The sequence below is a fragment of the Pelophylax lessonae genome (assembly GCF_965119305.1).
Source record: "Pelophylax lessonae genome assembly, chromosome: 3".
Taxonomy (NCBI): Eukaryota; Metazoa; Chordata; class Amphibia; order Anura; family Ranidae; genus Pelophylax; species Pelophylax lessonae.
In genome coordinates, this window is record NC_138770.1 from 402,331,089 (window position 1) to 402,403,177 (window position 72,089).

The window sequence follows — 72,089 nt, forward strand, 5'->3', positions numbered from 1 at the left end:
CCTAGTACACACGCAACGATTATCGACCGACCGATCATCCGTCTTTTGTCCAGAGTTGTGTTTTGTTGGTTGGAATGTGCCTAGACTGCACACAAATTTTCTCGCCCGACAAAATTCTACTTCAGAAGTGATGTCATGTGTTGGTTTGCTTTCTTTGTGTTCTTTCTTCTCTGAGCATGCCCAGACTTGCTCATTAGATTTTTCCCTGTAGAAATCTGTACTGACTGCACGAAAATCGGGCGTGTTTTGACCGCGGACAAAAACTTTATAGCCTGCACACCAGATTTTTTTCGGCCGAAAAGTCGGAGTTGGTTGTCGGAGGCATCATACTAACAAGCCTAAAATCGGCAGATCGGTCGTCGGACGAAAAGTCCCTGCCGATTTTCGACGCGTGTGTACGAGGCTTCAGTTTCCTGTTCTTAGCTGAGAGGAGGGGCACCCGGTGTGGTCTTCTACTGCTATAGCCCATGTGCTTCAAGGCTCGATCTTCTAGAAAACAGTTTGCCCATTTTCCTTTGACCTCTGACATCAACAAGCCATTTTCATCCACACAACTGCAGCTCACTGGATAATTTCTCTTTTTCGGACCATTCTCTTTAAACCCTGGAGATGGTTGTGCGTGAAAGTCCCAGTAGATTTGCAGTTTTTAAAATACCCATCCCAGCCCATCTTGTTCCAATGACCATGCCACGTTCTTCCTCATTCTGATGATCGGTTTGAACTTTAACAAGTCATCTTTACCACGTCTAGATGCCTAAATGCATTGCATTGCTGCCTTGTGATTGGCTGATTAGCAATTTGTGTTACAGAGTAATTGAACAGATGTACCTAATAAAGTGGCTGGTGGGTGTATATGTTCATACCAAAAAGTTAGAACTCACATGCCACTGTTCCATGTCTACTTTGCAAACCTATATCTCTTTGTTGAGTTGTGATTTCAGCATGTTTCCATTGTTTCATATTGAAGCCCACGCATGAGAGAAAAAAAAAAGTATTCTTTTCTTGGAAGGAAAATACTATTGGAAAGGAAGGAAGACTGAAGCTACTGATGACAATAATTCTACAAAGGAAGAACCAGACAAATTCTTCACTTATGTCAGAGGGGAGAGAAAAGGAAAACAGAGGGCGTGGGAGTTAAAAAGTATCTCCTTGAGTGGTTTAGGGGTAATATTTTTTCTTTGATAAACAACTACAATGACGAAAGAGCAGAAAAGCATTATGGGTTAGCATGTGTACGGTTATCTGTAGATAGATTTTACTCACACAGTTAATGTTTTTTCAGCTCTGACTTCAGACCCTTTAAATTTCCTTGTTATGTTGTTACTACTTTTCTATGAAAGATCAAAGAGCACTAGAGTTCAGAATCAACAGCTCTGCATTTGACAAGCGATCTTACTTAACAAGCTTGCATGGGAAGAATGCAAACCACTAAGTTACCATGCTGCCCTTACCTTTATAAAATAATAATGGTGTAGCGCCGCAAAAGAAAATAATGGAATTTTTTTTTATTTGAAAAGTAAATCACAACAAGCAGACAACTCACAGCAATCAATTAATAATTAGCTTTAAATCAAAATAGGATTGAAACCATGATAAATAGAGCAGCAAGGCACATTTAAAGGTCTTTTGATAAATGTTTTCACAGAAGATTCACACATTTATACAACTGAATACAATTTTGGGTGAAGAATGTGTGAATCTTAGGTGAAAGTATTTATAAATAGACACCTTAGTCTTGTTGGCAGCTGTACATTAGGATACTTGACTTGAAGATTTACTATATGAATATGAACAAGGCTGGTGCTTTTGGGGTATTTTAATGTGGTGTTTTAAATTGTATATAAAAAATGTGTGATCTCATTCTAGAATACAGGTTTCCATGGGTAATCTGTATACTTTGTGTTTTGTTTCATAGTTTGATACACACACACAAGGTCACAGTCTGTAGAAGTCATTATTTTTTATGCTTTTTTTCTTTTTTTGATTAATCGAAAATATGTTGAACAATGGCATCTGGTTGCTGTTAGCCACTCTGAATTTGCATCTTTGTTAGCAAATTGCTTCCAGTGTAAAGAGAAGTGAGGGATAACAATGGCCACATATGAAAATGAAAAAAATGAGACTGTGACAAGGACCATATGGTGACTCCTATAAAAAAAAACCCTAGCTATGCATGCCTTGCATACTTTACACAGGTCCCAGTGAGAAGGTCTGCGAAAAGTCCCCTTGACTCATTGGTACTGACCTCCCCAGCATTCCTCCGCAACCAAAGTAGAGGGAGTGGCGGGGAATTGAGAGATGAGTATCATTGGGGGTGGATGGTGGCCTTTTCTAAATAGGCAAAGAGACAGTGTCCAACAAATGTTAGAACACAGGGTAACCCATACATGAATAAAAAAAAGACACGGGAAGGTGCAGCAGATAATTACCATATACACTGCTCCAAAAAATTAAAGGAACACTTTTTAATCCGAGTACAGCATCAAGTCAGTTAAACTCCTGAGTCCTGGGATATTGATCTAGCCAGTTAAGTAGCAGAGGGGGTTGTTAATCGGTTTCAGCTGCTTTGGTAGCAATAAAATTAACAACAGGTGCACTAGATGGGCAACAATGAGACAACCCCCCCAAAACAGGAATGGCTTTACAGATAGAAGTCAGTGACATTTTTTTTCCCTACTCATTTTTTCTGACTTTTTTCACTAGTTTTGCATTTGGCTAGGGTCAGTGTCACTAATGGTAGCATGAGGCGATACCTGGACCCTATAGAGGTTGCAAAGGCAGTCCAACCAGAATGGCATATCAAAACATGCCATTGCCAAAAGGTTTACTGTGTCTCCCAGGACAGACTCAAGAGCATGTAGGAGATTCCAAGAGTTAGGCAGTTACTCTAGGAGAGCTGTAGAATGTCCCTAACCTTTCAGCAGGACTGGTATCTGCTCCTTTGTAAGGAGGAACAGGATGAGCACTGCCAGAGCCCCACAAAATGACCTCCAGCAGGCCACTGGTGTGAATGTTTCTGACCAAACAATCAGAAAAAGACTTTATGAGGGTAGCCTGAGGGCCCGACATCCTCTAGTGGGCCCTGTGCTCACTGCCTGGTACAGTGGAGTTGGATTGACAATTTCCATTGAACACCAGAATTGGCAGGTCCCCCACTGCTGTCCTGTGCTTTTCACAGATGAGAGCAGGTTCAGCCTGAGCACATGTAACAGATGTGAAAGGGTCTGGAGAAGCCGTGGAGAATGTTTTGATGCCTGTAACATTGTTCAGCATGACGGGTTTGGTGGTGGATCAGTGATGGTTTGGGGAGGAATATCCATGGAGGGACGCACAGACCTCTACAGGTTAGACAATGGCACCCTGACTGCCATTAGGTATCGGGATGAAATCCTTGAACCCATTTTAAGACCCTACGCTGGTGAAAAGGGTCCTGGGTTTCTCCTGATGCACGACAATGCCTCATGTAGTGAGAGTGTGTTGCCAGTTCCTGGAGGATGAAGGAATTGATACCATTGAATGGCCAGACACTCTCCTGACCTAAATCCAATAGAACACATCTGGGACACTATGTTTCGGTCCATCCGAAACCGCCAGGTGCACCTCACTTTGTTCAGGAGCTCAGTGCTGCTCTGGTTCAGATCTGGGAGAAAATACCCCAGGACACCATCCGTCGTCTCATTAGGAGCATGCCCCAACATTGTCAGGCATGCATACAAGCAAAAAACAATCAAGCACGTGGGGGCCATACAAACTACTGAGTACCATTTTGAGTGGCTGTAATGAAATTTCAGCAGAATGGACTAGCATTATTTTTTACTTTGATTTTTGGGGTGTCTTTGAATTCAGCCCTCTGTAGGTTGATCATTTTCATTACTATCAAATGATTTGGCATCCTTTGATTCCTAACACATTACCCAGTCCATATCAGTATAGATATCCAGCATGATATTTTCCCCATTGAGATCTGATGTGTTTTCAAGGTGTCTCTTTAATTTTTTGAGCAGTATATATATATATATATATATATATATATATATATATATATATATGTAAAGGTTTTACAGATTTCTCACATTTGAGTAGATGTGAGTAAACAGTGGTGGCCGGTGTGTTGAGGGCGCAGGGGCGCCGCCCCCCTATCCATGCGTCCAGCCCCCTAATCTACATGCGGGGCGCCGGACGCATGGAGTACAATGGTATTTTTTTTGTTTTTTTAACCATGTGATTAGAGCCAGAGGCTCTCACAGGCTAAAAAAAAGGGTGGACCCGGGGCGCAGAGCAGTGCGTCCCGAGCCCACCCATTGTGTGACAATAGCGAATGAAAATTTGCTATTGTCACAGGGATCCTCCTCCTGGCCAATCAGTCTGATACGCGCTTCCTGATTGGCCGAAAGGCAAACCCCTTGCCATTGGCTGGGGACTCTGGGGAGGACGGAGGTGGGAGCCAGTAGGACTGAGAACTCACCAGTTGCCACCACGCCGGAGAAGGGAGCTAGCTCGGAGCAGTAGCAGAGAGCAGAGCGCAGTACGAGCGAGGAGGTGAAGTGACAGGATGTGATCCTGGCGCACAGGTACTGTGTCCGCTTTCTTCTTTCATTCTGGCTGTTCACCTGGTATGACGGAGAGGGGAGTGTAAGCATAGAAGTGTACCATGACCTGTGCCATGCCTGTACATTGACCTGTGCCATGCCTATACCATCATCTGTGCCATGCCTGTGCCATGCCTGTACCATGACCTCAAAGTCACGCAATTTTTTACAGCGTTTTTTGCCACGAAGCAATACCTATTACATTTTTCTTTTTGCGCCCCCCAAAATTTTTATGCACCAGCCGCAACTGTGAGTAAATAAGGTGCCAGAACTGAGTTTTAACCTGAATCAGGCAGCTTTATGAAGTTCCTAACCCTGTTCTTCCCTATCCACCATGACCTGACCTACTGGGTCATGGGTGTAAAATTAACTACTTCAAACCCATGCTTTCAGCTTAACAATGCAAATCAAACATCCATTTAACAATTGATGGCCTCTTTTTTAATAATTAGAAGTGAAAAAATATAAAACATAAAAAAAAAAAATTGGATGTCTGCACTGAGAAAAAAATCAAATTTTCTTCTATTCTCTATAAAAGAAGTTTTTATAGGATGCCGGCAAGGTTCTCTGTAAGGATGACAGAAAGTGCAAGACTTACCTGTCCTTGCGTTTGAACTGAATGCCATTGGGACTTGCTGTGGGACTTCTCACTAACTTTTAAGTGTAAGTCATGAAAGATTAATTTTCTAACCTCCCTAAAACTGAGAACATTGATTAACTGTCACACAGATTTTTGAACAATGAACAATCACATTGTTGGAAAATAACGCATTAATATTCACAAGCAATGCTTGACCATGCAGAAAAATGGCAACTGATCGCACACAGGATGCCAACACACTGTGGCCAAAACTAAACCTGGTAATCTAAGATGGCTTCAGCTCTGCTCTCCACCTGCATGAGAGGTCCCTAGGATATGTTTTGCCCCCTAGTGAGCATAATTTGTGGGTGGAGAGCAGAGTTGAAGCTAGTGAGATTGTGTCCTGCGTACGATCAGTTGCAATTTTCTGTAGCATTATGTTGCCTGACAAGCAGCTTTATGTGATCTGCACCAGTTCATTACATGTCATGTTAACAAATATGAGTGATAGGAGCATTACAGCTGTACTTTTCTTGTTTGTCTACAGTACTTGACCCTAAAACGTGCCTTTTATTTTTAGGCCAGGTAAGGCCACTGTAAGTATTAGCTGTTCCATGACCCAACTGAAATCAGCACATTCTCAACCTAGAGCAGCTAATATAAATCAGGTTACATTCAACAGATGTTAACAGTGTAAAATATCTCATAGTCATAAAAAAGTCAAGTTATCAGAAGCTTCACTCATACATATATTTATTATTAGCTTGTGGCAGATGAATAATATGGGTAAAGCCACTTTAAGTATGTAACATTTTTAGCCAGAATGTTTCCTAGGTCTGTGTTGGCAGATAGACCATAGATGATACCAATTCCACAATGATTTTAAATCACTATTTTTATCTACTTTCTATTACCCCTGTAATTTGAACATTTCTATGTAAGTTATAACCCTACAAAGAAAACATCAGATATTACTGTGATGGAGCTAGAGACTTCTTTTAAAGTTTTTGTTGGATGGTATATGGTACAAAAGTCAAAATTCCACAAACTATATGCTTTATCCAAGTCAGAGACTCACTAGGTATTCAAAGTAGGATTAGGGTGACATTTATGAAATATAAGGCTTTAAAAAATGTTGGGGCTCATTACCTGTAATGTAATATCTGCTGCATACAGCGTACACTTTTGTACTCCTCTGTACGCAGCTGAATACTAGTCTGTGGTCCGCACATAGCTGCACATAGCAGCGTGAATAAAATTGGACACAGCTGCGTCCAGGGCCATCATTTCAGCCATATTTTACTATATGCATATAAACATTTGCACCAATATTTACATGCATACCACGGGCAGCATACAGGGACCCCATTGGCTGCCAACTCTGCTCCTGGCCACCATGTCGAATACAACAATGTGTAATACGCAGCACTTGCATCGTTGATTACACACTACCAATCTGAATGAGTCATTGATGTGCTGGCATGACTACCTAAGGCCATTCTGCAAATGCACCACCAGCGCATCAATGGCTTATTCAGTCCGACTGTGCGTGGTGCAGGCCTGGCTGATTATACATTGTTGCTGTCAGCTAGGAGCAGTGGTAGTGCCACTAGGGTCCATGTAAAAATTTCACAAAAGTTACATGCTGACGGCAAAAATGCAAGATCATCTATCAGCAACATCTTACATATTTTTGATGCGTAATATGTAATATGTAAAGAAAGTTTAATTTTACATTTCTGTCCTTGACTATTCTAACTCACCTTCTCCGCTTGTTTTTGTTGCATTGTATATTGCTGAAATTGGATAACCTTCAACACATATACGTAACTATTCCCTCCATTATTACTTTCAACCTTTAATAAGGTATTTTTGCATAATCTTAGTAGTGTGTAATGTTAATACACCTCAATAAGGTTCTGTAAAGATGTGTAGATGTCTGTAGAGTTAATATCTTCCTCAAGTCAAGCAGTCGATTCTAAAAACAATATTACTGGCATCCAGATGTCCAAACCAAGAAAATAACAGAATGTCTTGGTTTGTACATCTGGTCAACAGTTGCCATATTTCATGAATCAATACCATTTGAACTGTAGATGCAAGATGAGCAGTTGACAGTTTGTTCTGAATACTGTAAATGCAAATCCTAAAACTCTAAATCAGGGATCTTCAAACTACGGCCCTCCAGATGTTGCAGAACTACAAATCCCATGAGGCATTGTAAAACTCTGACATTCACAGACATGACTAGGCATGATGGGAATTGTAGTTCCTGAACAACTGGAGGGCCATAGTGTGAAGACCCCTGCTCTAAAGTGTCAAAAATCTCTTTGAACCTGAAAACACCTACTGCCTGATATTGTGAAATACTGTAGAGTATTACCACCCAATTGAGAAACCTGTGGATGTTAGCAAAATGAACAGATCCATAAGTATCATTATCATGTAGTAAACTATGGCTATTGTAATAGAAAAGACATAGCATCTTCTTAAAAAAACAGCAAAAATATAACTTGGAAAAGTTCAGTGTTTAGAGTAGAACCCTTATATGTCATGAATTTATACAGCCAATAAGAAAATAAACTTTTTTATAAGGAGGTGGTAGAACTGCCACCAAATATGCTGCATTTAAATGAGGGGAGTGTTGCCTTCTACTGTGAAACCAGTACTGAGCTTTATGTGTTACCCATTGGCCATTGGACTCTAATAATCTAATATCCCTGTTGAATGCCCACTACTCCTCTACCCTTAAGGATCAACAAGATTGCAAATGGCACATTAAAGCCTCATACATACTAGTAGTTTTTTGTTCAACCCAGTGAGCTGAAGACCTCAGGAGGAGCCGCTGTACTGACAATCCCGCCAGAACACTCCGGCCAGCGCTCTCAGCCATTGACTGAGAGCGCTGATCAGGAGGTGATCAGCAGACCTTTTTTAGGTTATGTCCCTTTGACAGAAGCCGGCCAAATGGCCCGGCATCTGTTGGACTGGCTACCATACACACGGGCCCAATGTGGGCCAGTTTCTTTTGAACTGGCCGAGGCCGCCCAATATGTACAAGGCTTTAGTTCTTATTTTAGTCCTTATTCCCATACAATCGATTAAAAGGAGAGGGATGCATACTGAAAGAGAAAACAAAGAAAGGGATAGAGAATGGACACAAGCAACATTGCCTTGCAATTCTGTTGTTTTGGCTTTAATTTGTCTAGGAAACTCTGGAAGAAACATGTGTGCTGTCCATGTGTTTGCAAGTTTTTTTCTGGGTGCAATGTGCTGCTCCCACCATCTAAAAAACCTATTGGAGAGTATGACTGTAGTGGAATATTTGATTATTAGATCTTTTGAAGAAAGGATTTGTGTAACTTAGTGTAAGTAAATTCAATTCCCCATGTATTTTGTCATCATTTGGCATTATTTAAATGAAAGCAATCAATAAAGGGGCATTTTAGTACTCCTTTAACTATGTATCATTACACTTATATAATGTTTGTTTTAAACAGGGAAAAGTATATTTTAAGAAGAATAGATAGGGGGACGTATACAGTGTTATACTGGTAGCTGCATATACAAAGGTGTATTGCAAATATTATGTTAATGGGACCTGTACTGAGGAAGTATGGTGGCTGCTATTGCCAACCGCTCTTTCTGAGAATACTAGTCTCTTACCAATCATGGCTTTTGTAATCACTTAAATAAAAGTAGTATTAGTGCCGCGCTCCACCCTTATGTACGAAATACCGTGTATAAAACCAGGTTCAAATCCTATTACCAATATAGTGCATAAACACCCTATATAGATTATTAATCACCCATAAATGAACTCAACACAAATTATATGAATATGCAAAATATATATATAACCACCACAAGTAAATCAATTATATAATGCCCATAAGTGCCGTCTTATAGTCATGGACCATATAGTAATAAGTGCTCTTCAGGTGATGAATCACTATTTTTATATCACACGTGCTTCATGCTGTGCTCAATCCCTCCACTGGTTGTGCTCTCACCTGGGAAAATTGATCATATATAATGATGTGATCTAATACTGCTTTTGATCCTCCCAAGGGCACTAGAAGGGCTTTTCCTGGGATTCAATGGCAGAATTACTTCCTCCTCCTATTAGTTTCTCCAATAAGCCGTGCACATATGAATATTAAAAACACCAATAGTGCTTTATCTTTAAAAAACACTATTTATTTCTAAAAACTCCAAGTAATACATTCACATTTAAATGGTGCTCCAAGTGCACCAGACTGTAAAACGCATGTAACAATTGCAGTGTACTCCAGTATAAAAGTCCAAGGTGCTATTTTACCACAGATCACTAATCCTCGGCATCCGCATCCACTGTACAAGTATTGTGATGTCAAAGCTCCTCCCCTATGCGTTGCACCACAGGGTCATGTGGCTTCCTCAGGGACATATATATGTTTTTAGTGGTTTAACAACTCATAGGAGCGCACAGTGACGTAACACTTGTTCAGTAATCACTGCCTTAGAAAAAGTATGCAGGATATGAGCTCTGATTTCACTCTGACTTTCTAAAACTGAATACTTGGTCTAAATATCTTTGGAAACAGGTAAGGACTGATAACATTTGGCCTGGCAAACAAACAGCAATAACTTAGTTTGTGGTAGGGACAGAATTCTGTGGGCAAAAGAAAGTGCACCAAGCAAAGTGTGCCATACCAAGTTATTGATTGGTGAGCATGGTGAAAGGTGGGGGCTATTGTGACACACCTTTTCACATCTTCCAGCATCAACTGCTCTGAATTCTGACACATGACATCCTAGAGCAAAAACGTAAATTGATGCTGGAAAACTTCCTTTCGCTGGCACTGTAATTGCAAGTTTGAATAGGCAGCAGGTAATTTTATCAATCATGCCAAGAATTTTCTTTGACATTGGGTCCCATTGTGATTGGTATCTCAATGGTGATATATCTCCACTCTGGGCCACCAGCCTAATCATTAATGGCACTGTTTGTATTAATTTTAGTACAGGTTCCATTATTCCCTCACTTGGCATAGAAAATGTAAAAAGGAACTAGTAAATATATGGATTCCCAGTAATATAAATTATTCCATGGTTCACAATGAGGCTAGGTAACTCTAGTTTACTGTAAGCACTTCAGGGACTGGCTTCTCTAATGGCAGCTGAAGTTTATGATAGCAGAAACTGATCCTTAGAGCAACAAAAGCTAAGCTTCAAGTGTGTCAGTGAAATTGGCAAAAATTCTGCCTCTGGAATGTTTGAACTCTGCGGCAGGTGGAATCAATAAAGACTTGTCCCTACTTGGGTTACAGCCAGATTTTTCTATACAAACCTGCATGAATAGTATTAGGAATTCAAACCTCTATTTCAAATACAATAAGCAGCTTGGTATTGTACCTCTGACAAATTGTGTTAGGACCTGTCTTGGAAATCAGAGAGTTTCTGAAAGCAAAATGGGAACATAGCTTTGGTTGCATAATTGCCATGTACTGCTAAGTTCCTTCTGTTCCATTGGTGGAAGCAATTTAAATAGATAATAAATAAGTGACTTTAAAACAAGCTCATAGCTTTGGTAATTGAGAGTCTCATTTTACACTAAGGATATGGCCATAAAGAAGAATACATAGTAAACTTGTGTACAGAAGTACAATACACAAGTGGTAGAAAACATATACTGTAATGTTTGCGCTGTTGCTGCCTGTGGCCGACCAGTGGGTTGTAATGCTTCCCTCAAAGGGCATTTGTGATCACAAAAGTCTTAGATGGAAGGCTGTCACAACCCTACATGCATTGAATGCTCTTCTGGATATAGGGTCTGTGTAGCCTCAGAGCAGGGCAAAAAAACAGGTTTGTTTTAATGTCCTCCCTGGGGAACATACTGACCTTTTCTTAATTTCCTTTGTTTGGTCACAAGGAATCTATATGTTGGCTTTGGGTCGCTCTTGTTGGTTGAGGACTCTCTGCCAGCATGTGACAGCACTCAGCCAATCAATAAGCCCTAGCACTGTCACATTAGGGAAAGTGGAGTGAGTCACATACTTCACGATATCTGGAAGTATTTTTCTTGCTCTGGCCCTTGAAAGGAGCACATGGATGTAAAAGGAAAGGTAAGTATGTGCTAACGAGAAGGGGGGAATTTAAGCATGGGCAAAGAAGGAGTACACTGCAGATATTGTCCAGTTTTTATCATTGTGCACATTTTTGTTGAAACCCCATTTGTTAAGACTACCATCTCAAAGAAAGCATATCTGATGGGCTAGAAAATGTAGTTCAATTCCTGTTTGTTTATGTTGCAGAAGTCCACTATTGTGTTTTACTGCCTATAGTAAAATTCAGTAGATCCTCAGTGTATTGTAGCGTTTACAGAATGCAAAGGTCCCAACCTTATCTTTTGTAGAGAAAATTGATTGAGGCTTACTGGAAAAGATGCAGAAGTGGGCATTACATCATGAAACATGGCTTTTATAGTTCTATAATATGTTCAGTTTGGACATGTTAGGCAATGCTGATGGGCTTGGTGATACTAGTGTGGCATTCTCATTTTACAATGCTAAATGATAACAAGAAAAAAAACATAATTTTCTCATAGAAAAATGGCAATGTACAAGCCACCCATTTATTCTGACCACTGAAATATCAGCCTGGTGATTGACAACTCTGAGGTTGCATGGTATAAGGTCTGGTAGTTTTAATAAATACACACTCACCTGTCCCAGGATCCAGTGATGTGCTCACCTGTGCTGTTTTACCCACCCATTTTTAGTCCCTGGTACCGGCATCTTAACTGTGGGCACCCAGCAGTGACAGCTTGCAGCTTCACAGCCCGATGCCTACTGCGCATGCACAAGCTACGCTGCACACTGTCAATGGTCCTGCAGTCTTCTGGGACCTGTCTGGGATGGGGAGTGGGGCAGGGAAGGCAAAGTAAATACAGGTTAAACCTCAGCTTTGATATGTACATTCTAAATGACTCATTTACTTACTGTATATTTTTTTTTTCGTGTATATATTTTTAGAGAATAAGCTAAAAGCCTAGTTGTGTGACTGCTTGGCACAGCGTGATATGCAAACTACTTTTGCAAATGCGAGAAGGAAAAAAAAAAAAAAAAAGAATGCAAATCTATTTCCATATTGTCCAGGTGTTGGAGAGCTAGTCTTTAGTTTTCCAGCTCCAAACACATCTGAAAACTAGTTTATTAGCATAAAAGAAAGAAAAGTCATTTTAAAGTTACCATCTTGCTACAAAAGTTTTTAGAACATTAACTGCATTTTTGTCATACGTCTAATTATCATGCAAATTAATCTTAACGCTCCCTAAACTGCAAATGGCAGGTGTATTTTGTCCAATGCACAAGTGAGAAACAAACTATGGCAGTCAATTGTCTCCTAGCAACAGATGCATTTATGATAGAGCCTTTCAATGTGCAGCTGCTGTGGAACTAAAACTGACATATCATCCTTACAAGCACTTCTTCAAACTGATTATTAGGCTGCTTGGCTGCCTGTTGACACACAGGAAATGATAGCACTACACAACTTGATATCTCTATAAAATAATTTTTTTTTAACCACTTAAGCCCCGGAAGATTTTACCCCCTTCCTGACCAGGCCCTATTTTGCGATTCGGCACTGCGTGACTTTAACGGACAATTGCGCAGTCGTGCGACGCTGTACCTAAACGAAATTGATGTCTTTTTTTCCCACAAACAGAGCTTTCTTTTGGTGGTATTTGATCACATGTGTGATTTTTTTGATCATGCGCTATAAACAAAAAAAGAGTGTCAATTTTGCAAAAATAACAATATTTTTCACATTTTTTTTATATGAAATTCCCCCCCAAAAAAATGTAAAAATCAAAATTTTTTAACATTTTTGGCCAATTTGTTTTACGCTACATATGTTTGGTAAAATAAATCGCAAAAAGCGTATTTTGATTGGTTTGCGCAAAAGTTATCGCGTTTACTTACAAAGGGAAAGATTTTTGTCATTTTTGTTGTTTTTTTTTTAACGCGTAATGGCGGCTATCTGCAATTTTTTTTTGCGATACTGAGACATTGCGGCGGACAGATCGGACCCTTGACTGACATTTTTGACACTTTTGGGGTTACCAGTGACATTTCTACAGTAATCAGTGCTATACATATGCACTGTTACTGTAAAATTGCACTGGCAGTGAAGGGGTTAACTTTTTTTGAGAGGGAGGGGTTATGTGTGTCCCTAGGGGCGTGATTCTAACTGTGATTGGCTGTGGCTTGAGCTGTATGAACAGTGATCAACGGTCCTACATAGTCCTACATAGTAGAACCGTATGATCACCATTCATACACAGGGGAGAATGACAGGTGGCTTGTTTACATTATCCGCCTGCCTTTCTCCCTCTGCACCGACGATCGCCGAGTGACCGGCGGACATCGGGTCCGCCGGTCACATGCGCGGGGGGGTCCATGACCACTCGGGAGCGCGCCTCCGGGGGCGCGCTCGCTCCCTAGACCCTCACAGGCTAGCGACGTAGTACTACGTCACTCTGCCTGTGAGGGGCTGACCGCCGCAGTAAATAGTCGTGCGGCGGTCGGCAAGTGGTTAAAATACAACTGTGGAACTAAACTCTCCTATCCAGGAAGCTTCCCTGTTTGATCTGCAGTTTCCACAGTGATTAGTTAGGACACATCATCTGTGACCATTATTATTCACAGCATGCCTTGAATGTAACTCTTTTAAGAAACAGGGAAATCTATGGGTTTAGTACCACTTTAGCACACTATACAGGCACATCATGGGGAATTATTAATTGCACTGCAGAATTATTTATGGTGTGAAGATCTTGATTTATGGGAGTCATCAAGCATAAGTAATGACCAATCTCCTTCTCTAGTTTGTTATCCCTACCAAAGTTTCCTCACTGGTCAATACTATCAATAATACTGTACAATAGCATTAGGAATACATACACTTTTGAGTTATGTGGTATGTAAATGCTACCATAGGAAACAAATATTACTTCCTTGGGTACTACATATTCAAATGAAATTACTGCTGAGCTAGAACAGGTCACATTATGTACCCAAAGACTTTAAAATAATTTATTTTGATACACCATCAAGCGTTTTGTGAAACGCCTAAAGTAATGATTGGATTTTAGATTTAGATTTTAGCATGTGGCAGCCAATGGGATTTAAGCAGTTGTTTGGGTAAGGTGTAAAGGTTAAACATAGAAACATAGAAACATAGAATGTGTCGGCAGATAAGAACCATTTGGCCCATCTAGTCTGCCCAATATATCTGAATCCTATGAATAGTCCTTGGCCCTATCTTATATGAAGGATAGCCTTATGCCTATCCCATGCATGCTTAAACTCCTTCACTGTATTTGCAGCTACCACTTCTGCAGGAAGGTTATTCCATGCATCCACTACTCTCTCAGTAAAGTAATACTTCCTCATATTACTTTTAAACCTTTGCCCCTCTAGTTTAAAACGGTGTCCTCTTGTGGTAGTATTTCTTCTTTTAAATATGCTCTCCTCCTTTACCGAGTTGATTCCCTTTATGTATTTAAAGGTTTCTATCATATCCCCTCTGTCTCTTCTTTCTTCCAAGCTATACATGTTAAGGTCCTTTAACCTTTCCTGGTAAGTTTTTTCCTGTAATCCATGTACTAGTTTAGTAGCTCTTCTCTGAACTCTCTCTAGAGTATCTATATCCTTCTGGAGATATGGCCTCCAGTACTGCGCACAATACTCCAAGTGAGGTCTCACCAGTGTTCTGTACAGCGGCATAAGCACTTCCCTCTTTCTACTGCTTATACCTCTCCCTATACATCCAAGCATTCTGCTGGCATTTCGTGCTGCTCTATTACATTGTCCTCCCACCTTTAAGTCTTCTGAAATAATTACTCCTAAATCCCTTTCCTCAGATACTGAGGTCAGGACTGTGTCAAATATTCTATATTCTGCCCTTGGGTTTTTACGCCCCAGGTGCATTATCTTGCACTATGCACATTAAATTTCAGTTGCCAGAGTTCTGACCATTCTTCTAGTTTTCCTAAATCCTTTTCCATTTGGCATTTCCCTCCAGGAACATCAACCCTGTTACATATCTTTGTGTCATCAGCAAAAAGACAAACCTTACCATCGAGGCCTTTTGCAATATCACTTATGAAGATATTAAACAAAATTGGTCCCAGTACAGATCCCTGAGGTACCCCACTGGTAACATGACCTTGTTCTGAATGTTCTCCATTGACTACAACCCTCTGTTGTCTGTCACTCAGCCACTGCCTAATCCACTCAACAATATGGGAGTCCATGTTCAATGACTGTAGTTTATTGATAAGTCTTCTATGTGGGAGTGTCAAAAGCCTTACTAAAATCTAGATATGCAATGTCTACTGCACCTCCACCGTCTATTATTTTAGTCACCCAGTCAAAAAAATCTATAAGATTTGTTTGACATGATCTCCCTGAAGTAAACCCATGTTGTTTTTCATCTTGCAATCCATGGGATTTAAGATGTTCCACAATTCTATCCTTTAATAGGGTTTCCATTAATTTGCCTACTATTGATGTCAGACTCACTGGTCTATAGTTGCTCGATTCCTCCCTACTACCTTTTTTGTGAATGGGCACGACATTTGCCAATTTCCAATCTTCCGGGACGACTCCTGTTACTAATGATTGGTTAAATAAATCTGTTAATGGTTTTGCCAGCTCACCACTAAGCTCTTTTAATAATTTTGGGTGTATCTCATCAGGACCCTGTGACTTATTTGTCTTCACTTTAGACAGCAATCTTAGAACGTCTTCCTCTGTAAAGACACATGCATCAAACGATTCATTAGTCATCCTTTCAAGTGGAGGTCCTTCTCCTTCTTTTTCTTTTGTAAAAACTGAACAGAAGTATTCATTAAGGCAGTCAGCTAGCCCTTTATTCTCTTCTACATACCTTCCGTCCTTTGTTTTTAATTTAGTTATTCCTTGTTTTAATTTCCTTTTTTCATTTATATATCTGAAGAATGTCTTATCCCCCTTTTTCATAGACTGAGCTAGTTTTTCTTCTGCCTGCGCTTTAGAAGTTCTTATAACTTGCTTGGTCTTTTTCTGCCTAATCTTGTAGATTTCCTTATCTTCATTGCTCTGGGTTTTTTTATAATTACAAAATGCTAGCTTTTTATTTTTAATGATTTGGGCCACTTCTGCTGAGTACCAAAAGTTCCTTTTTTTGCTTTTACTGACAAGTCTAATGCAATTTTCTGTTGCCTTCAATAGTGCACCTTTTAAGTAGTCCCATTTCTCCTGGACTCCATGTAATCCGTTCCAGTCTGATAAGGACTAATTTATGACTAATTTCATTTTTGAAAAGTCTGTTTTTCTAAAATCTAAAACTTTTGTTTTTGTGTGGTGTGATTCTTTCACAGTTCTTATATTAAACCACACTGACTGGTGATCACTAGATCCCAAGGTTTCGCCTACAATGACATCATATACCGAATCCCCATTTGTGAATACCAAATCCAAAATGGCCTCCCTCCGGGTTGGCTCCTCAACCACTTGTTGCAGAGACAACCCCAGTAGGGAATTTAGAATATCTGTACTCCTGGTAGAACTTGCTATTTTGGTTTTCCAGTTTATATCTGGAAGATTGAAATCTCCCATAATGATAACTTCTCCTTTCATTGTCATTTTAGCTGTTTCTTCAACTAGTAGATCATCTAGTTCTTTAACTTGACCAGGTGGTCTATATATCACACCTACACGAGTTACTGCATGATTAGCAAACTGCAACGTAACCCAAACTGACTCTATGTTGGCCTCACCAACTTGTATTAGGTTAGATTTAATGCTATCTTTCACATACAGGGCCACTCCTCCTCCTTTCTTGCCTTGTCTGTCTCTTCTGTATAAAGAGTATCCTGGTATGGTTATGTCCCAGTCATTTCTTTCATTAAACCATGTTTCCGTAACAGCCACTAAATCTACATTCTCAGATGCCATTATTGACCCAAGTTCATTGATTTTTTTACCTAAACTGCGAGCATTTGTAGACAGGACTCTGAGCTTATCATTTCTTAACCTCTGTGCTTCTGACCTGTTCTGGCATTGTTTCGGGGGGCAATTGGACTCTTGTATTTTCACTCTTTTGCCCCCCCTTCCTAGTTTAAATACTCTTTCGCAAATTCTTGGAGTTGTTCACTAAGTATATTTGTTCCTTTGAGAGAAAGATGCAAACCATTAAAGGGCACAGGAGAAATATTTCTAGAGGTACACAAATTGAAAACATTAATATGGTGCAGAATATATTTATGCATGTAAATGTAGAATACAGAAAAAAAAGTAAGTTGTACAATGTATTATAATGTTTACACCCTTTACCTGGCTGTTTCTACAGTCCACCCAAAACTGATAAATTTATTTATTTGGTAGATGCCTAGGAGTTAAATCACCTGGAAAATGTCCATGTCTTTGGGGACTCTGGATGTTGGTGAGATATCGGAGTTAAACTTTCTAGAACTATGTGCCTGCTGTGGTCATTATGGAAGGGTTTACCACTTTTTCTGCTTTTGTTGATTTTATATTAGAAGAATGCAACTACAGGTGCTGAATCATATAAAGATAGGTGTATACAAGCAAAACTCCCAAGTGGATAGGAACAGACTTACGAATTAAAAAAAAAAAAAAAAGATCTCATAGTTGAAGCCTTCAAACCCTAGAAGAAGCCAGGAGGTACCTGCACATTGTATGATCCCATGCTTCTTTTTGGTGGACTGCTGTTTTAAAGATGAACAAATAATGCAATGGGCTACAATCATAAAAATAAGGATCTTTATTTTTATCCATGTGACTGTAATACTTTAATCTCATTGGACTCTGCTGCAAATAATTTTTGCATTTCTACCATGTCACAATCCACAGATATCCTTGAGCTTTTGTCAAGTGATTTGTGCCTTGGCACAGTTTTTCTAGGTCTGATTTAGATGAGTTTGATGTCAAAGCAGGAACGATGAAGTATTTCTAAAGTCTTCCTTACTCTAGTAATCATTTGGTATAGTATTCTGTCAAGTCACAAAGTAAGAAGGAGAAGAGTTGTGATCGTTTTGAGACTATGAAGTATTTTTTATATATTGGCTGGTCACTAGCTAAGAAGCAGCGGAGTGACTTAACTGTGTAAGTGTAATGGATGATTAAGTTCACTAGTAACCATGTACCCATTTCATAAAAGGGCAATTTGGAAAAATGCACAGTGATTTAATTGTTCTCGAATTCTTGCTTCCCACTGAAGAAAATGTGAAGAGTAGATCTAAGCATTGCAATGATGATGTGCAAAATGCAGTAACCCCTGCAACCATTTGGCTCACCGCAGTAAGTTGAAGAGTGTTATGGGTTATAGAACAAGACTAAAAGTTCAATAAATCAATTTAATTTGCAGAACATACTGGAGCATTCCCTGAAAATGTCTGTTGGTTGCTATGGCGATGGTACCAAAAAGAAGGCCAAAGCACAATCCTAAATCTGAGGAGTATAGATAATTAACACATAAAACCATAAATAGAAACAATTTATATCTCAACATTGCTAGAACTTAAACTAGAACTAAACCCTTGTATCCTTTACAACCAAGCCTCTTAGCCTCTGTTTGATTTGCAGTTGCCATGGTGCTGCACACGTGATCAATTATGACACCAGACATTTGATGGCTTGTCATTTCAGTTGAGAGCACAGGCAACTGTAACAGTTACCATTCATGGCATGCCTTGAATGTAAATGTTTTTGGAAACAGTTAAATTCATAGGTTTATTTTACCTTTAATCCCTAATAGGTGTAGTTAGCAACAGGACTATACAGTAAATGATGGCACAAAATCAGGCCTAACAATCTTTAAGGCAGGCCATGGACAGTGCAAATTTCTTTCCTGCAACCACGAGCAATTGTCTTCTCCAGGCAGGGGGGCAGGACGGGTCAAGGGGAGCCAGTGATTATCGCTAGCGGCTATAGCAGCGGCTTGCGATAATCGCAAGCGAATCCTGCATGCTGGAGGTACCCAAGATGATTGAACAATCCACTTGATAAATTCAGCCTGCCCAATAATGGTTTGACTCTCAACTGGTTCTTGATGAACCCGCCAAGATTTGAACCATGTATGGATCTCCTCAGTATAAATAAAATAGTACAGGAAGTGTATCCCACTGGATCATTTGTTTTCAAACACATTGGATGAGATAATATGTAAAATTGACTGCATACACTGGAAAGCTTTAATTAGATCCAAGTAGATCTAGAGCAGAGTGGGGTATGAGTGTTGCAATGTTTATTTGAATCAAAAATTCCTGCTTTTTTGTAAGGCTTTTTTTTTTTTTTTTTTTTTTTGCCAATCTTAGGCCTAAACCTTGTGGATACATGGTTGATTGGTTGCACAGCAAAGCTAGCCACAAACATTTTCATAAACCTTAGCAGATTGTCGAGAGGTGTAAATACTCATTTATTACAACCACATTATAAAGGAATTGTGGGGTTGATTTCTTAAACCTGGAGAGTGCAAAATCTGGAGCCACTATGCCACTATACATGATAGCCAATCAGCTTCTCACTTCAGCTTGCACAGTTAGGCTTTGAGAAAATAATCTGGAAGCTGATTGGTTTCTATGCAGTGGTGCACCAAAATTTGCACGCTCCAGTTTTAGTAAATCAATCCCTAAGTATATAACTTATGTAGAATCAGAATGTAACTTTTACTGAGCTTTTGAATAAGTTCACTATCTACAGATTATCCAAAGTCTGATTTTTTTTAAATTCTAGTTGTTAAAATTAAAATGTTCACTAGGGACATGGATACTGGGATCTGAGCTGTATGTGTTGGAGTGTAAATCTCACTGGTGGCATATTTACTTTAGAGGGAGTGGAGTGTGTACTTGAATATTCTAACTAACAGTATGACTACTGCCAAGTGATATGTGTACTGGAGTGAAGATCTCCCTGGTGACAAGGATTTTGGGAAATGAGCTGTGTATGTGTTGGAGTAGGGATCTCACTGATGGCATTGATACTGGACAGAGAGAGCTCTGTGTGCTGGAATGCAGGCTCTCACTAGTGGTTTGGATACTGGGGAGTTGGTGGGGTCTGTTGCGATACAGTTCTCCCCGGTGGCATATATTCTGGGAAATGAGCAATGATTGTGCTGGGCAGCAGATCTCACTATTGCTGTAGACTAGTGAAATGTATGTACTGGAATCCCGGTCTTGCTAGTGGCAGGAATTCTAGGGAGTAGGCTGTATAAGTGCTGGATGGCAAATCTCACTGGTGGCATGGATAGTTGGGCATTCTGTGTTCTGTGCTGCAGGTAATCAGGGATAATATAAGTGTTAAGTGCAGCGCAACCGTGAGTATATAAATTCAAATCATTAATAACAAATCAAACCACAAGTCCAATCTACATCGGTAACAAAAAACACTCCAAACTGTAGATGTCTGCTCCACCTATATGTAAACTACAGGTGACAGTTCAAATTATTATTCCAGTGTGTTCAGTGACCACCACCTATAGACAGAATGCCTGCTAGCCTCCCAGTTATGACCCTATAACAGATTCACAATCGCCTGGTACACCTGGTATGATGTCTTTTTAGGATGATTTTGGAAGACTTCTATAGAGAACACCCTTGTGCCATGTTATTCTACATTTAAGAACTTGATCATCCATTCTTCCTACTGAAGAAGCCCTATAGGGGGGACATAACATGTACAGGTTGGAGGAGCCATTTTCCTGGACATTTTGTACTCTTGTATCAGCATGGGGAGCTAATGATATGCTTGATATTCATTTTTTTATGTGAGTGTTTTTAATCCATGTGTTTAGTTTTTAATAAATTATTTTTTGCATAGAGAACTATGGTTTTCCATTTTGTTTCTATGGTCATGTATGGATGATCAAGTTCTTAGAAGTGAAATAATGTGGCTTAAAGTTGTTCTCTATAGGACAACATCATCCTAAAAAGACATCATACCAGGTGTACCAGGCGTATTAGGCGATTGTGACTCTGTTATGTGGTTATAACTGGGAGGCGACCAGGCATTCTGTCTATAGGTGGTGGTCAATGAACACACTGGACTAATAATTTGAACTATATTAAAGAAATAGGTTGGGACTTTGTGTGAGGTGTGTGAACCACTGTGGCTAAAATGGATATAGACACCAACAAAATGGAAAAAGAAACAGGTCAATGTGAAACCATAGTTTAATTGAACCATCAGATAAACAAATGGTGACACCATTTTACATGAAAAGGTTGAGTAAGAGGATATGGAATGTACATAGACGATACATTAGAAACAAAAGCACTGATGAATACATAATAATATACATATATTCATAATGAGTATAGACATAAGTGTACATATGTCACAAGGATAATTGAAACAGTAATGCTATCGAATACATGGTAGGATAGGGAATAGTAAAATGAAATTGCTTCCTATGAGGCTCGACGCATTTCATGAGTAATCACTTCATCAGGAGCAGATGCAATTCATGTATCTAGAAAAAATATAATATATACATAAAGAACCTGTATCCAGTTAATTACCAATTCTGTAGATCCAGACCCTTATGAAAAAATGTAACTCACAAATGGGTTCCAATCGTTGCCCCAGGATGTGTAAGGTTTATTTATGTTATTTATGTTATATACAGGAATGGAGGCACATGTCTTTATGAGCCTCATTCAAAGTCCCAATTCCCCCTCGCCTTTTTCAGTAATTTGAACTGTCATGTGGAGTTTACATATTAGTGGAGCAGACATCTACAGTTTGGACTGTTTTATGTCACTGATGCACATTTGACTTATGATTTGATTTGTTATTAATGATTTGAATTTATATATTAAACAGTTGCGCTGCACTTACCTTTTATATTATTCGTTTTGAAGATAGAGTCACTGGTGGACATGCTCTAATAAGTGTTTGCAGCAATCACAGTAGGCCTTAAGCATAGGCCATTGGTTAGTATTACATGTTATATATCACTTATTAGTTGTTGCACTGATTTGAGGATGTATCTGCGCTGATTATATGCAATTTTTACAGGTAATCTGTGGTTTCACTTCAATTCCTATGTATGCAGTTTCTCCTTCAACTTTTCTTTTAGTGATTTGTGAAAATGTAAATGCTATAGACAGAAACCTAATATTATTCATATGGTGTCTTTATATCTGTTAGGCAACACTGCAGGAAGAACTTGCTGCCATTTTATATAAGTCAATGAAAAAGGAAAAAGACAAAGTTTCGTATGGAGCAAGGAATAGAAAAAAAAAACTAGTAGTACAGTGCTCATATAAAAGACTTTTCATATATACAGTAAGAGTTATTTTCCATCCAAGCACGTAATCTATTATGATGTCAATGTACTATCAGAATAGGTCATTGGCTAGATCAAAAGGCAGGAAGTAACTATAAAGTGCAGTTAGAAAACTTTACTGAAGTTCCGGTGCCGAATTCGAACCCCACTGAAGTCGATGTGAGCCAAAAAAAAAAGCAGTATTGCCTTTTTCTAGGCTAATAGGAAAAGGATTGTCAAACAAAGGCCATTGGGGGCTGGAAACTGCCTTGAGGAACATGTATAAAAAAAAAAACAAAAAAACATTTCAGTTTAGCAGGGAGCAATTTTAATAACGCTTTGAGAGAAGCATTAGAATGCAAAATTCCTTTAAAAACCATATTTTGGGGATGACCTAAACTGCCTGTACAGTAGTACATTTGCACTATGTATACAGCAAAACTGACATTTACAAAGAAAAATGCAATTTAAATTGCTTGTAAACAAAGCTGCTAGGAATTCCTCTCATTTATACCTGACACTTATCCTAGATGAGGGTCTAGTATAGATGTTTTTGGGAGAACCCTCAAAGAACAATAGAATAGGGTTCCCCCCAAAAATATATACTAAACCCTTGCCCTTGATGAGGGTATGGTATGGATGTCAAAACGGAAACCATACAAAAAAAAAAAGTGTTGGATCCCCTTCCAAGTTCCATTCCATACCGTTCAAGTCTCCAATGGATTTAAGGGAGAATCCCACGCAGAAAAACAACAAAAAAGCATGGGGTTTCCCCTGAAATCTGACTAACACATTTGATCCCATCACTACACTCATGCGAAGAAAAAGCTCTGGTACTTGCCACTAAATTGGAACATGGTACTACATTTGGACAATGATGTCAACCAATATCCTCATCCCTTCCTGGCCCGGCCCGCAAATTATTTGGGCTGGGTGATGTCACTGGTTGCTAAGTAAGCAGCCCGTGCTGGAACCCACTCCCATTGTAACAATGGGAGAATAAATATACAGTATGACAGCCCAGACAGTAAAGTCCAAGTTAGCACTGGTAACAAAAGTGAACAAGTTGAGGGATCCAAGGCCCAAGGACAAATGCTTCCTGGAACCGGAACACTCTGGTAGCAATTGGGGAGGTGCTCCTTTCAGTAGCTTGGTCCTCCAGAGAAGATACTTGCTGCTAGACAACTGGCCCAACTATGACAGTGGGGGGCCTCTTATCTGGTTGCAGATCACTTGCCTAATGCCTAGCTACCACTGCCTCATCAGGTGTACTGTCTCCGAGCTGCTGAAGGAGGCTAGCTGGGGAATTTATACTCCACGGGCATGTCACGGAACTCAGGGAGTTGTGAGAAGCGTAGTTAAAGGGGCTTCCACTACATGACTATATGATTATCAGAAGAAGCATCTAAACTATCCAAATCTTTATGGGCACTATTATAGTCAGATACATTTTGTTTCAGATGGTAAAAGAGGCAGATAAATCTGATCATACATGGGTCAGTTTTCTTTATCACCCAGCGGGCTGTCTATTTAAACCAGTTTGGGAAAGGTCGATCATTAGATCAACTTCTCATAAACAGGAACAGCCATAGATGGATCGAAATTTGGCCAGTCCCTGTTGAACTGGCTGAATTTCGATTTGTCTATAGCCAACTTAAGAAGGAATAAGAAAATACTAACAGTGATAATTATAGTATTGCGGTGTAGCAATGACAAAATGATGCATTTACCACAATGATGCATATTTTTGTAGACCAATAATGAAAGGTTAACTTGAAACTTAATGTAACACTACTGCATTTTTGCTTACTGGTGATGATCTGCTTTTACTATCTAAAATAATTGAAAACAGATAAAGATCAGTTCACCAATCTCAGTTTTCAGAGAGGCGTAAATGATCAGCCTAGAATGCACTCCACCCTTTGTTATACAATTGGGAATGACATGTGTTAGTAATCTCAGTAACCTCACATGATGACGAGGACCCAGATGTTACTAATAAAGTGCAGGGATGGGCAAATGTATCCCTTATGGGGAATCCCTGTGTGCAAGGAAGATTTAGCAAAAAAGGCAATCTATAGAAAGGGGAATTATCCTTTTACTGGCAGAATCTGACTACAGTGGACTTGTCGATGCTTAAAATCAGTAGATTTACTATTACTATTGGGAGGATATCATTATCTTAAATGCACCAAGATATTCTGCAGTGCTGAATATTACAGAAAACATACACTGCAAGAAATACACAGTTGCCTGGTTGTCTTTGGCTTCAGTAACAGTAAAATTTGAAGGTCAAAGTGACAGCATACCTCACACAAAGGGTACTGGAAATATATATATATATATATATATATATATATATATATATATATAATATGTACTGGAAATATATATATACATATATATATAATATATATATATGTGTATATGTATATATATATATATATATATATATATATATATATATATATATATATGTATATTACAAAAATATGTTCTTTATGGTAAAATAATAGGGTAAAGCACCCTCAATATCCCCAGGTTACAAATATTAAAATTCAGATTAGAGACATTAATCCATGGAAAAAGATAGAGAGGGTGTGCGTTCGCAACAGGAAGCAATCCAATCTTGATGTGCGATCCACAGCACAGGTGCCGGGGCTCGGTTTGTCCTCCCACACTGAATGCAATAAGCAGAAAAAGAGAGCCAACAACTCTGTAGTCCTTATTCCAAAAGTTTATTGGCTACAATAGAGCATCATAAAGCAAGCTACTGACGCGTTTCAGTGAGATTAATTTGGTACTGTAGCCATCAACTTTTATTGTATTATATATTATAATTATTTGCTTTATAAACTTGAGCAATCTACGTTATTTTGTGTATATATATATATATATATATATATATATATATATATATATATATATACTGTATATATATATATATATATATATGTCTCAAAAAGTATTAAAGCCACTGAATCAATTTTAGAACGAGAGGTAAGCAATGGCAGCCTCCACATTCTCTGTTGCTAGTTACAGAATTCAGACAAAAATAATATTTTTCATTGATATTAACCTGTAATTTTTTTGGGTGACTTACCACAAAAATAAAAAGGGCAGCAGGTATCCTGAATTCATATAGGGTTAATCAATATACAAAAAGAACCAGGCGCCTTCACCCTGATAAGAAAAGCAAGTACAGAGTCATGATACAAGAAAAGATGAAGACACTGACTTTAAAAGCTTACAAAAGATTAGCTCATCCTCATGGTGTCATGATACCATACATGTCCATTTTATTGGATGGGTAAGGTTATTTTAGAGCTAATGTTCCACAGCTGAGTAATGTATGGGTTTTCTTCAACTTCTACACTTCAGCTAGCCAAAGTGGTTTTATATACTTGTATACAACACTTGTATGTTAATGTATAAAGATATTTGGACATTTGATGAACTTATAAACAGCTGGATTAGTCCAAGTTGACCACTGTAGATGATCAAATATGCAAAATTACAGCTCACACAATTCCGAATAGGACCAGACAGCCAAATTAGCACAGTTGGTAGTATCCAGTCACTTTTATGCAAAAATATCTTTAAATTGCAATGCTAATGCCAAAGATAAAATATGACAGATGTAGTAATTTCCACAGCTGTAGAAGCCCCAATCTCTTTCCCTATACCATGTGTTAAACACCAGACCTTTGAGTCATTTCATGTGACCCTCCTACCCAGGGCTTTTTTTCAGCTGGAACATCTAGCTCTCGCCCTCCACTTCCCACTCACCACTGTCACCTGTAAGCACAGAAGCCTTCGGGACAGCTTTCCTCTCAGTGGCTCTCACAGATCCCTGCCTGCCCCGCACTAATATCATCGACAATGGAGATCCGAATTCTGGTGTAGGATCAGGCATCGTGGTAAGTTACACTGTGGTCCCCATCTGAGCATGGTGCACAGATGCTGGCCAATGATCTCCCTGAAAGAGAGAAAGGTGGAGTTACCTACATCACTCGGAGGTACTAGAGCTGGGCCAGGTGGGTGAGATGTGACAGGGGGGAGGGAGGGAGAAATGAGGGCTGTGGAGGGAGATGTGTGTAAAGGTGGGAGATGGGGCAGAGGTTAGAGGAGAGGTGGGGTGGAAGTAGGATTTGGACAGCCTGTAAAAGAGAGCTGAACCCTGCGCACTTCATAGCACAACCCTAAACCCTGCACTCTGTAAGTAGATCACCCTTGAACTCTGCACTCAGTATGTAGCATACCCTTGAACTCTGCACTCTGTACATTTATTGTGCATAGGGCACCCCTGAAACTGCACTCTGTACATTTATTGTGCCTTTAAGATCCTCCCACTGTTTCACAATTTGGCCACACCCACTGTTCAATGCAGTTCAGTGGTGGGGGCGGGTTGAGTTCCTGCACCTAATCTCTGGGGAAAAAAAAAACCCTGGATAAATGTATATAGTCTTACAGATACAACCAGCCCTTTGAGAGCAACCATAGAGCTGATGCCCACAATGAAATTGAGTTTGACACCTCTGCTCTATACTGTTTCCAATGGATGGAGTGGCTTAAATCCCAGAGGACATCCCGTGAAATGTAATAGATAGATATATATATGTGCTGACAATCAATGTTTCCTGCAACTTAAAGTAAAATTGAATCTTTGTGAAAATTCTACTCATGTCTCCATGAAGTATATTCTATGAAGTGACCAAAAGCAGCTGTCCAAGTGTAAACCTCCAGACATAACAAAGAGAGGTGTCAAACTTGATGTCAGAAGACATTTCATTTTGGCATGGAACAGACATCCCTCTAGTTTGAGCATTAGAGGGATTAAAGGAATTCCAAAAGACCCCGGGGACAGGAACTAGGTCAAGATGTAATGCAGACAAGTAACATTCTCAGCATATAAGCTCCAAACCTTATTTCCTTTGAGAGATGCTATGTCTATTAATTGTCAATAGAATTATGGCTATGAATAATGCTTACTGAACATAATATAGCAATTAATCTTCATTGCTGATAAGTATATTTTATAGGTTAATGTATAGACTTTACAAGTCAGAAGCTACCTCTTAACCACTGCTGATCCTAAGTACAAGAATATTACGCTTAGTGTTAATTTAGAAATTACTTCTAATTGTATACCTAGAACCTAGAGGACTGGAGTTGAGACTGTTAGGTTATGATTTGTTTATATGTTTGGGTAAGATTTAATGTACCCACATTTTTCACGTGTATACCAAAATGACCAAAATTCACAGTGTTTGGTTGTAGCTTTTACTTTATTTATTTACTATCAATAAACATACTTTAAAGAGGTATTAAACCCAAAACCAAAAATGTAATATATTGCTGCTTACCAACCCGTAAATTAGGTGGCTGCATCAGTTTTCATTTCTTTGGCTTTTTCCCCTCTGTTTTCACTTGGTGATATGGCAAGTAACATAACTCCTGTATTAGAGTTAATGAAGGAGCAACATAGATACCTTTGGACAGCAGCATTGTCAGTCTGTGGGGAGGGGAGTGTTAGATGTACTCGGAGATTGAAATATCCTAAATTTGGCTTCAAATTGTTAGTATAACACTTTACAAGCACTAACCTAGTCTCAAAATACTAACCTACAGTATTTATCGGCGTAAAACACACACTTTTCCTCCTAAAAATGGAGGAAAAAGAAGCAGTGCGTGTTATACGCCGATATTAAAAAAAAAAGGTCAGGAAGCATCGCCGAGAGCAGAAGGGGCGGGCCGGGCCGAGGAGAAGGGAGAACGAGCGAGCGCAGTCATCGGAATTCACGCCTATGACAGACGTCACACGTCTCGGCAGAGGAGGCGGGACCTCCGATGACTGCGCTCGCTCATTCTCCCTTCTCCCCGGCACGGCCCGCCCCACCCCGCCCCCTTCTGCTCTTATGACAGCTCGTCCTTCCTTCTCCTCGGCCCGGCCCGCCCCTTCTGTTCTCGGTGCTGCTTCCCGGCCTTTTTTAAAACAGATTTGGATAGTTCTAATGGCACTTGCGAGGCTGCATAAATGGACACTGCGCTTGCGAGGCTGCATATATTGACACTGCTGATGAGGCTGCATATATGGACACTGCTGATGAGGATGCATTGCTTGACACTGCTGATGAGGCTGCATTCATGGGCACTGGTGAGATGTCATTTGATTAAAAAAAAAATGTTCTGAGTTCAAAGCTGTTTATTTTAAATTTAAGCTTTTTTCCTGAAATTTCTCTCCAAATATTGAGGTGCGTGTTATACGCCGATAAATACGGTAATTGTTCTCTTCGTTCCTCCAAAGAGCTCCTTCTCTCTAGCTTCCTTGTCACCTCATCCAATGCTCACCTCCAGGACTTTTTCAGAGCCTCTCCCATCCTATGGAACTCCCTACCCCAATCTGTCTGACTATCTACAACTCTGTCCACTTTCAGATGATCCCTGAAATTCCTTTTCTACAAAGAGGCCTGACCTGCCCCCACCTGACAACTGTATTTTCACTTTCTCCATCAGCTCATCCCCCACAGTTATGACCTTTTGTATCTCTTGACCCTCCCTCTTAGATTGTAAGCTTTAACGAGCAGGGCCCTCTAAATACCTACTGTATTAAATTGTATTGTAACTGTACTGTTTACCATTATGTTGTAAAGAGCTGTGTAAACTGTTGGCGCTATATAAATCCTGTATTATAATAATAATAATAATAATAATAATAATAATAATAATAATAATAATAAGCAGTTACAGCAACAGTTGTGTCCTTTTTGGATAAAGGTTTTACATGAATAAATAAAAGCTGACCATTGTAAGCACCTCTCACTGCCACATCTGCAAGACAGCCCTTTCTGTTAAGAAACTACAGACTTACTGGCAGGATCCCTCCTCCAAAAAAATAAGGTTAAAAGCCTAAAAAAGAAAATGAATGCAGCCATCCCATCTAAGAATTACTAAGCAGCAAAAAAATAAATGTCTGTTTTTGGGTTTAACACTGCTTTAAAGGCAGCTAGTATAAGTACACAAAGCTGTCTTTGTATAAGCTTCTAAAAATCTACTGCACAGCACAACTCGGATAGGGCGTAGAAGAGGCAGCACTGTTAGCCAGTCAGGTTCTATTGCATTATCCAGTGCTATCAGGCTTAAGCCCCATATACTGTACATGGGCTAATTCTTATCCGAAATCAGACAGTGAGTAGATACCAGCCGACATTCGGCCCATGTGTAAGGTCCTTGTTTAGCAGAACCCAGTCTCACGACTGGCTTCTGTCGAATGTGCATGCTGGAAAGCCAACAGCCGATTGGCATCCGATCAGCTCTCTCAGCCAATGGCTGGAAGGGCTGACTGGTGTTTCTTGCGTGGGGTGCAGTCCCCCTGTCAAAACACAATAGCTCAGTGGGGAGATTGCTGTACTAACATTGCATCATTAGTACTTGACCTTCACCTTGTATACCAGGCTTAATGTAAAACCATATGCAAGACTATTTTTTTTTCATTATGGAAAGAGCAAGGTAGGGTTACAACCCCTGTCAGATTTTTTTTCACCAGCTATGTCCCATTTCAGAGATTTCACTTTACTTCCTGTCCCATAGCCAAACATAAAGTGAGATGAAATCCTTGCAAATTAGGGGAATTCCTTGGGGACCCCCAGCTCACCAGAACCCATAGGAATTTTCCTTCCATTACTTTTCTGGGGAAAACCGAAAATTTGGGATTTTCTTTTACTTTCACTTTAAATGATAATGGTAAACAGAACAAATAGGATGGGTTATATTTCCTTAACAGGGTGGGGGAGGGGGGGCAAAGACAGCAATAAAAACTGATAGGTGTTATAAACCCTCTCTACTCTATCCAAAAGTAAAATATTGCGTTTAGTTATACTTTACTCCATTGCCGACTGTGACGGAACTGCGACCCACAATGTGCTTGTGCACTTCCACCAGAATACTGCTTCCTTCAGTCCTGAACATAGATATCAGATATTATCGCTGCAGTATACAAGTCTAGCTGAGAACTTAGCTTGTAAAAGATCTGGAATATTTATTAAACAGATTCACACACACTATATACCACACCAGGAGGTCAGGTGAGCCTGATTACATTATCATATGCAGATGAAATTGTATAAAGAAACATAATTAATCTGAGCTAATTACCTAGCCATCTGGACAGAAACTGTAGGTGAATGGGAATCCATACCCAGACAATGTTATAAATAACATGATGATTAACTCAGCACTGCAACAAGGCTAAAACAAAGTACATTACACATTAGCCTAAGTATAAACACAGAACACTTTATTAAACAGACAATAGCAGGAGACTCCGGTAGCAGACTGTCTGTCTCCTACATTGAAGTACTATACACATTATTATAAGTGTAAACACATTGCCACTGTAGACAATAGGTGAGTTAATTAGCAAAATTAACAATGTGTGAAAGACAGGTGGTTGAGCTGATGATATTAGCCTCTGCTATGAGTCTGAGTGTGTGGAGCAGTCCTTTATTGGTAATAGGCAGCTAGGCCTTTAACATGGATCCTAGGCCTAGAGTCCCAGACTCTCTGTGTCTTGGGGAGACAGGGACATCCAAAGTAACATTATTTCAAGGGTCCCCCCAGCATACACCTCAGTAGTAGTGTTCCCTTAAGAGCCAGGGCCCATAGTCAGTAGGCAAGAGGCTAGCCTGCAATCCCCTCCAAAAGCCCCTGTCCTGAGTGAGTTTGTCACACTGAGTGTCCCAAGTATATATACTGTGGGGCGGCAGCTCTTTTGGGCGAAATTAAATACCTGTGCGTTATTTCGTCCTTCTGGGTCTGGGGCACCGGCAACCAACTCCCACTGTGATTGGACACAATAGGAGGCAATCAGTGGGTCTGGCAGACCCTATTTACGCCGGGACCCAGCGATCGTTCACGAGAGAGGCAGACTGGCGGTCTGCCTATGTAAACAAGGCATATTGCCATTCTGCTAGCAGGGGAGACAGAGATCCTGTGTTTCTGCTAAGCAGGAACACGGATCTCTGTCTTCTCACAGCAAAAGCATCCCCCACACAGTTGGAAATCACTTCCTAGGAGCCACATTTAACCCTTTGATTGCCCCTGATGTTAACCCCTTTCCCTGCCAGTGTCATTAGTAAAGTGACAGTGCATTTTTTTTGCACTGATCACTGTATTGATGTCACTGGTCCCCAAAAAGTGTCACTTAGTGTCAAATTTGTCTGCCGCAATGTCGCAATCCTGCTAAAAATCGCTGATCACCACCATTGCTAGTAAAACAAAATTAAAAAAACAAAATTCCATAAACTATCCCATAGATTGTAGATGCTATAGCTTTTCCGCAAAACAATCAATATACGCTTATTGGGAATTTTTTTTTACCAAAAACATGTAGCTGAATATATATTAGCCTAAACTGATTAAGAAATTAGATTTTTTACAGTTTTTGTATTGAGTAGGTTTTATTGCAGAAAGTTAAAAAATATTGATTTTTTTTTTTTCATAATTGTCAGTCTTTTTCTGTTTATAGCGGAAAAAATAAAAACCGCAGAGTTAAACAAATACCACCAAAAGAAAGCTCTATTTATGGGGAAAAAAAGGACATCGATTTGATTTGTGTACAGCGATGCATTGCCACGCAATTGTTAGTTAAATTAGCACAGTGCCGTATCACTAAAAATGGCCTGGTCAGGAAGGGGGTGGGGGGTAAACCTTCTGGAGCTGAAGTAGTTAACGCTGAAAGCTTGTTCACAGGAGGAGATAGCAAATTGAGCAGAGTGATAACAACTTTGGAATTTAGACCATGTGCTCCAAAGGATACAATGTCTATTCAAGTATTAATGATTCAAATACCTCAGAGGAAAAGGTTTAGTAGTTGTTCCACAATTTATTATTATTCTTCTTTTTTCTGTGATTCATTATTCATCTTATCCAACAATGTCACTGCATATTTTGGAATAGATAAAGATGTAATTGTGCTGTAGTAGGTTTGTAGATCACAATATGCTCAAGTATGACTTTTTTCACAAAAGTAGATGATAACCTTGATTTCTGTCTAAATGTTTGGGGTGTGCCCTGCTACATTCTTCAGGAAAGAAGAACTTCAGGAATAGTTATTTAATCATTTTACCTTCCCTTAATGACCAGGCCATTTTTTTGTGATAAGGTACTGCGTTACTTGAACTGACAATTGTGGGGTCATGTCACAATGTAACCAAATAAAATTGATGTCCTTTTTTTCCCCACAAATAAAGCTTTCTTTTAGTGGTATTTAATCACCTCTGTGATCTAATTTCTTAATCAACTTAGGTCAATATGTATTCTGTTACATATTTTTGGTAAACAAAAATACCAATAAACCTATATTGATTGGTTTGCCCAAAAGTTATCGCGTCTACAAACTATGGGATATTTTTATGGCATTTTTATTTATTTATTTATTTCTTTTTACTAGTAATGGCAGAGAACAATGATTTTCAGTGGGACTACGACATTGTGGTGGACAAATCGGACACCTAACTGACACTTTTTTGGGGACCAAAAGTACACTGATACTTTTTTGGGGACCAGTGACATTATTACAGTGATCAGAGCTAAAAATATGCAGTTACTGTCCTAATGATCCTGGCAGGGAAGGGGTTAACATCAGGGGCGATGAGAAGGTTAAATGTGTCCTAGGGAGTGCTTGCTAACTATGTGGGGGGATGCTCTGACTGGGGGAAGACAGAGATCTGTGTTCCTGCTTAGCAAGAACACAAAATCTCTATTTTCTTCCCTGTCAGAATCTGCCTTGTTTACATAGGCAGACCGCCATTCTGCCTTTCTTGGGAATGATCTGGGTGGCTGGCGGACATCAGGTCCACCGGAACCATTGATTGGCTGCCCCTCTGTCCAATAAGCTCGTCATCGCGCCTCTGGCAGCGTGCGCGTTCTCCCTAACGGCTATTACTTGAAATGACTTGCAGGTACGTGATTTCACACAATAGAGCCGACCTCCCGCAGTACACGTACGTTAGGCAGTGGGCAAGTGGTTAAGTTGGACACAGAGGTGTACTACTTACCTGAATCCTTCCAGATCTGTGCAGTAATCCAAAGTAAAACTCCAAAGTTTATGCGCAGAAGCTTTCTGTATGAAGACCAGTCGCTACCACTCTCTCCCGTTGTACACAGTGGGTGGTTTAGTATCCGCCCCCTCCTATAACTATAGTTTGCAAAGATACACATAGTGGTGTTATATCCTCTGTGGCTATTGACGAATATATTTAAAAGAAAGTTTTTGTTCAGATGTAATTTTGTGTAGATAAAGTAAGTGTAATAGATAAAGCTACACATACAACTGTAATGTACTTTATAAGATGTGGCTTGTTTAAAAACTCAGCTCCCTGCCCGTACAGTTCTAGTTTCAGCATGCAGCTTTCTGGCTACCGCTTTTATCTGCTGAATAATACTTTAGATGTAAGTGGAATTTACACTTTTCACCCCCAAAGCTACTCCATGATTCTCCCTGGAGATATTTATTTTTCCTTAACTGCTGCTAGTTCTCATCTTATGGCACAGTTTTGGCCTCACCGTAACACCAGTCTTGCAGTACTAACTTAACAAGCATACAGATGCTGATTATGAATTGCAGAAAGGGAAGACAGCAGGAAGACTTTAGAGAAAGAAAGAGGAGAAACTGTTAGGATATAATTTAAAAAAAAAAAGCCTATTTACTGTGACAAAATGCAAGAGATATGATAGGATTTCTTCTTGGAGAGGAAGATATTATTCTTCTCTTTTAATAAAAACACAATTTGACCATTAAGATGGAACTAAAGAAATTAATTTGGTCTTTTTTATTCAATAGGATGAATGATATCTCTGATCTTGGAACAATTAGTATTTATAATATTACATTTAAATATGAATACAAAGGTAATAATCTTCACTTGACAGAAATATTACTGCTCTTTCCAGAAGCAGCAAGATGTAATGCCTAAGACCTGTACTAAATGGCGGCTTGTTGGGGCGTGGCCGGGATGTAGACGGCGCCGGACGTGTCCACCATCCTGATCTTATCCGGCTCCATCCACGGCCCCTGTGCCTCGGATCGCGGCAGTTTTGCCCTCCTCCGCATCGGGCACAGGTGGGGCACGGATGCCGGGGAGAAAATCCCGGGTTTCAGCACCGACCCCGCGGCCTAAACGAGCGGTCCCGCCGCGAGGCGCGAAAGCGGCCGCCGCCATCTTGCAGGTCCAGGCCTTATCTTCTTCCTCTGCAGCCACAGGCGCCCAGGCATTCTTGAAGTCGGGAAAGATGTCCGCGGGGGCCGGGGACCCTCCTATGGCACAGCCTATGGACTCAGGTACCGGGGGGTCTCTGCCGGGGACCGCTGGTCAGAATGGGGGGTCGCATGGAGGGGGGGATATTACTGCTCCCATACTGGCTGCTATAGATGCCTCAAAAACTGCCCTGATGCTCCGGATTGACCACCTGGCCTCTGAATGTACCCTAATCCGCCATGATCTGGATAAAATCAGGGGGCGCCTGACTGAGACTGAGGGCAGGGTGTCTGAGGTGGAGGATGTTACCGCTTCCCATTCGGCACAAATCATTGCCATGCAGGCCCAGGTGAATGCTTTGGCGGACAAGATGGAGGATGCTGAGAACCGACAGCGTCGCAACAATATCAGGGTGGTCGGCTTGCCAGAGAAGGCTGAGGGATCTAATTCTACATTGTTTGCTGAGAAGTTCTTTGGGGTCTACTCAAATTGCCTCCCCCTCCCCCGACATATGTGGTGGAGAGGGCCCATAGGGTTCCCACGGGACCTCGGCCACCCGGGGCCCCCCCGCGCCCGTTTCTGGTCCGCTTTTTGAACTTCCGTGACAGGGATCGTATCCTCTCTGAGGCCAGGAAGCAGGAGGAATTGCAGTTTGAGAACAGCAAGATAATGTTATTTCCTGACTTCTCTGTGGAAACGCAGAAGAAACGCAGATCATTTACTGAAGTGCGCAAACTCCTGAGAACCAAGGGCCTGAAATATGGCATGATGTACCCGAGCCGCTTGCGTGTGGATTTCAAGGGATCTGTCCTTTTCTTCAATTCGGCGGGGGAGGCTGCTAACTGGTTGGACTCCATTTAATTTCCTCTGATGCACCTGCTATCTTGGATGATATGGGGCTCTTGGGGCCCTGCTGCACTGTACTCCCTATTTGCAGCTCCTGTCTACGCACGGTCTGCCTCCTCAATTGCTGCTGGGGGGACATCTATGGTTCCTGTATTGTTGATCCTGCCCTGAAGTTTCCTGGGTTGCCCTGGGCTGGATCCATGCTTCTATTCCTGGGGCTGTGGAGTGGTCTACAGATCATTGGAGCTCTGTGTGCTACACGTTGTTGAACTAACATTTTTCTCTTTTTTGTTTTGACTCTATTTTTCCTCCCTTTAGGTTTTTTTCCTTTTTTTTTGAGGAATGACTATCTAGCGACCCCCCCTTTTTTGGGGCTGCCATTGGTGGACAAGAGTAACGCCGGCTGCGGTTTTTATGTTGCAGCCATGCCTTTAAAATTTTTGTTGGGTTTTGGGATTAGGCTGGGTACCCTGTTGCACTTTTTTTTGTTCCAGGTTTGGGTATCACAGCAGGGATGTTTTTTTGTTTTTGGCTCCAGGCTCCATCCGGTGGTCACTGTTCTTTTTTACTTATGTGTCTGTATTGCTGAATGTCTGGATGGTGTTGGGGGATCGGGTTGGTCCTCGGGCTGTGCTTGGTCCTCCGGCTCCCTCCTGCTATGTGTCCCTCTGCTGTTCTATGGCTGAGCTACTTAAAATCATGTCATGGAATGTGCGGGGTCTCAATGACAAGGTGAAACGCACAGCCATTTTTAGGTATATTAAATCTGTTCAACCGCATGTTATCCTCCTCCAGGAGACGCATTTGGATGGGAGCAGGGTGCTTGCCTTGAAGAGGCCTTGGATTCAGAGGATCTTCAATGCCACTTACTCCACGTATGCCCGTGGGGTGTCTATTTTGCTGGGTAGAAATGCACCCTGCTCGATTCAAAAGGTAATTACGGATCCTGGCGGACGGTATGTTATTGTTCTACTGGAGATTTTTCACCGGCAGGTGGTACTGGTGAGTGTTTACTTACCTCCCCCGTTCCACTCTCAGATTCTGGTGGATCTCCTGGTGACCTTGGCCCCTTATATGCATCTTCCTCTAATTATGGCGGGGGATTTCAATGCTGTTCTGGACGGCGGGCTGGACTCCTCTAACCCGGGTAGACTGTCGTCTCCTGAACTGGTGTCCTGGTCTTCCGCGGCTCAGCTTACGGAGCTGTGGCGCTGGAAAAACCCTGGGGTACGTGGCTACTCCTGTTGGTCTGGGGTGCACAGAACGGCGTCCAGGATAGATCTGGCTTTTGCTAATGGGCCTTGTCTTGCTTTGGTCCAGGATGCTACGTATTTGGCGGGTGGCCTCTCTGATCACAACCCACTGCTGTTGACTCTGCGGGTGGGAACGGGTAGAACTAGGGGTGCATGGCGCCTTTCGCCAGGTTGGCTGCAAACTGACAAGGTGATGCAGCAGGTGGAGCCCCAGATGCCTACATATTGGGAAGATAATGCCTCGTCCACGGCAGGGGTGGTCCTGTGGGATGCTTTCAAAGCGGTTATGCAGGGTCATTACATCTCTGCGATTAAGGCATCTCGTAGGGAGGCTAATGCTGACAGGGAAGCTGTTCTGCTGGAGGTCCGTAGGTTGGAGGATGAATACTCGGCCACTCCGGGACCGGCGGCCTATGCAGCCCTGGAGGAGGCCAGGAGGCGTTTGGCTTTGTTGGATACTGATTTTGCGCATGCCAACCTTAAACATAGAGCGGAGTCACTTTTTGAGAAGGGAGACAAGAATGGTAAGCTTTTGGCCTTTTTGGTGGCAGATCAGAGGGCTTCGGTAAGTGTTCCGTGCATCCAGTCTAGTTCAGGGGAACTGGTTAGGGACCCGGGGGAGATCTCCCGGGTCTTTATGGATTACTACTCTGACACCTATTCCCCCCTACCTGCATATGACCTGGAGGAGTTGGAGCGCCTTTTATCTGGCTTGCCGGTTCCGGTCTTGGAGGGTGAGGACAGTGCGTGGCTGGACAATGACATCACGTTGAAGGAAATAGAGAGAGCCATCTCATCCTTTCCCTCCAATAAATCGCCGGGCCCTGATGGGTTCCCGGTGGAATGGTATCGGCAGTACTCAGACTCCCTGGCTCCCAGGCTCCAGGCATTGTATGCTGCGTGTTTTGATCAGTGGGCCCTGCCGGGTTCCATGCTCGAGGCGTATGTTGTTCTCCTGCCCAAGCCGGGGAAGGATCACACCCTGTGTTCCTCCTACCGCCCCATTGCCTTACTCAATGTGGATCTCAAGATACTCACGAAGGTCTTGGCTACTAGGCTGGCGGTGGTCTTGCCTTCCCTGGTGGACATTGATCAGACCGGGTTTATGCCGGGCAAGTCCACGGACACCAACCTTCGACGTCTGTTTACTCATTTGCAGGTGTCCCATGCATCCGTTGGCACTAGGGTGGTGGTGTCCTTGGACATTGCCAAGGCCTTCGACACGGTGGATTGGGGGTACATGGGGGTGGTGCTGAGGCGCATGGGGTTTGGTCCTAAATTTTGCAAGTGGATTTCCCTTTTGTATTCCTCCCCGCGTATGGCGTTGAAGATTGGATCTTCCCTGTCTCCATTTTTTGCAGTGGGTAGGGGGACTAGGCAGGGCTGCCCTCTTTCGCCCTTTTTGTTCTCTCTGATGATTAAACCCTTGGCTATTGCATTGCGTGCATCTCCGGAGGTGGGGGCTCTGGAAGTGGGCTCCATTAAGGAGTGCCTGGCACTTTATGCGGATGATATGCTTTTATTTTTGAAGGATCCCAATGCTTCTCTGCGGGCGGTATTCAATATCCTAGACACTTTTGCAAAGTTTTCCGGCCTAAGGGTGAATTGGGATAAATCCACTATGCTCCCTATTGATCCTGGTGCCATTGCTGCAGCTGATGGGGCGCTACCATTGAAATGGGTGACGGAGTTCACCTACCTGGGAGTCAGGGTGTCGGCGAGGGTGGCGGATTATCTTACTCTGAATCTTAACCCACTGCTGGAGGTCTTTAAACGCAGGGCGGAGGTGTGGCGCGACTTACCTTTGTCGGTTCTGGGGCGCATTAACTTGGTGAAAATGAAACTTCTCCCTGTCTTTCTATACTTCCTTAGAAATTCCCCGGTGTGGGTCCCGCGTTCTTTCTTCCGCCGCGTTCATGGCCTGATAGGTTCCTTTATTTGGGGTACCTCTCCTCCTAGAATTGGTCTGCAGGTGTTGCAGGAGCCCTGGGGTCAGGGGGGATTGGCTTTACCTGATCTTTATAAATATTTCCTGGCTGGGCAGGGGGTGGTGGCGCGACGCTGGCTTGCAGGGGACGATGGGGACTCCGCCACGGTGCTGGAGGCGGCTGTTTTGGGCTCCTACGAGAGTCTTCGCCTTTTACTGCATCGAGGGTCCAGGGCTACATTTCAGCTGACAGGAACGATGCGTTCTACCATCAAAGCCTGGGAACAGATGCAGGTGCTGGTGGAGCCAGGAGCCACTGGTGTTTCCCCGGCCTCCCCATTGTGGTGGAACCCCAAGTTTCCTCATTTTGCCTCGATCCCTGATCCTACCATCTGGGCCGTTAAGGGGGTGAAGTTGCTGGGGGATATTGTCTCTGGTGGGGAGCTGTGCTCCTTTGATGCCCTGAAGGCGCGTTATGATCTTCCAAATGGGTATTTTTTTCGCTATCTCCAACTTCGCCATGCGTTTGTGGCACAATTCGGTTCCTCTCGGGTTGTGATTAAAGCTTCAGCTCTTGAAACAGCGATCCAAGCGGCGGGTATGCAGAAGCCTCTCTCAGAATTGTACAGGGAATTGTTCGCTGTCACTCCGCCTGCTGTACGTAGATGTCGGGAACGCTGGGTGGAGGAGGTGCCTGACCTGGATGGTGATGACTGGGATGATATGTGGAGTTCACCCTTCGCCTACCTGGTCTCTGCGAGGGACCGTCTGATTCACTTTAAATTTCTGCATCGGATTTATTACACGCCGGCGAGGCTGGCACGTATTTATCGGACGGCCTCGGCGGAGTGCTGGCGTTGTTCCCATTCACCGGCGGACTTCAGTCACATCTTCTGGGGGTGCCCGGTGGTCAAGGACTATTGGGCATCCGTCTTAGCTTGTATTGTGGAGGTGGTTAAGATTCCGGTCCCCAGCTCCGTGGAGGTTTGCCTCTTGGGGTTGGTGGATGGCTTGGCCCCTGCGAGGGCCGTTCGTACTCTGGTCAGCTTGCTGCTTTTCTATGCGCGCAAGGCTCTGCTCTTACACTGGAAGAGTCCCTTGGCTCCCACGATCCTTTTCTGGAAAGGCTTGGTTAATAAAGTGACTCCGCTCTATAAGGCCACGTATCTCAGTAGGGGATGCCCCCGCAAGTTTGATAAAGTATGGAAAACATGGATAGACTCTCCGGCCTCGACCTCCGTTGATCAGCTTTAGTGTTCTATGTGCTACTGTTCGGGATTGTCTGGGGGGGGGGGGATGGCCATGCCGGTCGGTGATATATTCCTGTTCATTGTGCTCTTACTGCATGTATAGAAGTCTCTCTATTTTTTTTTTTTTTTTTGACTAAGCCATGGGGTTGCTGCTAGTGGGCTCTGTGCTGGACTAATCTATAATGTTCTATGACCTTACTACTGGATAATTGGAGCAGTCTTGAGGGGTATCTTTATTACTGATGGATGCTTTGTTTTTCCACTGGACGTGCTGGATGGAGCCTGGGGTGGGGGGGGGGGGTGGGTGGGGGGTGGTGTGGGAGGGGTTTGACCTGTTGTCACTGTTTATGGTTGTTGCCCTGCGTGGCATTGTCTTGTCTGTTTTTTTGTGCAAAAATTCAATAAAAACAAATTTTCAAAAAAAAAAATGGCGGCTTGTTAAAGTGGTATTAAACTCAAACCCAAAAATGTAATATAGTGTAGCTACCAATCATTAGATGTGGTGGGCAAACTAGATGGGCCACTTGGTCTTTTTCTGCCATTACTTTTTTATGTTTCTAAACAGTAGGTATATTGTGGTACCACAAGTGCTTGTTAAGTCTTTTTTTTTTTTACTTTAACCTTTATTTAAGAATTTTGCGGTACAGTCAATCTATCATTGTACTCGAACAGGTACTTAGAAAGCAAATATATGAATTAAACAGGTACAATAATACATGTCGTTATAGTTTATAGAAGTAAGTCAAGAAAACTATGTAGGGAATGTAGATAGGTGTAATGCTTATAGGTTAAGGGGTTGACAATTCAGGATAGAGAGGAGGGAGGAGCAGATGGTTCTTTTGGGTTTTGGAACTTGATGTTGAATTATATGTGAAATTAATTTAGGGCAGAGATATGCATTTAGGCTGAGCAAGCCAGGGGTTCCATTTTTTTTGGAATTGTGGAATTTGTAAGTGGGCCTTGGCGTACATGTATTTCATTAAACAATGGTTATTTAGTGACGATATTACCTCTGCGACAGATGGGGGGTTTAGAGACTTCCAATTTCTAGCAATAGCTAGGCGTGTGGCAATAAAGATGTGGGAGATGATGGTCTTTGTGTTAGGGGGCCAGTGGTCAATGTCTAAACCTAGAAGGTCCATTTGCAGAGACAGGAGGAAAGGGGATGTAATAAAAGAGGAGATAAATCTAATTAGGTAGACCAGAAGGGTTTTAAGTTGGAACAATCCCACCAGATATGTAGAGGGGTTCCAAAATGCCCACAACTTCTCTCCAGCAGGTAGGTGATGTAGTGGGGTAGATCTTCGTCAGTTTTGTAGGTGTTAGTTACCAGTTGTTAAGAATCTTTTGTACAGATTCCCAGTGTAATATACATCTGGAGACCCTCCGCCCGTCCCCATTGTTGCACTGAATAGTTGCAGTTCATAATTCTTTCTTGTTTAGTCTTTAAATCAATCCCTTTGCCTCTGTGGAGTACCTTGCATCGTAGACCCAAGCTGTGCATGAAGCCTCATCTTCTCTCTCCAAGTCAAGATTAAAACAATTCTAAAGTCTCTTAAAAAAAAATAACATATGGTTTTGCACAGAGCAGCCCCGAACTTCCTGTTCTGAGGTCCCCGCTGGCACTCTTCCCCCCTGCTAATCGCCCCCATGGCAAGCCGGTTGCTTGTATATGAGCCATGCTCTGTGTGTCCATTGACACAGACAGTGAATCTTGCCCCCACCTCCCCTGCTCTCTCTTTTCAGGCTGTGACTGATAGCATCAGTAGCCAATTGCTCCCGCTGCTTTTTCAATGTTCAGGTTTTTTTTTACCTTAATGAAGAGAATGGATTAACCACTTCCCGACCCCCACTGCAGATATACTGTGGCAGGACAGCGGCTCTGTACGCACTCTACGTACGTGATCTGACACTTCCAGGTCTGGCGGAGGGTACCTTGGATGTGTTGTCTGTCGGCACCCGCTGATTTTACAGTACACAGACAGAATGGCAATCTGCCTATGTAAACAAGGGTCTGGGAGCCCAGCAGCTGGTACCTTGGACTCAATGTCTGCTGGCACCCACCGATTGCACAGTACACAGGCAGAATGGCGATCTGTCTATGTAAACAAGGCAGATTGCAATTCTGTTAGTAGAGAATGTATTAATCCTGTGTTCCCGCAGAGCAGGAACATGGATCAATGCCTTCCCATTGTAGAAGCAACTCCCCCACAGTGAGAAAGCACAGGCTAAGCACACAGTTAACCCTTTAAACACCCCTGATGTTAACCCCCTTTCCAGCCAGTGTCATTAGTACAGTGACAGTGCATAATTTTTTAGCACTGATCACTGTATTAGTGTCACTGGTAACCCGCAATATCTCAAGTCGCAGCCATTACTAGTAAAAAAATAAAATAGAAAGGAATAAAATGATCCCATAATTTGTAGACGCTATAACTTTTGCGCAAACCAATCAATATATGCTTATTGGTATTTTTTTTACCAAAAATATGTAGCAGAATATTGTTCTAAATTGATGATGAAATTAGATTTTTTCAAAAAAATTTATTTGATAGGTTTTATAGCAGAAAGAAAAAAATATTGTTGTTTTTTTTTTTTTTTTCAAAATTATCAGTCTTTTTTTGTTTATAGCGCAAAAAAAAGTGATCAAATACCAAAAGAAAGCTCTATTTGTGGGGAAAAAAGAACATAAATTTTATTTAGGTACAGTGTCTCACGACCGCACAAGTGTCAGTATATTATTGCAGTGCCATATCGCAAAAAATGGAAGGGGGTAAATCTTTCTGTTTTATGCCCTACCCCATTTATTCAGTTGTCAAATGTCCAAACTTTAGTGGGCCACAGGGGCCTCCTCCATTTGACAGTTAAAGTGTAACTAAAGGCAAAACGTTTTTTTTTAATTTTGGATGGAGTGGAGAGAGATTAGAAAACCTGTCAGATTTTCATTTCTGCCTGTGTCCCCATTCACCCTCTCTGTTTGTCTTGTTTATCATTATCATTGAAAGTAAAAGAAAATCATAAGTTTTAGGTTGTCCCCAGAAAAGTAATAGATGAGAAATTTTCCAATGGGGACACTAGCTCTTGTGACCTGGGGGTCCCCCAAGAAATTCCTCCAATTTGGACCTGGGGGTACCCCGAAAAATTACTCTAATTTGCCAGGATTTCCGCTCACTTCCTGTTTGGTTATGGAACAGGAAGTGAAGCAGAATCTCTGCAATGGGACACAGATGGTGAAAAAAAATCTGATAGGGGTTATAACCCTCCCTTGCTTTATCAAAAATGTAAAAAAAAAAATGTTTTGCCTATAGTTCTACTTTAAATGACAAGAGGCTGAAATTGGTGCCAGGAGGGGCAAGGCAATCTCTCAACCCAGGCTGAAGACAAGGCTCCATGTAGGGGCTCCATATGAACATAGGGACTGGTTTGAAAACTAACACAGGTATTTACAGGAACTGGTTTTAGAAATGTTTTAGTCAGTTTGATCCCCTAAAATCCCTGACTACTAAACAGTATGATCCCAGTACAATCCAAATTTAACATTTATGGAATTTTATTGACATACCTTTGGGGCAGTACAGTTAATGTGGTCCCATGATAGGCTGAGCTTGGCAACTCTGGCAGTTCTCTTTTGTCCAGACAGTCAGGAAGCAACGTAGTAGTTGGTGCACATGCAGAGCATAAATGAGCAGTAAAAGCAATTATGATAGGTTTTTTAAGACAATAAAGTTACTTTAAGAGACACCACTCTTCCACATAGGAAGGCTAGGATATATGAAACAGCTCCAGTAAATTGATACATAATTCCTGGTCATACAGAATAATACTATGTGATGCCTTTATGTATAGTGGACTGGGTAGGACAAGCAAAAGACAATCTAAAAGTCAGAAAATACCTCATCATTGTTCTTAACCACTTCTGGACCAGAAGGTTTTACCCCCTTAATGACCAGGCCATTTTTTGGGATTCAGCACTGCGTTATTTTAACAGACAATTGCACGGTTGTGTGACACTGTACCCAAAAAAAAAATGTTGTCCTTTTTTCCCACAAATATAGCTTTCTTTTGGTGGTAATTGATCACCTGTGCAATTTTTAATTTTTGAAAAAAAAAAACAATAGTTTTTACATTCTGATATATAACATTCCCAAAAATTATTTAAAAATATTATTTTTTTTAACATTTTAGGCCAATTTGTTTTCTGCTACAGATTTTTTTTTGCGATATTAACAAAAAAAGAGCGACAATTCTGAAAAGAAAAAAAAAATTCACATTCTGCTATATAACATTCCCAATAAAATAAAAAAAAATAAAAATCATTGTTTTTCATCATTTTATGCCAATTTGTATTATTCTACATATTTTTGGTAAATAAAATCCCAATAAGCGTATTTTGATTGGTTTGCGCAAAAGTTATCGCGTCTACAAACTACAGGAAAGATTTATGTCATTTATTTTATTTATTTTTTTACTAGTAATGGCTGCAATCTGCAATTTTTAGCGGGACTGAAACATTGAGGCGGTCAGATTGGACCCCTAACTGCCCTTTTTTACACTTTTGGGGGGATCAGTGACATTACTACCGTAATCAGTGCTAAAAATTTGCACTGTTACTGTAATAATGACACTGGCAGGGAAGGGGTTAACCCAAGGACGATCAAAGGGTTAAGTGTGAGACTATGGGGTATTTTCTAACTGTGAGGGGGATGGGGTTGTGGAATTAGGAGGATCACAGGTGCTCTGTGTTCATTCCAGAGAGGACAACAGTCTGCTGTGTTTACAACAGCAGACCGTCGTTCTCTCTCCACAGCCCCGTGGATCGGTCAATGGGGGCGTGCGCGCGTGCGCGGGAACCGACGTACCTTTATGTCGGTTTGCGCAGCTGAACCAGCCGGCCACAGTATATCTGCGGTGGGTGGTCGGCAAGTGGTTAAGAGATACCACTCTTCCACATAGGAAGGCTAGGATATATGAAACACCTCCAGTAAATTGATACATATGTCCTGGTCATACAGAATATTAATATATGATGCCTTTATGTATAGTAGACTGGGTCCTTTGACAAGCACAATGACATCTAAAAGTCAGAAAGTTGTTAAACAGGTGCATCTCTTCGTAGCAGCAGGATCTCTGAATGTACTTTTTCAGGATGCTTTATACTAAAGGGTCTGACAATCTCTGGAATAGATCCAGAAATATGACAGCCAACTAATTGTAATGCATTCTCCTGCCTTGTTATAAGATTTCAGTCCAGCGTATTATCTACGGGATAAGGACACTATACAAACTATAACTATACAAAGTGGAATCTTCACTAGTTCATTTGCAAGACAATTGGATGCCCTAACAATGATGTAATCCTGTATCATTGTACTGCAATTCCAAAACCCCCCGATGAGTACTTGCTCTGTCAAAGGTTACACTCTACTTAAGAAAATGGATAAACAACACTATTCAATATGTATTTGTATCTGGAAGGCTGGGAATATAATTAGCATATACTGATTTTTCATTTTTTTTGTCTGTCTAAAATGTTTAGAGATGAGGCTATGTATGTGACCCAGAAATCCTAAATGACATATCTCAATCATATGAGGTTTTACTATGAATTTTTGTTGGTTATTAATTATGTTGTTATAGCAACAACATATGATTAAAACAATTTTCTAAGGGGAACTTTTTGGCAAATTTGTCAACTCCCTCAATCTGTATTCTTCCCTTAAGGGGTAAATGAAGATAAAATGATTGATTTAACACATTGCGGGTTTACTTACTGGAGTGTGAAGTTGAACAATTCCTTTTAGGGCCACAAAAGAATAAAATAGAGAAGTCGCCCCATCGGATTGTCACCCCTAACACCCATTTGTTTTAAAAATAAATTTTACTCTTAAAGTGGAGTTCCACACATTTTTAATAAATTGGATTACATAGAGGTATGTAATCCCCTTTAAAACGACTTTTACCATTGGAAAGTTTTTTTGCTAGTAAATACCTTATTTTCTGCTTTATTTATCCTCTTCTCACTTTCGGGTCCGGTCGGCGATTACGTCATTCAGCGATATGCAGTGTGTGCTGGGATGTATCTCAGGCCATGAAATCTAGCACTATTACACAGGAGATGAGCTGTACTGCGTGCTCTGCCCCGCCTCCTCTAAGTGAGCTCAGTGAGGATATAATGCTTTCAGTCCTCGCTCACTGAGAGGAGGCGGGGCGGAGGCGGGGTGGAGCAGGGCCTCAATACAATACATTCAGTACAGCTCACTGAGAGGAGGCGGGGTGGAGGCGGGGTGGAGGCGGGGCAGAGCACGCAGTACAGCTCATCTCCTGTGTAATAATGCGAGATTTCATGCCCTGAGATACATCCCAGCACACACTGCGAATCGCCGAATGACGTAATCGCCGACCGGACCCGGAAGTGAGAAGAGGATAAATAAAGCAGAAAATAAGGTATTTACTAGCAAAAAAAAAAAACCTTTCCATTGGTAAAAGTCGTTTTAAAGGGAATTACATAGATCTAAACTCACTAAAATGGGTGGAACTCCACTTTAATAGAGGGCTATGATGATTGGTAAGTACATATATCTCTATGGCTGCTTTGCTGGTTCTTTCTGTTATGTGTTTTGGGTAACAAAATGCCTTTTGTTTCTAGGAAGATTTACCTGCTGAGCACTGTATTGGTGATAAATCTTTGGCAAGAAACATCCAGCCAATGAGTGTAACCCTTTACTTATATCCTTTCCTGTCACTGGGCGAAGTGAGCATTTACCTCAGGTCTGTCAGCTGGACTCACCTCTGGATTCTCCTCAGCCTTCTTTCTGGATCTTTTGACCTGCTCCCCCACCCTCTCCCCTTTTGTTATTTCCCCTCGTCGCGGTCCACCTTTATGTGGGTAACGTCACCCACCTTGTGGGTGGGCAGTGGTTGGTAAGCTGTTATTGGTATAAGATATTGCTGCTTGAGCCTTAGTGACTAAGCATGTTGGTCTGTTATTAGTTAACAACAGTTCTGTTTGATATTGAAGGTCCTCCTTTTTTGGGTAATATCGCCCACTTTGTGGGTGGACAGTGGTTGGCACGCTGTTATTGGTATAAGATATAGCAAATTGAAAAGGATTAAAAGAGGTGCATGGAAGCCAGCCAGCCCCCAGTCTGATGTACTCACCCTCCAGTCTGCCACCAACCAAGTAGACCTGTCTCCATATAAATAAAGAACAGGGGTTTAGTTTAAAGTCCCACATAGCCCACATTGTCTATGTAACCAGGGATGGAGGCATCTCGCCTACAGGCTGGTGCTTCATTTAAAGTCCACCCGTGCGATTTTCGTGCGTTTTTGGTGGATGCGGTTTAATTTGACCCCAGTTTTTTCATATACAGGGATGGAGACCATAGCATGACCTGCTTGTCTCATGTAAAGTCCCAAATATTTTATGAAATTAGGGATGGAGGCACTGAGCTATACAGGCAAATTGCCTCATATAAAGTCCCAATCTGTGTTTTACACTGCATCCGCCAAGGGATTGGAGGTGTATGCTTCTCAGCTGGTCGTTTTCAGTTTGTACCATCTTAAGAACATTGCTATTAGAGCATTGAGATATTATACCAGTCATGGATGGAGGTGGGTTGGGGGAGTTTGGGCTGCTCCCTCTCACCTGCCTCCTATCCACCCATTAGCAGCCATGTGCTCCCAGAGTGGAGACACTAAAATTTAAAAGTGTTAGGGACTGCAGATAAAACAGGGTGCCGTGTCGTGGCTCTGCAGCTTACACATGCGTTTGCAAATGCGTGTCAACTAAACCCCTGTTCTTTATTTATTTATATCGAGACAGGTCTACTTGGTTGGTGGCAGACTGGAGGGTGAGTACATCAGACTGGGGGCTGGCTGACTTTCATGCACCTCTTTTAATCCTTTTCAATTAGCTTTTTCCGATACAGGGATGGAGACCCATTTGTTTTTCAGGTGACCCGGAGCGAGAAGATGGAGGTAAGTATAAAATTAGGGTGGAACTCCACTTTAATTCTTTATATGCTTGCTATTTTTCATACAGATCTTATAGATTTGTTTTTATATAGCAGCTATCTTTATATCAGCAATATGGTCAGCTTCCCTGCAGAATTATTTCTGAAGTTATAGGATAAGCAGCAATACAGTTTGTTGTTTTTGCAGACGTTTACTTTTGGAAGACTGGTAGCTATGCAGGAAAATAAACCTATTACTTGTCCATGCAGAGCAAACAGCAAGTTCACTTAGCAACCAGTGCTCCCAACTACTGATACCCATCCTACACCCCCTAGACATCCCTTTTACCCATAGGGGACATGTCAAAGGGCACTATGTAAGCTCCAAGTCTGCCTAGTAGAGCCTACTACTAAGGCTAAGGACCATGTAACCGTGCTATGGCCTGGTTATTGGTGGCTAATTTACCCATAACTTCATCATGGAAGGAATGAGAATAGGTTTCATGTCCCGCTATAACAAAAGAACCAAATACTTGAAGATTGTCATGGTTTTAAACCTGGATTTGTGCTGTGGTCCTGTTTGCCCTGCCATTGGGGAATTTGACTCTCTGCAGCTTACACTCTGCTTAATACGTCTGCTCCTGGGAATCTCTAGCTCCACCTGCCTTTCATCTGTAGTCAATCCACAATTAACCAGCTCAAATTGCAGGACTTCCTGTGTACTGGGCCTGTTTGTTGGATCGGTTTCACTGGGTATGTGATAAACTGCTGAGTTACTGAACTTCTGGACTTTGACCTCTGCATGTTTGCTGGATTACTCTCTTTGCCTGATAATTCTACATTTGTTGGCTGCAAATTCATGATGCGGATATCCCGTTCCACCAAAACCCAAAGGATCTCTATTGGATGGAGATCTGGTGATTGTGGAGGCCATTGGAGTACAGTGAACTCATTGTCATGTTCAGGAAACCAGTTTGAGATGATTTGAGCTTTGTGACATGGTGCATTATCCTGCTAGAAGTATCCATAAGAAGATGGGTACACTGCAGTCATAAAGGGATGGTTTTGGTCAGTAACAATTCTCATGTACAGGTGCTAAGGGGCCCAAAGTGTCCAAGGAAATTACCCCCCACACCATTACACCATCAGCATGAACTGTTGATACAAGGCAACTGGCATCTGCTGATACAAGGCATCTGAATGTCGCCGCTGAAATCAAGATTCCTCAGGCAACGTTTTTCCAATCTTCTATTGACCAATTTTGATGAGCTTGTGGGAATTGTAGCCTCAGTTTCCTGTTCTTAGCTGACTTGAGTGGTGCCCGGTGTGGTCTTCTGTTGCTGTAGCCCATCTACTTCAAGGTTCGATGTGTTGTATGTTAAGGGATGGTATTCTGCATACCCTGGGGTTGTAATGAGTAGTTATTTAAGTTACTGTCACCTTTCTATCATCTTGATCCAGTTTACCCATCCTCCTCTGACATCAACAATCCATTTTTGTCCACACAACTGCTGCTCAGTGGATATTTTCTCTTTTTTTGGACTATTCTCTGTAAACCCTAGAGATGGTTGTGCGTGAAAATTCCAGTAGATCAGCAGTTTTTTAAATACTCAGACCAGCCCATCTGGCACCAACAACCCTGCCACAGTCACTTAAATCCACTTTCTTTCCAATTCTGGTGCTCAGCTTGAACTTCAGCAAGTCATCTTCACCACGTCTAAATGGCTAAATGCGTTAATTTGCTGTTATGTAATTGGCTGATTAGCATTTTGTGTTACCAAGCAATTAAACAGGTGTACCTAATAAAAGTTGCCGGTGAGTGTATATTCTCTCTATATATATATATATATATATATATATATATATATATATATATATATATATGTACACATTCACTGGCCACTTTATTATCACGGATATTATCATGTCAATATGGACCAAATTCTCTGAGGAATATTTCCAACACGTTGTTGAATCAACGCAATGTAGAATTAAGACAGTTCTGAAGGCAAAAGGGGGTCTAACCCAGTGCTGGGAAAAGGCCCTCTAAAGCCCAGGGCGGAAATGCCAGACTGCCCCCCCCCCCCACCCCCAAGATGTATGAGCATTATGTGTTGGCAAAAATCCCCCCCCTCCCAAAAAAAAAAAAGAAATTGAGCACTGATCTGCATGCTTACCCCCTAAGTATAATTTCCCCCTCCTCCCAGGACAAATCTGCTCCCCTCCTGAAATCCTCCTCCCAGCGCAAATCTTTACCCCCCCCCCACAAAAAATCACTATAGCCCCTCTTTTAACACAACCCCCCCCCCCAAATTTCCCCTACTAGCAGAAGCCCTCTTCCACCATTCCCCTCCCAACACAAATCCCCCCAAATCACCTAGCACCCCCCCCCGATTTCCCCTTCCTAAAACAATTATTACTCCCTAATCCCCCCAATTTTCCCCAACCAACACAAATCTACTCCCCCCAACTCTCCTCCATCTCACACGACACCACAGTGCCCAGGGCAGCCGCCCCTTGTCCCGGCCCTGATCCAACCCATCACTAGCAAGGTGTACCCAATAAAGTGGCCGGTGAGTGTAAATATAGTATATATTCTCTAAGCATGCAGTCACCATTCTATAACTTACATAAATAGTATTAGCTGATCAGTCACATTTACATGACCAGTTGCTACAGAAAGTATGTTAATGATTTCTGCTAAAATGTGATCTCATTTTTTTTATCTCAATTATATTTAAATTTATTAATAAAACAGAAGAGTCATTCATAAGGAAATCAAAAACTGGATATCCAAAAAAAAAATTTCAAGAGAACAGGTTTACATGAATTTGTATCTTCCACTGAAAATGTCATGATGACATTTGTTCTTTTCATCTCCTGTGGACCCCTGAAGTGTGTAATGCACAGTATCATAGAGACAATGATGCCTGCTTAGATAAGGACTGGAAGCCTTAGAACAGAATAGGGAGAGGGAAGCTGAATGAACAGCTGTATCTGACGCCAATGTCTTAGAATGTTCTTATGTGATCAGACCACACTGAGGATTATGGAGGAGGGGGGTTTTTTGGCAAAGGGGAGTGACTAATGACTGACATTATCGTAAAGCATGTGCTGGCATTTTGCCGGTCCACAAGGGATTGAATGGGAGAAGAATTTATGTAATGACAATTTCTAAAATTTTTTAGAGTGGCAAGCTTAAATATTGTGTATTCTTCTATGATAGGTACCTTTTAAAGGAAAAACATGTAATCAGCCGGTTGATCGGTGATTCACTATGTTGGTTACTGATTATCTGCAATATACTATGAATGTGATAAACTGATCGATAAACCTATGCATGTCTGGATATGACTTGCCCTGTCTGTATGCTGGCCAGTGTCTCAACATGATGCAATATTGAAGCAGAACCATAAAACAGCACAAGTACAAAGTACATGTAAGGCTGGTGAACACACCTAAACCCATTAGTAATCTAGCAACGAGAAGTCACGTATGACATCTCAGAACATCAAGGGACTGTAAAGGCTGCAATTACAATAATTACAATGGTTTAGTCCAACTGCCTGCAAATTAGCTTTTTCCAGATTAGAAAGAAGAAAGAAAAATAATATGTTATTTAAAAATATGTGCAAAGAAATGTGTAACTACATTTACTCTTACAAGAAAAATGACTGCAAAGACAAATTATATACACCATGTGTAACAGCAAGCAGCCAAAGGAAAGCTTAAAAAAATGTATATACCGTAATTACATTAATCTAGGAATATCCTAAAAATGCCTGGTGCATGTGCAGTTCTAGATATACTTTTGCAAGGACAAAAATAAGACTTGGTTAAAAATATTTATGATGATCTATTCAGTGTAAAAAAATAAAGTTGTGAACTAAACACTTGGGGAACAATTTTAAATCTGTGAATATGACATCCAACAAATATTTACTGCGTGTGTATCTTCTTGGTGAGTGCATGTGTGCATTGATTTACTCTCCTGCTGTGAATGTTGGTGAATGTAGATATGCCCTTTGGTTTACATGTGTCTACATATATCTAAACATGTTCAATAACAAAAAAATGCTCTCTATTGTGCAAGTCCCACCTTAGTAGGTAGCAGCTATAAATTGCACACAATTGTAGCATCTGTGTTTAAAGTGGGTGTTAAAGGCTCAATGTTTTTTACCTTCAAGCATGCAATGCATGAAGGTAAGAAAACCAGCACCAGCCCCCCCCCCCATGCTTACCTGAGCCCCATCTTGATCCAGCGATGTGCACGAGCAGCAGTTGGAGCCATTGGCTGTGCGTCTACTACCCTATGCGTTTCGTCACCAGGACATCATCAGGAGCCGCATCCTGATGACATCCTGGTGACGAAACACGTTGGAGCGCAGACCCACGGCACTATGTAACTTCCGCTTCTGCCAGGTGGAATGCATGCTGGCTTCAATACAAATTTGAGGACACGGAATGGCCACAGTATATTACATATTGATGGCAGATAATTTCTGGTGAGGCAACTAACCTTGGGAGGCAACTAACCATGTGAGTGCATATTATATGATTTTTACTGGGGATTTTAAATAAACAACCAGCGTTATGCAATTATATCCTTTTTGGTTTTCATTTATGGAAAATTTTGGTGGTATGGATGGTGACCCACAATAAGGGATTGACCAGACATACTACGCGTGTTTTTACCTACCTCACAGGACACAATTGTGCACAAGGCCAGGCAATTTTTTTTGCCTAAAGAAAAAGGAGCCATTTTTTCAGCACCAATTGCATTTTAAGGAACTGTTAGCAGTTTATTATATTTTGAGCACTGTTTGCACTTGGATTGCATTCCAAAATATTTTTTTACTAAGGGATGGCATAGCTAAATTCACTATTTTTGTTAAAAAAAATCTGCCTTTAATATTTTAATCCCTATTACATGTGTATTCTACCTAATAAGAAAGCATTTATCCAATCAGTAAGCTACTTTTTGTTATTTATCAGCTATTAACATAGATGTAAACCCTAACTTAAAGTGATTGTAAAGTCTTGTCTTTTTTTTGCCTAAAAATAACAAACATGTTTAAAAAAAGTGTTTTTTTGCACAGAGCAGCCCAGATCCTCCTCTTCTCAGGTCCCTCTTTGGCTTTCCTAGCCCCCTCCCTCCTGTTGAGTGCCCCCACAGTGAGCAGTTTGCTATTGGGGCACCCGAGCTGAGTTTCCTTGTGTCCATTTAGACAGAAAGCCCCTGCTAGGCCCCGCCCCCTCTCTCCTTATTGGCTCAATAACTTTGATCGACAGCAGCAGGAGCCAATAAGGAGGAGAGTCCCAGGCAGCCAAGTCTCTCCTGCAACATCGCTGGATCAAGATGGGGCTCAGGTAAGTATCAAGGGGCTGAGGGGGCTACTGCACACAGAAGGTTTTTTTATCCTAATGCATAGAATGCATTAAGATTAAAAACCTTCTGCCTTTACAATCACTTTAAGGAACATTTTAATGTGGATGTATGGGACTTTAACAGCACCAGATAGCACAGAAAACCGTATTTATATTAAAAAAATTCCTTTACATCTTTATTATTCCAGTATTAACAATATAAAATATCCAGTGTAGGCTGCATATACAAAAAGATTATATTCTCCTGAACAAAGATACAGAAATGTTGTTCATGCTAATATATACAGTAAATTGTAATAATTCTTTCCAACACGTTTCAATTATCACTCTTCATCTGGGCATACATTAAACCCAAAATTTCAGAAGCGCAGATTGCACTTCTTTCCATGCTGGATGTTTGTGATTGGCCATACCTCTAGACCAGGGGTCTCAAACTGGCGGCCCTCTAGCTGTTGCGGAACTACAAGTTCCATCATGCCTCTGCATATGAGAGCCATGCTTGTAACTTTCAGCCTTGTAATGCCTCATGGGAATTGTAATTCTACAACATTGTCCACTTTCAGATGATCCTGGAAAACACATCTCTTTAGAGAAACCTATCTGGCAACCACCTAACAACCGTACTTTTATTTTCTTCATCAGCCCATCCCCCACAGTTATTATCTCTTGTATCTCTTGACCCTCCTTCTTAGATTGGAAGCTCTAATGAGCAGAGCCCTCTGATTTATACTGTATTAAAATGTATTGTATTTGTACTGTCTTCCCTCAAGTTGTAAACTGTTGGCGCTATATAAATCCTATATAATAATAATTATAATAATAATAACAGCTGGAGGGCCACCAGTTTGAGACCCCTGCTCTAGACAAATCCTACTGCAATTGTACTTAGGATTTTTCTGCTGCCGAAGGGATTTCTGCATGGGCCTGCACTGTCTGGGATGTTTTTAATCTGTCTTCTGTAGGCAATAGGTGACGTAGCTGCCACTGAGTTTTTAGGTTCATTGTATGCTCCTGATGAGTATAATCTTTTTCTATAAGCACTAGCCTACACTGGATAATTTATATTGTTGGTTTTAGCTATTGGTTTTAGCTATTGGAACAATTAAGATGCAAAGGATGTTTTTCTTTAATAAATATGGTTTTGTGAGAAATCTAGTGCCATTAAAGTCCCATAAGCCTGCCTATACACCCACAATGGTTCCTTATGTACCATTTGGGGATGTTGGGATTAAGGACAACCTCAAATCACAGTCATATGAATTATATTTGTAAACTCTAATTTAAAGACATTTGGTATTCCAAAGCACTGTGCATCAGAAACATTTGCCATTTTTTAAATAAAATAATGTGGTCCATTTTGATTTTTCATCCTTTTATCAGTGCTGCTGATCTTCTGTAGCCTGATTATAATCAGTTCCCGTCTCTGCACTCCAGCAACCAACTGTTGCATATCATTTCTAAGGGTGAGTTTCAAGATCGTGACAACAGTGGACCATGCCTGTGCATTGCGCATAAAGATTTTGTGACCAGGTGACAAAAAAGGAGAAAAAATGGCACACAGGTACAGATCATTATTATCAAACAACAACCTATCCATGGATTTTTGTAGCAGGATCACCAGGGAATATTTTTTTTAATGAAATGTAATAATATTAAAAATTATTTTAACTTAATAAACCTTAAATTAGACTTGAATGATTTTTTTAATCTCTTTTAAGCTTCTAACAATTGTAACATAGAGGTCACAGCTACATCCAGGGCTGGTGGAAGACAAGATCGTGAAACCCTGATGCTACAAGGGCTGTCCGCCAGTGTATGCCTCTCTCTCTCTCTCCCTTCAATAAATTTATAAGCATGGTGCTTAAACTGTGCTACAAGTATCGCTATGATTAGTGACGGAGATGTGTCCATACATTATACAATTTCCTTTAGATTTACCTTCTACTATGTAGTGCAAGGGCCTGCTTGATTGGATACAAATTAAAAGTGTTTAGGTTTGACCTCATATCGTTACATAGTTAGTCAGGTTGAAAAAAGACACAAGTCCATCTAGTTCAACCAATATTATATGGTTTTGGTAACTCTAAAGGAAAATTGTAAAAGGAAATTATATAAGGTATGGCCAGCCTTAGGCTAGGAATAAGACATTTGATGATCATTGCCTAATCTGGCCAACTGGATTGGGATGTAATCATATGCTTATTGACATGCATCAACTTCCGCAGACACCTCTAGATGACTGACTATCTGGTAAAACCAATCAGAAAAAAGTATGGAATAGTTAAAACTCCTAACAGACTATATACACCTTGGGACGGTGCCAAACATAACTTTTAATGCAACCTAAGAAATAACTGCAGCCCCTTTAAATGTGGTATATGTCAGAACATTCTGACATATATCCAAGTGTTTTTACCTCAGACAAGGACCAGTCCAGTTTCTTTGGTTTTTATGTTTTATTAGGAACTTGGATAGGAGAAGGGATGAGTGGGATACTCCAACTGAACTGAACTATGCACAATAGGCAGGGACAAACCGGAAAATTGTTGATTAACCACTTTACCACTAGAGCATTTTGCTGTCTTACGTCTGGGCCACTTTTTGCGATTCGGCACTGTGTGACTTTAACTGACAATTGCGCGGTCGTGCCAAGCTGTACCCAAACGAAAGTTACGTCCTTTTTTTCCCATAAACAGAGCTTTCTTTTGGTGGTATTTGATCACCTGTGCAATTTTTACTTTTTGCGCTATAAACAAAAAAATAGCGTTTATTTTGAAAAAATAACAATATTTTTAACATTTTTTTATATGAAATTCCCCCCAAAAAAGATGTAAAAACCAATTTTTTTTAAATTTTTGGACAATTTGTTTTCTGCTACCTATGTTTGGTAAAAAAAAAATCGCAATAAGCGTATTTTGATTGGTTTGCGCAAAAGTTATTGCTTTTACTAACTAAGGGAAAGATTTCTGTCATTTTTGGTGTTTTTTTTTTAACGAGTAATGGCGGCGAATTGCGATTTTTTTTGCGGGACTGCGACATTGCGGCGGACAGATCGGACCCTTGACTGACATTTTTGACACTTTTGGGGGTACCAGTGACATTACTGCAGTAATCAGTGCTATATATATGCACTGTTACTGTAGAAATGACACTGGCAGGGAAGGGGTTAATTGTATTGGAGAGGGAGGGGTTAATGTATGCCTGGTGCTTACTAACGTGTGGGGGGGGAGGTGACTGAGTGAGCCAGGGACAGATCGGATGTTCAGCTATGCTGAACACTCCGATCTGTCACTCCCTGTCACTTAGGACATCCGCCCGCTCTGTTTACACAGGCGGGCGGATCTCCAAACTGGATTCCCCGACGATCGGGGCAGAGCAGCGGCAATCGCCGCCGCTCCTCCCCTGGCCCGACTCCCGCTGTGAATGAAAACAGCAGGAGCGCGCCTCCGGCGGCGCGCGAGCACCGCCTACAGGGGGAGGAGTCTAGCGACGTAGGTTTACGTCGCTAGACGATAACGAGCCACTGTGCCGCAGTAGCAGCACAGTGGCTAGTGGTAAAGAGGTTAACACTGGTTAAATGCTGATTAACGCTGGCTAACACTATGTTGAGCTAGTCATGGCTAGCCCACTGATTCACTTTGCCCTTGGCTGTGAAAGAGTCCTTAAAGGTTCCTGAGGTAGTTAGCTAATCTTTAAGGTAGACTGTATTGCTGAGACTTCAGGGCCCTTCCTGGTGCCCCCTTTACCCCCTAATCTTCAGGGCTTGACAACTTGGCACCCCCTTTACTGTATCACTCTGGGTTAGCTGGCTCCTTGATCCCCTTGCCCCACTGGAGTGGTCCCCTCTCTTAGGCAGACCCCTGGGCTTAAGTACTCACGACACTGTTTTTTCAGAATAAGCCTGCCCAGCAGCTCCACTTGGTCAGTACACTGGATCCTTCTGCACAACAGCTTAACCCCTGGTCCCTAGGCTGACTGCCTGGACCACCTTCCTCACTTCAGCAGGAGGAGAGACACCCATCCACCTCCTCCTGGGACTTTGCTCCCGCCAAAAGACACTCTGTCACATGCCCTTCCAGATTTATTCCCAATCCCAGGATGCATTGTGGCAATGCCCACCCACTGGGACAATCATAAACCCTGGTGTGCTATTGGCTAGGTTTCCTCCACTGTCCAACAATGTCCCTCATTGGATACAGTGGGGAGATTCCCCAGACTCAACAGGTCACACCTGAAAGCATGCAACAGGCTAACTAACAGATCAGGCCCTCCTGATAAGCAGAACAGGGCCACACATATGCTTTGCCTAGCACCTACCAGGTAGGGTGCTACATCTATACTTGAAAATCCTGCAAATAACATACTTCCTGTCCCTTCATGTCTTTTTTTCCCCACTGTATCTGTGGGGGCAGCAATGGTTGTTACACAAGCTGGACTTTATGTCTTTGTTCATCTCCATTACATGATGAATTGACGAGTACAGTACAGATTTAAATAATTAATTTGTTTATTTATTACAGATATAGCGCTGTCAATTTACGTAGCACTTCACATATATATATATATATATATATATTGTACATTCACATCAGTCTCTGTCCTCAAGGATCTTACAATTTAAAGTCCCTAACTCACATTCAAACATACAGTACACATACTAGGGCCAATTTAGACAGGAGCCAACTAACCTACCAGCATGTCTTTGGAGTGTGGGAGGAAACCCACGCAGGCACAGGGAGAACATGCAAACTCCAGGCAGGTAGTGTCAAGGTTGGTATTTAGATAAGGATTATAATATTTTCTGTTAGGGCTCTTTCACACGGTCCGCTCCGTAGGCGGATCCGTGTTGCTCAGCGGGGATCGATCTGCGATCCCCGCTGAGCCGGGCGGATGACAGCTCCGTCTCCGCTTGCAGAGCGGAGAGGGAGGTGTCTCAGCCCCCGCTGCCCTCTATGGGGGATCGGATGATCAGATCTCATCAGATCCGATCCGATCCGATTACTGAACGGATGGAAAAATAGGGTTTCCATCTGTCCAGATTTCAAGCACAGGATCGGATGCGGGTGTCAGCGGAGGTGTCTCCGCTGACACCCGCTGCCCCATAGAGCTGCATGGTGGATCCGATCAGATCCGCCTAAAAAACTGACAGGCGGATCTGATCGGATCGCCCGTGTGAAAGAGCCCTTAGGCTTACAGGAAGTTAAAAAGTGTTACAATTTGGCAAGATTAACTAAGTATCTTCTCTGCTTGGTGAAAATGTTCTTAGACTGAAAAATAAAAACAAATGCAGCCATCACATCTAAGGACTGGAAAGCTGCACTATATTGCATCTTTGCTTTTGGGTTTAGATATCCTTTAAGCATTCTAATTTATTTTGCAACCCAGTGGAGCATATGACTCCACACTTTTTTACTCTAAGAAAACATGAGCCCTTATATTTGCTCCATGCAAAGGAAAATGTGTATTTTTCAGTTCATAAATTATTTATGTTTTACTTTTACAGTGTGTCTTAAGTTTGAATACAACGAACACCTTTTCTGCTGTTCATACTGTGGTGTAAACGAACCGTGACCACACTAAAAAATAACCCCTAGGTCAATGTGCATACAGAGCTCGGCAATAATAATAAAAAAAATAAGCATGTTAGCTTCAATTTAAATCAATTTCACACATTTCTAGCTGTATATGGCTGTTTATATATGCAGCCTTTTGTTGTACCCTAGAGAGCACACTGGCAGATTTCAAGCACGTTTTAGCTAAGGTAGTTGTAATTAAAACACAAACATAAAAGTCATTAAAAACTTCTATAATATGACTGAGATAAAATCTTTAGACTAGTACTTGCTAAGTACCTTCTTTCTTTTATCTCTCTGCACAGACATAGTGCAAGTTTGCCTTCTTTAAAAGTTAAGTATTAAAAAGTACCTAAGGACCTGAAGTGTCACCAGCCTGTACGACTCTGTTTGTACACTGTATGCATTGGCTCTATAAATAAAGACATTTAAAAAAAAAAAAAAAGTACCCAGGGACATAAAGCTGGTAGTTGATGTGATGACAACTTTATCAAGTTCAGTAGTGGCTGCTTATGTAAAGTACTAAGTGTGATAAGTTAACTGTCTCAACTTGAAACTGTCTTGATTACTCTACTTTTGAATAATGTGTCTGAGCCCTATTTGCCCTATAGTTTTGGCAAGGTATTGTATTGCCCGAGCACTCTCCCTTAGCTCCCTATTGCAGATCTGTATATAACAGTTTGTAATCTGTATATAATAGTTTCACAACTTTGAAAATCATTGTGAGGTTAAGAAAGAACAAGACTTCCAAGACTTTCACTCATAGTTTTGCAAGCAATTAAACATCAAATTGCTTGATGTTGCTAAAAAAATAGATGTTTATTTGCAAGAGACTATAGCAGTGATATACAGTATATAGCGTAATTTCCTAACTAATTTTATATAAACATATCATTGCTGCTACTTGTATGTATACACAAGATAAATGCTGCTACCATTTTACCTGACAAGTTTCAAGATGTCTGCTTTCACTTTTAGGTCAAGTGGGGTGTTGACTGACAAAGATCCTAAAACCAAGATAATCTTTGATAAGATAAAACTTATGAGGAAGACCATAAATAAAGGCAGCCGCATTGATGTGGAGCAGACTGTATTAAGGTCAGCATGGCCATATAAAGGCTTTAGGAATGCTTCAAGGTCTGGGTGGCCCACTCTGTCCAATTTGTCTCCTAAATTATATCCCAGACAACAACTGTATGGCAATAATGGGGAAACCCATTGAGGGACATGAGGGGGCAGGGTCTCCTGATGATGTCATCTGGCGGCCACGCCCACAATGGCTATATAACAAGCTGCAGAGACCGGAGACCGGCATAATCACCAGAGACATTGTCTGAGGAGGACCGGAGGAAGAAGAAGAGCCGAGAGCAAAAGAGCAGAAGAGCGGACAGCAAAAGAGCAGAAGACCAGAAGAGCGGAGGGGGAGAAGAGCAGAAGAGCGGAGAGGGAGAAGACCAGAGCGGAGAAGACCGGATGAAGATTTTTAATAAACTTCCCAAAACGTCTCCTGTCGTTATTTACATACACTGCCTTTTATGGGGGGAATGGGTAGGGGTACAGTGTACCCCATACCCATTCACATAGGGAGGGGGTCCGGGATCTGGGGGGAGGGGCACCCTTCTTAAAGGGGGCTTCCAGATACCGAGAAGCCCCCTGCCCGCAGACCCCCACAACCACCGGCCAGGGTTGTGGGGATGAGGCCCCTGTCCTCATCAACATGGGGGCAAGGTGCTTTGAGGTGGGGGGTGCAGGTATGGTCCAGGGGGGTGGGGCCGCTTGCTCATCCCCTTCCCCTTCCTGCCCTACCGGGCTGCATGCTCGGATAAGGGTCTGGTATGGATTTTGGGGGGGACCCCACGCAGTTTTTTGGCGTGGGGCTACCCTCAAATTCCATACAAGACCCGAGGGGTCTGGTTTGGAACCTAGGGGGGGGACCCCCACTCAGTTTTTATTCCCATTTTTGGCATGGAGTTCCCCCTCAAGATTCTCCTTCGTCCAATGTGTCTCTTAAATTATATCCCAGACAACAACTGTATGGCAATAATGGGGAAACCCACATTTTTTAAAACATTTTTTATTTAAACCACTATGGAATCTAACCACAGTTCCTGGCACCTTGCTCACTGTGATAACGGAGGGCATCCTCAGGTAAGACCTCTCAGACTCTGTCAAGGCATGTATGCACTCGGCTCTAAAGTGCCCATAACATTCTCCTGGCCTGCTTGGGCATTTACTGCAGCGAGCCCCCACCTGCCTATTGGGAGGTTGAGCCCCACCCTTTTGGAGAAAGTCTACCAGTCCAACTATGTGCCATCTCCACCTCACCTTTTACGGCCACAGTAATAGAACTCAAAAGTGGGCCACATGGCCAGGACTCATTCCCACTTGCAGCCCTAAAAGGACACAGAATCCACCTTGTGAGGTACCCCAGCTCACTAATAGTCTTCCATATCACAGTAAACCAGACCTATAGAGAAGCAGACAAAGATTAGGGTTGATGGTAAAGCTTATTTCTGCATGCTAAATGAATGGTAGATTTTACCCTCTGTCCCTTCTATTGAAGCCCTGGTCTTGACTCCTTTTCCCCACATTTGCTGATGGAATTCTGCCCTTTTCCTGCCCTTGCTATTTATTTATGTCATGGATACTCACGCTTACTCCCCTTTCTCTCTAAATTCTGCATGTCTAGGCCCACAATTTTAATGGCTCCATATAACTTACCCATGAAGCCCTGCATCCACAATCACCTGGAAAAAAAGATCCTGCATTAGGATCCCCCTCTTTATCCTGTTTCATACCAATGCCACCATTTAGCACCCAAATTCAAAGCAGAACCTATTTAGATGAGATGTACTTGTGTAGCTCCTGCCAGCATGACAGTATTGTCATGATGCCCTTTCAGAAAATGACTGATCTTCAGCTGTCATTGACCAGTTTTCATGTATAAAAAGCAGGAGAAAATATAAGACTGAAGAAAAAAGCCTATTAACTCTCACTTAGTTGGATTTAGCCAGACCACCTTTAAAGATGACTAGACACATTACCACATACAGCTAGAATATATCATTTAGTGGCTACTGAAGCTTAGCGGAACCAGAGTTTCATCCTTTGCAATGATGAATATATTGTGATCTAGCTGTCAGACATCAGACACACATTGCTGCAGCTATAAATAATTTGTTCCTTTAAATAAAGAAAAAGATAAAAATAACAACGTAGCATACGTGTACTCTAGGGGGTATATTCTATGATTCTCTAAAAAGGTCAGTCCTTTATTATTATAACTTGAATGGAAATAATGTTTTATAGTGGTTCTTCAATCAGGATCATATACCTACTTCTGTGATACCAACATTAAAATTCTCAAACAAAATAAAAAAAATTAAGCCTTAACCATTTGAAGACCAGGCCTTTTCTGGGAATTTTTTGTTTACACGTTCAAATTAGTATTTTTTTTCCTACAAAACTACTAAGAACCCCCCAAGATTATATATATATATTTTTTTAGCAGAAACCCTAGAGAATATCTCGATCGTTGCAATATTTTATGTCACACAGTGCAGAGCGGTCTTACAAACACATTAAAAAAAAAAAATACACTTTAATGGTATTAAAAAAATACCAAAACACAATAGTTACCCCAAATCTTTTGTATAATGTGAAAGATAATGTTATGCCGAGTAAATAGAGTAACATGTCGACCTAACTCATACCATTCAGTAGAGGCAGAGATTGCAGTTATCAACACACAAGATTTCCTTTATGAACACCACGTGTTTTTTGTTTTTTTGCACTTATTGCACATAAATAACAAAACACTGTCAAGCACATATTTAACTGTTGAAAAGGGTTAAAATAAGAGACGTTAATTGTTAACTTGGTATGATGTATAGTTATGGGTGGTGCTTACCGTGACCATACAAAGACCTGGAGAGTGTGCTCTCTAGTGCCCCCATGCATACAGACACCTTTCCTTCTGGCAGCTACATTTTAGCATAGAAAAAAAACTGACGAGAAGATTTGTGTGCAGTCTAGGCACATTCCAACCAACAAAACACCACTCTGGACAAAAGACGGACGATCGGTCGGCCGATAATCGTTGCGTGTGTACGGGGCTTAAGAGTGCTGCCCAGGGCCTAAAATAAACACCAGTTTGACATGCCTGCCATAGAGTTGAATGAAAAAAAATTTATAATGTGTGGCCTGCCTAAGATAAGCCAGGGTGACTCTAAGTCGCCCCTTAAAAGCGGAGTTCTGGGCACAGATGTGATTTTTCAATAAGCATACCCCCGGGACAGTCAGGGCTAGCACATTCCACAATGGCTAGCCTCTGATCTGTCCCGGTTCGCACTTACCTTTTAGAAGAAATACTTACTTATAAAATTTCTTCCACATCGTTTCCATCTCTCTTGTGGGCGGCTGAAGCCGGCGCGGTCCTCTTCTGCGTCTTCTTCTCCCAGAATGCGCGGCACCGGCCCCTCTCGTCACTTCCGGCGCGGCGCCGCATTCCTAAACAGCTTCTGGGCATGCCCAGAAGCTGTTTAGCAGGGGAATGCGGCGTCGCCCGGAAATGACGTGCGGGCCCGGTGCCGTCGCATTGATTCCTGGGAGCTATAACGTTCAGCTCCCAGGAATCATCGCGAGGCAGGAAGTGACGGGGTGAGCCGCGGCTCCGAGGGAGGAAGTACCCTGAGGTGAGTATTTACGATCTACAATTACAAGGTGAGTTTTAAAAAAAAAAAAAACTAACTATCCAATTCCTTTTCAGGTCATCCAGAACTAGCGGACAGCACAAAAAAAAAACATCGATTTTGTGCCCGGAACTTCGCTTTAACCACTTCTGGACCGGAAGATTTTCCCCCTTATTGACCAGGCCATATTTTGCGATTCGGCACTGCGTTACTTTAACAGACAATTGCTCAGTCGTGCAACGCTGTACCCAAATAAAATTGATGGCCTTTTTTTCCCCACAAATAGAGCTTTCTTTTGGTGGTATTTGATCACCTGTGCGATTAACAAAAAAAAGAGCGACAATTCTTAAAAAAAAAAAAAAAACAATATTTTTCACATTCTGCTATATAACATTCCCAAAGAAAAAAAATTTTAAATTAAAAATTTTAAATTTTAGGCCAATTTGTTTTCTGCTACATATTTTTGGTTAAACAAATTGCAATAAGTGTATTTTGATTGGTTTGCGCAAAAGTTATTGCGTCTACTAACTATGGGAAAGATTTATGTCATTTTTATTGTTGTTTTTTTTTTTTTACTAGTAATAGCAGCGATCTGCGATTTTTTGCGGGACTGCGACATTGCAGCGGACAGATCGGACCCCTGACTTACATTTTTGACACTTTTGGGAGGACAGGTGGCATTACTACAGTAATCAGTGCTATAAATATGCACTGTTACTGTAATAATGACACTGGCAGGGAAGGAGTTAACACAGTAAGTGATCAAGGGGTTAAATGTGTACCTAGGGGCGTGTTTCTAACTGTATCGGGCAGGGCTTGTGAAATGATCACAGAGACCTGTTTTCCTATATAGAAGGATCACAGGGGCTCTGTGATCATTCCAGAGAGAAGAACGGTCAGCTGTATTTACAACAGCTGACCGTTCTCTCTCAACAGGGAGCGATCACGGGTGTCAGACGGCAATCGGAGCTGCCTGCCCCGTGCATCGGCATCCCCGCTGCCGAGCATAGGCGTGCGCAGCCTATTGCATTAGGGTGTGCACCCCAAAGCTCAAACACACATGCGTGTGTATATATATACATACACACACACACACTATATATACATACACACTTGTCAAAAGTATTGGGACGCCTGCCTTTACACGCACATGAACTTTAATGGCATCCCAGTCTTAGTCCATAGGGTTCAATATTGAGTTGGCCCACCCTTTGCAGCTATACCAGCTTCAACTCTTCTGGGAAGGCCGTCCACAAGGTTTAGGAGTGTGTCTATGGGAATGTTTGACCATTCTTCCAGAAGCGCATTTGTGAGGTCAGGGGTGTGTGGTATTGGATGAGAAGGCCTGTCTCGCAGTCTTTGCTCTAATTCATCCCAAAGGTGTTCTATCGGGTTGAGGTCAGGTCTCTGTGCAGGCCAGTCAAGTTCCTCCACCTCAAACTCACTCATCCATGACTTTATGGACCTTGCTTTGTGCAATGGTCCAAATAATTTGGTGGAGGGGGGATTATAGTGTGGGGTGTTTTTCAGGGGTTGGGTTTGGTCCCTTAGACTCTTAGGGCGTCAGCATACCAAGACATTTTTGACAATTTCATGCTCCCAACTTTGTGGGAACAGTTTGGGGATGGCCCTTTCCTGTTCCAACATGACTGCCCACAAAGCAAGGCCCATAAAGACATGGACTTTGCATGGGTGGTGGAAAACTAACTTCAAGTGCAATAATTTACATTATAATAGTAACTAAAACATATAAAATGAAGTGTAACAATCTAAAAAATAAAAATTCTAAAGTGCTCTACTGGTGTGAACCTTCCAACTAAAATTTTTTTACACTTAAGTTAAATTGTATGGCAAATATATGTAGAGGGGTTCCACCATCACTGCTAAGTTTTGAAAAAGATGTATGCCTTATTTCCCTTTGATGAGTATTACATGTGAAATTACATGTGAGGCACAGATAGGGACTGATAGGCAGCACTAATGGGCACTTGTTCTCAGCACTGATTGGCACTGATGAGGCTGCACTGATGGGCACTGATTGGCAGCACTGAGAGCTGGCACTTATTGGCAGCACTAATGGGTACTGATAGGTGGCACTGATAGGCAGCACTGATTGGCAGTACTGCTAGGCACCGATTGGCAGCCTTTCTGGGCACTAATAGGCAGCACTGATGGCTACTGATAGGCGGCATTGGTGGGCAATGATTGGTGGCACTGATAGGCAGCACTGATAGGCACTGTTAGGTGTCACTGATGGGCACTGATAAGGTGGCACTGATAAGGTGGCACTGATAGGCGGCACTGATGGGCACTGATAGGTGGCACTGATGAGGCGGCACTGGTGTGCACTGATAGGTGGCACTACTGGGCACTGATGAGGTGGCACTGGTGGGCACTGATGAGGTGGCACTGATGTATACTAATAGGTGGCACTACTGGGCACTGATAGGTGGCACTACTGGGCACTGATAGGTGGCACTGATAGGCACTGTTAGGTGACACTGATAGACACTGATGAGGTGGCACTGGTGGACACTGATAGGTGGCACTACTGGGCACTGATAGGCACTGTTAGGTGACACTGATAAGGCGGCACTGGTGGGCACTAAGAGGTGGCACTACTGGGCACTGATGAGGCAGCACTGGGGGGCACTGATGAGGTGGCACTGGTGGGCACTGATAGGCACTGTTAGGTGACACTGATAGACACTGATGAGGAGACACTGGTGGGCACTGATGAGGTGGCACTACTGGGCACTGATAGGTGGCACTACTGGGCACCACTTATGGACACTAAAAGGGGAGAGGGGGAGTTTCACATCCAGCAGATAGTGAGGCTTGCCAGAGCCGCTCAGTGTGTGTGACACTGTCATGTAATGTAACTGCTTGCATGGAGAAAGACCAGCTGTCAGAACTCAGCGGTAATGTCGGGGGTGGGCGGGATCGAGCAGCTGTCAAACACCAGCCAATGATTGGGCTGCTTAAGAAAGGGGCGGAGCCACATAAATGAAACGGCCGCCCAGACCCCATCCCATTGGCTGGTGTTTGATAGCTGTTCGGCCCCGCCCACCCCCGACATCACCGCTGAGTTTTGACAGCTGGTCTTTCTCCATGCAAGCAGTTACATTACATGACAGTGTCACACACACTGAGCGGCTCTGGCAAGCCTCACTATCTGCTGGAGCCAACAGCACAGCCGCCTCTCCACCGAGTATCTCGCTACCCTCAGTGCCAAAGATGGAGATCTCGGGAGACAGCCGGCCCTACACCAACAGACACATGGTGATTAGGGTGTGCCCAGGCACACCCGGCACACCCCGTGCGCACGCCTATGCTGCCGAGTGAGGGCGGGAACATGGCGGCGGCAGCGGCGGCGGCGCACGCTTGCCCCCTAGCTGCAGTCGCGCGATCGACGGCAGGAGGAGTATAACTGCGGCAGGCGGTCGGGAAGTTGTTAAACTGTAGACATGTGTTGTGGTTATGAAGCTTGCAAGGATTTTGCAAGTTACATTTAGTTACATTGCAACATACTGTCAGATGTCAATGTAATTCAACATTAGTTTTTGCTAGTAAATGTAGTTTCCATATTCATTAATAATCTGAATCTTTATTATGAAATTCATTTTCAATCTTGATGAGTACACTGATTATGGATGAAAGATGTAGTAATCACTGGAAGACACATTAAAACTAGAACCATGCTATTTTTGAAAACTGATTTTCAAATGCCATCTTTTCTCATCCTGTAACATAATTAGTGAATATAAGAGTAACTGATATGGATAATAAGCAAAAGGAAAAGGAATCGCTGGTTTGACAAAAGTGCGCCACAGATTCAAGCTTTTCAAACTTTTACCGGTCATTTAAAATAGAACAAAAAGGTTACTTGCCAGAAATATCTGTCTAGACTACTTGCATAACTGCATATTGGTTATATTGAAAGTCATGTGCACTTTTATTTTTACCCTGAAGAAAAGCTTCTTTTTTTTTTATTTAAGTTTTGACTAGATTTTTGAACAATTGCTTGTAAAAGATTGACTGCAAAAAGTTTTTGTTTCATTGCCATAAAAATTGTCATATCAATGTATAAAATTTGAATGTTTGATCCTTCACATTATTATACAGATACAATACAAATGATTTTTCCTGACTGAGGACCCCATTAACAGTTAGAACTTCGTTCGGCTAGAAAACCACAAACATTTTCCTTTTTAAATCCTCAAATTTTCCCACCCGTACGGTCAAATGTAAATGGCGATTTGTCCCAATTAACCAAAAAAAATTTCAAATGAATTTCTACCAGTGTATGGCGAGCTTTAATATAGTGTGGGATTCCCAATTAACCCCAGTTCATGCAAATGAATATACCTATAATGTATGGTAACATTGTGACTTTTCTATATTTTCACTATTGTATACAACAGTGATGGCGAACCTTGGCACCCAAGATGTTTTAGGACTACATTTCCCATGATGCTCAACTATACTTCAGAGTGCATGAGCATCATGGGAAATATAGTTCCAAAACATCTGGGGTGCCAAGGTTCGCCATCACTCTTGTATACAATATGCTTGGAGATCCTCCAGCGGAACCACCTGTGGCCCCAACATTTCTGTTCCTGAAGGAGTGAAACAAGAAGACAGAACCAGAGAGATGGTATTTAAAAAAAAAAAAAATGATGGAGGATGGGCAGACGTGTAACCCAGAAGTTAAAGGCATGATCCTAGAGATAGTTTTGGGATCTACAGTGTTCTTTCCTTATAAGTTAGGAGGCTTTATCTCTGTAGGACTGGGATCATGATGGGGAAATGACTAATATCATTTTCTCATCACAGGAAAGCATGACATTCCTTCATGTAGCATCTGCTGCAGTTTCCTGTAATTACGTTACAATATATAATGGGATGGAATATAAAATGTATGTTTTCTTAAGGGTTACAGATAGGTTAGGGGTTTGCGAAGAATAAATGTGGATTCCATAACATATGGTCATATTTGTGGGTTTTAGTTCAGTTGAAGCGGGGTTTATTGAAAACTTCAGTTGGGAGTTATAGTAGTATGTCAAAATGAATCCAGTTATGTGAAAAACAAAGTACATATTTGAGCAAACATTGCCTAAAGATAAAGATGATATACCTAAATAAAATACAAGGAAAAATAGCATTTTGAATTATTCAGTACCTATAGATGTAATGGTGTAATTTGGAAAATGTACGTACACCCTTGGCCTCTTGCCCCTTTAGCAAAAATTATTTCTCATATAGGTATAAATTAAATAACTGCCCGTGCATTTCACTAGGTGAAATTTTTGACCACTTCCCCATGCAACATTTCTTTAGTTGAAAGATATTTGTGGGGTTCCTTGCATAAACTGCACATTTCAGTTCCCCACCCACAGCACTTTAATGGCATTCATATCCAACTTAGACTGGACCAGTCCATAACCCTATATTTCTTTTTAAACCATTCCTTGGTGAACTTGCTAGTGTGTTTTAGATCATTATCATGTTTAAAGATCTATTTTTGGTTTAGGATCAGTTTTGGACAGATGCCCTCACATTCTCATCAAGCACACTTTAACCACTTTACCACTAGAGCATTTTGCTGTCTTACGTCTGGGCCACTTTTTGCGATTCGGCACTGTGCGACTTTAACTGACAATTGCGCGGCCGTGCGACACCGTACCCAAACGAAATTGACGTCCTTTTTTTCCCACAAACAGAGCTTTCTTTTGGTGGTATTTGATCACCTGTGCGATTTTTACTTTTTGCGCTATAAACAAAAAAAGAGCGTTTATTTTGAAAAAATAACAATATTTTTAACATTTTTTTATATGAAATTCCCCCCAAAAAAGATGTAAAAACCAATTTTTTTTTAAATTTTTGGCCAATTTTTTTTCTGCTACCCATGTTTGGTAAAAAAAATCGCAATAAGCGTATTTTGATTGGTTTGCGCAAAAGTTATTGCGTTTACTAACAAAGGGAAAGATTTTTGTAATTTTTGGTGTTTTTTTTTTTAACGAGTAATGGCGGCGATCTGCGATTTTTTTTGCGGGACTGCGACATTGCGGCGGACAGATCGGACCCTTGACTGACATTTTTGACACTTTTGGGGGTACCAGTGACATTACTGCAGTAATCAGTGCTATAAATATGCACTGTTACTGTAAAAATGACACTGGCAGGGAAGGGGTTAATTTTATTGGAGAGGGAGGGTTTAATGTATGCCTGGTGCTTACTGATGTGTGGGGGGGGGGGGAGGTGACTGTGTGAGACAGGGACAGATCGGATGTCCAGCTATGCTGAACACTCCGATCTGTCACTCCCTGTCACTGAGGTGATCCGCCCGCTTGTGCTTACACAGGCGGGCGGATCTCCACACTAGATCCCCGACGATCGGGGCAGAGCAGCGGTGATCACCGCTGCTCCTCCCCTGGCCCGACTCCCGCTGTGAATGAAAACAGCGGGAGCGCGCCTCCGGCGGCGCGCGAGCGCCGCCTACAGGGTAGGAGTCTGGCGACGTAGGTCTACGTCGTCAGACGGGATCGTGCCACTTTGCCGCAGTACTATTCCAGTACTCAGTGGTAAAGTGGTTAAAATAATTCAGATGTCTGGCCATTAAGCAATTCAAAATCATAAAATTTCCACCACCATGCTTTACAATTGGTAGAAGGTTAGTCTCCTGAAATGTTGTCTTCGGTTTGTGCATTTTTACTGTAGCCAGACAAAGCAGTGATAAACTTAAAAACTTCTCCCTGTGAGTTAAGGCCATAATGTGCTAGTATGCAACTCATACTAGCACATTATGAAAGACTTACCACATTATGAAGCCCTCCATCGGCTGTCACTGCTGACATGGATTCCATCTTCACCCGATCTTCCTTTCAGGTTCGGGAGCTCCAGCCATTTGAATGGCCGAATCACAATGATGTCATTCTCGTGCATGCGCTCAAGATTCATGGCCATAGCACAGAGCTCTGAAGGAACAGCATGAGTATGCCAAGCCTTCAGAGCGCATGTGCCAGTAACATCAGCGGATGCAGAAACATTAAATATCTTCTAAACGGTGCATTATTATGAGATATTCCTTGTACCTAAAAGTAAGCTTTATTATAAGCTGACCTGTAGGTACAAGTGTCCAAGCGGTTTACTACCACTTTAATCAGTCCACAGCATATTGTTTTAGAAGGCCTAGTCTTTGCTTATTTTTTAATGGCAAACTGTAGTCTTGCTCTAATTTTTTTTTTTTTTTTTTGCTTTCCCGGTCCAACTTCCATACAGGTTGCATTATTGCATTCTCCTTCTAAATGTAAATGCATGCATTTTGACACTAAATGTTACATGAGTTACCTGCCGATCCTGCGATTAAAGTTTTGCAGAGGCTTATTTTAGCAACCAACCATCAGCTCTTGGCCTGAATTTGCTGAGCCAGCCAGTCCAGAACAAATTAGCAGACGTTTGAAATCTATGCCTCTTGTAGATTATTTTCCTTACAGTGGAATGATTGATTTCAAATAATTTGACAATTTTTTTAGATTCCTTGCCAGACTTATAGGTATCCACAACCTTCAGTCTGAGGACCTTAGAGAGCTCTATTGATCTTGGCATGATGAAAGAAACACGCCAATAGCAAAGAGGACGCCAAGCCCTTTATATCTGAGGTTTAAATAAAACAAGTTCTACCTGTATACTCCCTAAGGACGTTGCAGTCATTGGCACCTAACCTAGAACACCTGATTCTAATTTCATGGATTTAAAGTGGTGGTGAATGTAGGGGTGTACTTACTTAAAATGTAAATTTTATTTGTCATTTGTTCCAATGTATTACCTTTTTTGTAGGCACTCTATAAATGAAGATCTCACATTTTCCTGTTCGTGTACTGAATGTGGAAACATTCAACAGTTTTCCTGGGATGTTCTTACTATTTCACATAACTATAGGTCCTACATCAAGCACAAGCTATGTGCACTTGGTATAACTTAAATGCATGCTGCATTGATAACCGTGCTGGAAATTATTAGTAATTTCCTGATAACTGTCCACACTTCTTTTATGATTTGAGAAAATTGTAGTGAATTTAGCTGAAGTGTATGTAATGGGTAGATTTTAGTTTTCCAATACTTAAATTTGAACATTATTGAGAACCCATAAATTGGGTTACAGCAATGTAAATCTTGGCATAAGGCTTTGAGAACTGCAAGTAATTTAACAGTTCCGTAAATCTAACATGTACCTCTGACCTATGCTTTACCGTAAAGAAGACCATAACCTCCACCACACAAGCAAACCACAGTCTTAACCCTAACTCTAAATGTAACACTTAACTCTTAACCTACAACCCTATTCCTAACACTTCAAGCCCAATCTCCATGGGATTGATTTACTAAAAACAAATAGGCTTTTCATTTTGTAAGGGAATCCGCAATTTGCAATATAATCTTCCCTAGCCTAGTGAATGTGGTG